The sequence below is a fragment of the Cryptomeria japonica genome, chromosome 1 (genome assembly GCF_030272615.1).
Source record: "Cryptomeria japonica chromosome 1, Sugi_1.0, whole genome shotgun sequence".
NCBI lineage: Eukaryota > Viridiplantae > Streptophyta > Pinopsida > Cupressales > Cupressaceae > Cryptomeria > Cryptomeria japonica.
In genome coordinates this window covers 377,686,285-377,758,373 of record NC_081405.1, presented here as the reverse complement: position 1 = coordinate 377,758,373, position 72,089 = coordinate 377,686,285, and positions in this window count along the sequence as shown.

The following is a 72,089-nucleotide window of genomic DNA, read 5'->3' as shown; positions in this document are numbered from 1 at the left end:
AATCAAGTTTATATCAAATCAAATCCATATCAAATCCATATCAACATCAAATCAACATCAACTTGAAACATTGAAAATCAAATCAAATTATCTATCAAAAATCCAAAATTGAAACTCATATCGGACAATTTATCAAACCAACACACAACAAGCACGCAGACTGACTATCGCACCCATCCCAGAAAAACTGACAAACACCTACTTAACCCCAACTATCTTCATTCATCTCAAAAATCCTATTTTCATCAACATTTTTTTGCCCAGGCGCTAAAAACTTTTATCCACACACTAAGTTGCTCACTATGCGCTATCGAACATACTCTACATGCTACCAAATGCACCCTAGGCACTAAACTACACCTATGCGCTACCCTGGTCTAGCGTTGTGACACCTAAATCACCCTATGCGCTAAACCTTGGCTATGCACTATCCTAGTCTACCTTTGCGCTGTAACCCTAACCCGATGTGCTAGGTTACACCTACGTGCTAGCCTAACCTACCTATGCAACCCTACTAGGTCTTACCTATGCGCTACCCTTTCCCCCCTGCGTGCTAGCCTGCTAACCTGCTGCTCTAAAAACCCTTGATGCGCTATCCTAAACCCCCACTGTGCTACCCAACCCAACCCGAACACTACCCTAGTTTCTAACCCTAGAGGCACTACCCTTCTTATCGTATGTGCTAGGGTATAGACCCTACGCACTAAACCGTTAAAATCCATGTGAAAAATTGGAAAGCATGACTAAAAATGACAAAATAAAAAGCAAAAAGGGGCAAAAATTGATGACTTACTGGTGGTCCATACATGGTGGGCCTCTGATACCTCCGAATGCGCTTGAATCGATGAGAAGCATGGGGAACTAGCATTTTGTCTTCTCTCCAAATGTCACTTTCTCCAAAGTCAACAAACACAAATGATACAAAAAAATTCACTTTTTACCTTTTTATAGGGTAAACGGAAATTAGGGTTACATGATGGAACATGTTAATTTCTCGTGGTCTCACTTCTAACCTTACCAAACATCATTATTGGGAGATGAATCAAATTAATGCATTCAAAATGGATAAAATTTTAAAAAACCATGAAATTATCAAATCAAATCAAATTTTCAAATTTTTGATTCATCTCCCAAGGTGGAATTATCAACATCATTTATCAAATCTGGGGCACGACATGAACATCTTGATATATGACATCACACTGATCACTGATCAAATTTTGATGACACATCAATTTTCTTTGAATCAACATGTGCACACACATCACTTCAAAGAGGGGCAAAATGTAGACGTATAAAAATGACCATATTCTTAAATGAATATTTAATGTTCATTTTATTACCATTCCTCTATTTAGTTAAATCCAATTTAATTAAAACACCCACATTCCTCTATTTAAATTAAATAAATTATTCAATTTATTTATTTAAATTCACTTAAGCCTTTTATATCATTTAATTGAATAAATCATTTTATTTAATTAAATCCCTTCTCTCTACTTTTAATTAAATTTACATTTAATTAAATAGTTCACCCCAAATAAATAAATCTAATTCATTTAAATTCCCCACTTGCAACCAAATTAAAATAAAGCAATTTATTTTAATTAAATCCTATTATTCCTCACCCACTTGCCTCCTAACCCTCTTCCTAAATTCTTTTAGAATCCCTCTAATCCTAATCAATTAACCTAAACCCATCAATTATCCCCTTTCCCTAAATTTGAGGAGGTCACTTCTCAAATTTGGAGTAATGTCTTCCAAAGGCATTAAATCCTTTATGCCTTCAACAAGCTAACTTGTTGAATACCCCCAAATTTGGAAGGACTCTTACAAATTTGTCCCCAAAGTCTTTCAAATCATTAATGGTTGACTAACCCTTAGTGGCATGGTTAGAGACATTTTGCCTAACTCAACCCTCATCTAACCCAAGGGTCTCATCAAGCATTCATTGCTTTGACCATGGTTATCTCCATAATCCTTGCACAAGAGTTTATCCTTTGAGTAAAACCTTTATCCATTGGATAACCCTAACCTAACCTTAACTCTTACATCCTAGGGTAACCATGAGGTCTTCTCAAGCATTTAATGCTTCTTACTTCTTCTCTCAAGCAGTCTTATGTTGACAATTGTCACCATTTCATTGGTGAGAATTGTAAACATGGATTGATAACTTCAATCCTAGCCCTCAATTAGATGATTCAATCCTAACCATACATTGCCCTGTTTCTTCTATAAATAGAGCCATCATCCCTCCATTTTAGGATCTAGGTCTTTAGCATCATACTTATACTCAATTTTAGCAAGCATTTAGCCTCTCTTTGTAATAGAAATAAATCTAATAATCATTTTAGAGTATTTCTATCATCTTAGATTAAAACATATAACTAGTATATCATGTTAGGATAGTATTTTTACTAACCTTTTCATCTTATCGTCTAGTTTAATTCATTTGTTAAATTCATGCATAAATAGGATGCATTCATACTAAATTTGATGTAACGCATCCCTCGTTCTTGCATTTGTCATCCCTAAGTCACTTTGCTCAGCGATCTGAGAGCAAAGGCATTGGCTTGAGGGACCTTGTGAGATAGAGAACCATGGAACACTCCTTGGGAAGTTGAGCTATTCCTCATGGCTCCATAACTTGCACCAAGAGTCCATGGGTGTGTGGGCAAGTCTTTGAATATTTTCACAATTTAAGTTTCATTGAACTGCTTTTCCCGCATACAGTAGTATAGAAATTCTTACAACAAATATAGATAAGAGGGTAAATGAATTACATGAATAGATTGCTTATATTGCTAATAATTTTGATGGATTAACCTTACTCACAACATCTATTGATGGAAAATTTTTGTCTTTGGAGAACCAAATTTTTGCTCTTGAAAAGGAAAAGGACAATATTATTCGGAGAGCAAGGAGTCTTAGAGGATTGGTGAGTCCAAGATTAGATTCACTTGGTGTACATGAGAGAGAATGTATGGATATGCTTGCAAAGCCCACACTGGAAGAGTTCACTGAGAAAGAAACACTTGTACACTTACTGAGTGGACTTGTATCCATATCTAAAACATTCAAAACTAGCTAGGATACATATTTACAATTTCTAGAGAAAGCTTATCCAGAAATTTTGCAATTGGTCAAGCTACAGTAAATTCTTTTGCACATATTCTTAAAAAAATTATTTCAATTCATTCACCGGTCTTTGGCATTGATGCCAAAGGGAGAGTGTATATAATGTAAAAAATATCAGATATCAGACTGAGTGTATTGCTCAGGGGGAGCATACTTCATATTTCAGTTGAACCGACAGGGAATCCATTTTTCACATGAGTGTTGCCATCAATGCCAAAGGGGTACATTGTTGGCAATTAACACTCATTAGATTCATATGTTTTCATTAATGGAAACAAGATTCATTTGGAGGCATACATCAGCGGATACCAACATTGGAGTAATCAAGGTCACCACCGGCACAAGCACCGGCATCCAGCACTTCAAGGAAGCCGACATCAGGCTAGGATCCGATGAAAGTTTTATTTGTAAAATCATTTTGTAATTATTGTATGAGGCCAAAATTGTATATCTTTTGTAATGCATTGTAAGCCGACATAAGATATATTGTTTGTAAAGGGTATATAAGTCAGTCTGTTAGGTCATTTTGAGAGATAGAGAGATATGAGAAGGTAGTAGAACTATGTAATGCGAAGGACATGTATGTAGATCATTTGTATGCAAATGTAATATCATGCTATGATCAGTATATGGTTTGTAAAGCATTCTTTGAGGAAAGGAGATACCGGTAGAGGTGTTCTTGGTGTATGAACCGGTACAAAACATAGCTATAACCGGAACTCTTTTTGGCATTGCAGATGCATTTTGTGAGTTCATCTTTACTGTTTTATCTCAGTACAAGCTTGTAGTCAGTAAGACTCTTTTGTGTTGAGCAATGTGCTCTAGGTAGTGTGCCTTCCTGCATGTACAGGCCCTTATGTTATGTAATATCTTTCATATGGGTAGTGAATTGCTATTGTGGGTCATAAATCCTACCGTGGTTTTTCCTCTTTGAGGTTTTCCACGTATAAATTTTGTGTGTTATGGTGTTCATTTATGTGGATGGTTTATTTGCTTTAAGTTATATGTTTCTTCATTTACCGGTTTATATGTGAATGTTATAAAAGGGTAAAATCATACGGTACCGACAGAACACTAATTCACCCCCCTCCTCTCAGTGTTCTTGGATCCCAACACAATTGGTATTAGAGCTTTGGTCCTCTTTTGCAGAAGATTAACCACTTGAGGTATATCCTATGGCAACTAAGACTTCAAATCCACCGGCAACTATTTTCATAAGAGAACCCTAATCTTGATGGAACAAACTATGGGATATGGAAAATCTGAATGGAGACTCATCTTAGATGTCTTGGCAAGGATATTTGGGAGATCACTGAGAAAGGATTAACACCTTATGATCTAGCATCAGGCAATCCTTTGTTGGCATATGATGAACCAGCATGTTGATATGATGATAATGTATGTTGTCATTGATGTTAATAAGTGTAAGTGAACCAGTATGCAGATTGGAAGAAGTTGGTGAAACGGTATGAAGAGATGCAGTGAACCGGTGTCGGGGTTTCACTGAGTGTGACTACCGGTTGGTAGTCTCAGCTCTAGGTTTTTTGATTTGGTAATCTCTCTTATGCGATGCAATCGATAAAATTTTGTGATGAGTTAGCTAAGAGATGAAGATGAGATCGCGATGCCACGTCAGCTTTGTGCACATGAAGGATTTACTTGAGGATCTTGCATGTGAAGATCGACTGCATTGAATGTCTACCTCGGAAATGAACATTCTTCTTAGCGGTATGATAAGAAAGTGTGATGAGTTACTGATTTCTATGTGTGGTGAAGAATGGACAATGTAGATTATCTTGTGATCTGTTTGAAATTGTATTTCTCTATGCAAAGTGTTTAGACGGTTAGGATTGGACCGCTTGTATTGTAAACCTAAGATGCTTAGGGTTTAGGGTTTATGCTACTGAACTAATTGTTGTCTATAAGGTCAATGATGTTTGTTATTGTAAGTTGTTGGAAAAATTTGTGTGTGTATCCGAGTGATGAGATACTTTCCAGACCAGCGAGAGAAAACTGCAGAGTGTGATTGTAGAGTAGAGGAACTAAAAAGGATCTGCCTTAGCATATAGTGCTATTATCAGATCAAAGCTTTACCTGTTGTCTTCTAACCATTTCAACAGAAGGAAAATCCCTTTGCCAGGTAGCTTTAATAGGCTTACTGTAAATCCTCTAACTAGGTGACTCAAGCTCATTGATTTCTTTAAATCTTCTAGCAAGGTAAACTTTAACAGGGTTTCAACCTTTAATAGGGTATATAGCCATCCCTTAACCGGGTGATCTTTAACAGGATCGGTTCCTAGAAGAACCTTATTGTAAAGTCTTTAACCGGACTAGGCTCTTAACAGAGTGAGCTTCAAAAGAGTTCAAAAACAAGCTTGTGGGTATTCATCCCCACCGTGGTTTTTCCCATTTGGATTTCTGCGTGAAAAATCTATGTGTCATGAGTTGTATAAATTTCATGTGATGATTAAGTGTTCTTTGTTTAAGTGATTATGCATGCAGAGCTAATGGTTGAGGTATTGTTGACACACCACATGCATATGTTTATGGGTGAAGTAGTTATCAAATATTAAATGTATTTGAAGTGTTAAGACTTACCGATCTATGATGTCTAAAGTCTTACTATGTTTAACTGGTATTGCCATGGTTAAGTTTAGTGATGAAGACAACCGGTTAGTGTTGTTTTAGCTTGATAAGATTGTTGGAAAGTTTTTGGATGTACTGATTCAACCCCCCCCACCTCTCAGTACCAGTTAGGGTATCTGTTGTTCATCATTATTCATCATCCTGCTCCTGTAGACTTGGACAAGAATATTGAAAATGATTGCAAAGCAAGAGAAGCCCTCTTGTGTGCATTCACTGATTAGAAAATCATGGGTTGACTAATAAATCATCGGCAAAGGTTATGTGGGATAAATTGCAAACTCTGAATGAAGGTGACCCTACTATCAAAATTGCTAAACTTGATGGTTACCGGGTAAAATATGAGAATGTGAAGATGGAAGATAATGAAAGATTTGCTACATTTATGGAAAGAGTAAATGAGATTGTCATGGGAATTCAATATTGTGGAGGATCCCTACCACCAGCTTACAAGATGAAGGCTACTGAAATTAATGAATTGAGAACAATGGCAAACAATTCAGTTAATAGAGACATTCTGATTGGGAAATTATCTACTTTTGAGCTTAAAGAATTTGGACCCTCTGGAGCTGCAAACTCTGAACCTGCTTTTCATGCATCATCATCTACCAGCAAAAGTGATTGGAAAGCCCTATATTTAAAATAATTGGAAGATATGAGGAAAGAGGATGAAGAATTTGAGAAACTTGAAACCTTATTTTCTAGAAGAGTACCTAAAGGACCGACGGGAAGTAAGTATGAAGGAAAAAAAACTTTTAAATGTTTTGCATGTAATAAGATTGGTCATTTTACATCTAGATGTCCTAAAAGGAATGCAAGATTTAAAGAAAGAGAAGAAATCATTTAAGCCTAATCAAAACAAATATAGATTCAAGAAAAACAAACAATGCTACATAGCAGATGACAAAGGAGTAAGTGATGATTTAGAGGATGAACCTACAGGAGACTCTGCTAGTGGATCCAACAATGGAAAGGAATGGGTGTTCTATGCTTTAAAGGAAGATAAATCGGAACTAGCTATCAAGAATAAAGAAAAGGCCCTAGCAGAAAAAGTTGAAAACAAGGATGAATGGGTAATTGATAGTGGATGCTCACATCATATGACTGGAAATAAAGAAAATTTATGTTCCTGCAAGAATACAATGGCGGTCAAGTCAGATTTGGGGATGACAAAGCATGTATGATCAAAGGTAGAGGTATTATTTCTTTGGATGGCAAGCATAATACTGATAATGTCTATTATGTAAAAGGTTTAAAGCATAATATTTTAAGTGTTGGTTAATTGGTGGATAAGGGATTCCAACTTTAGTTCAAAGATAGAAAATGCAAAATCATTAATAGAACTAGTTTGGAGATTGCAACCGGTACTCAGACTGGAGGTAATATTTGTTAGCATTTCACAAAGGGAGACTGTTGGCATTCCAGTAAGTTTGTTGCTATGAGGATATTGAGAAGGTTGTTGAAGATTGTGGATATAACTGAGAAATGATGATTACTATCTTAATAATATTATTTTGTCATTGATGTCAAGCAATTGATTTTCTGATTCAGTATGATGTTGCCATATCTTAATGAGTATGTTTTGATAAGTATAAAGATGTCATTAAGTGACACAAAAAGAATGAAAATGAAGGGGAGTAATAAGTTATTCAATGGGCAACTATTACCGAGTTAGACAATGATGAGATTTTGTTGCTTTGATTATTTTGATGTCCTATATATATGAGTATTCTAAGAATCAGAAAAGATTTCATTCATTAGATGAGTTAAGGTTTGATATTGTTCTGTGTTATCAAGCATGAAGCTAGTCAGTAAACACTAAGGTTATCGATATCGGTTAAAGAAGGTAGAATGTCTATCGAGTAAAGGTTCAATATTTACCAAGTAATAACAAAATGCATTGGATGGATAAAAGCATTATTAAATGAAGGATGCCAATGAACTGGAGATGTATAGGTGATTGGTATGTCGTGCAAGAAGTTTGTTGAAGATCTACAACAACAATATAGGAGTTAGATCTACAACGCAGATTGAATGGTCATAACCTAGCACAAGTTCCAAGGAAGGAATACAAGTTCCAAGGCAAGGTAAAATGTTTTCAGATCAAAGGATACAATGAACCTAGTCTAGTTTGGAGATCTGATGGCTAAGATTGATCATGGGAAATGTGATCAAGGAGATTAAGCGTTAGGAATTATTTATACATAAGAAATTGTTGATGAAAAATAGATGCGAGCAAATAGAAGAATAGTGATACTACAACAATGATCACTGAGCACAGAAGATTGAATATCTGATTAAAGAACAGATTGAGAAGCCCAGCAGGGAGAAAGATAAGTCTTATGACAAGATTATTTTGAGCACATAGAGTCTGCTTTAGCATTTTAGATGTGAAGTTGCAGATATATCTTATACTGTTATTTATTTTGTAAGTGACAGGAAATCTCTTAACCGAGTGGACCTAACAGTCTTATTTGTAAATCCTCTAGCAAGGTAACATTCTGAATGAGTGTTTGAAATCCTTTGACAAGGTCACTTCTAACAAAGTGCAAGATTCTAACAAATCTTAGGGAAATCCCTTAACCGGGTCACATCTAGCAATGTGTTTATGTAATCTATAACAGGATTGGCTTTTAACCGAGCATACTCTAGAAGGGTATATTTCTTAGTGGGTCTGAAATCCCATAGTGGTTTTTCCCTATTTGGGTTTCCATGTTAAATCTGGTGATAAATGTGTTAGGATGTTTTAAGTGTATATGTTTATGAGTTTGAATGATTTACAGTCATTGTTGCATATCAGTAATGGCTACCGAGGTTGAATCTAAAGTTTAAATAGGATTGTGAGTTTATATGATTCACCCCCCCCCTCTCATCTTACTAACAATTGGTATCAGAGCTTTGGACTCTAGAAGAAAAGTTTAAAGGTACTTGAGGCAAGATCCAAAGATGTACAAAAGGGATGCACCAAAGCTGAACAAGTCTAGTTTCTCCACATGGCAGAAAAGGATGAAGCTGCACTTATCAGGAATTGGAGAATATGCAACATATTATCTAGAGAATGATTACATTGCAGCTAGCACCTACCCAATGACAATGAAAGAGATAAAGGAAAAGTAAGAACATATTCAAGCAATGATTGAGATAACATCAACATTAACTGACTCAGAGTTTAATGATCTAGAAGACTGCACCGATGCCAAAGCAATGTGGAACAAGCTCATATTTGTGTATAGTGGTGATGAACATGTTCAGAGAGAAAAAGTAGACAGTCTAAGAGGTCATCTTGAATCCATGAGAATGAATGAAGTTGAGAACATAACCCAATATAGTACAAGGTTAAAAGAAATTGTCAATCAAATCAAAGGAGCAGGAGGAACTACTGAAGAAAAGGATGTAACAAGTAAGTTGCTTAGAACACTTCTACCTGCTTATGCCATTCGAGTCTCTGCAATCAATGAATTAAGGTCTGTACCAAACATGCCAGTCTCTTTGGATGCTACTATTGGTAAGCTACATGCATTTGAGTTAAGTAATTTTGATAACAGTGGGTCTTCGGTAAATAAAGTTGAATATGCATTCAGTTCTTTTCATCTTGGCGAATCTAATGATTACAATGATAGAATGTATAAGTATACTAAAGGAAATCATAGTGGAGCAAGTGAGAGATTTCACAAACATGGAAGAGGTACACAAACTATATGAGGAAATCAGAAAGCAAGAAGAGTTTGAAGCATTATTAGCCAGAAGGTTACCAAGAGGCAAAGGTAAGTATAAAGGAAACTTACCTTTAAAATGTTTTAACTGTGATAGAATAGGACATATGGCTTCTAACTGTCCTGACAAAGAATCTAGTGAAAAGAGAGAATACCGAGATAACAAACAAAAAAACAACCAATACAGAGGACATCGAGACTTTAAAAGGAGAGATAGAAAGACATGCCTAGTAGCTGATGAGGAATCCAACGATGACAAATCTGATGGGACTAAGACAAAGGAAGTTGTATATGTGGCTATCAAAGATGGATCAGATGAAGAAAGGTATGAGGAAAAAGCCTTAATATCTCACATAAATAAAAATGATTCTTGGATCATAGATAGTGGATTCCCACATCACATGAAAGGTGATAAACACAAGTTTGTTAAACTAGAAGACTATGATGGAGGTTATGTAAGATTTGGTAATGATGCACCATGTCTGGTGAAAGGTAAAGGCTCTATCACACTTCTTGATAATGATGAATATGATGATGTATACTGGGTTGAAGGTTTGAAATACAATTTGTTGAGTGTAGCATAGCTAAACAATATAGGATACCGAATAGAATTTCAGAAAGGAAGTGTCAAAGTTCATGATAAACATGGAAAGTTAGCTACTACCAGGACACAAACAAAAGGTAATATATTTCATCTTGACTCAACTTGGAACAATTGTCTGCATGCTAAAATAGAAGATACCTGGTTATGGCATAAAAGGTTTTGTCATGTAAATTTTGATAACCCTATCAAAATAAGTAAGAAGCACCAAGTAAGAGGTCTACCGAGCTTGGAAAAACCTGAGAATGCAATATGCCGAGGATGCCAGATGGGCAAGATGACAAAGTCAAGCTTTACAAGTAAGTCCTACACTTCTAAAGGAATTTTAGATCTTGTGCACACTAATATTTGTGGTCCTATGAAATTTCAAAGTTATTATGGTGATAAATACTTCATATTATTTGTGCATGATTACTCAAGGATGATGTCAGTTATGTTTTTAAAAGAGAAATCAAAAGCCTTTCAAATGTTTAAATGGTATAAGGCTAGAGTTGAAAAAGAAACAGGAAGACAATTGAAATGTCTAAGATCTGACAGAGGAGGAGAATTCATTTTTGATGAATTTAATCTATTTTGCAATGATCATGGTATAAAGAGACAAGTGTCTGCACCGAGAACACCTTAACAAAATGGGATAGCTGAAAGAAGAAACAGATCAATTGTAGATTTTTATAGAACCCTGATGATAGAAAAGAGGGTACCTCAAACATTTTGGAGAGAAGGGATCAGCACTGCAGTTTACACCCTGAACTGAGTACAACTGAAGAAAGGAAATTTGAAGACACTGTATGAAATCTGGTATGACAAGAAACCTAATGTAAGTTACTTTAAATATTTGGAAGTAGATGTTATGTTCACAAAGATGACAGACATGGAAAGTTTGATTAGAAAAGCGAGGAAGGAACTTTTCTTGGATATTCTTCTAGAAGTAAAGCATTTAAATGTCTGATCAAATCATCTAACAAAATAGTGGAAAGTGCAAATGTGAAAATTGATTAATTTGCAGAAAGAAATGATGAAGGAAATTCCAAAGAACCAGAAGATTATGAAGAGTTTGTATATGTTCAACCAAGAAGTCCTACCGAGAAAGTTGATGAAGAAAATGAAGAAAATACCCAGTTACCAAGTGATGAAGAAGATCATACAGATCCTACCGAGCCTATATTAGCCAAGTATGTCAGAAGAAATCATGCTTCAAGTCAAATTATAGGAGATAAGGATGATCCAGTGATGACATGGAACAAACTGAGACAAAACACATGTCTGATATCTGAATTTGAACTGAGAATAGTAAAAGAGGCATTTAGTAATGAAGATTGGGTAAATGCTATGACATAAGAGATTGAACAAATCAAGAAGAATGAAACATGGACACTAGTCCCAAGACCGAAAGAGAGGTCATTCGGAATAAAGAAAGACTAGTTTGCAAAGGTTATGCTCAAGAAGAAGGAATAGATTATGGTGAGACTTTTGCACCTGTGGCAAGACTTGAAGGAGTGAGAACATTGTTGGCATATACTGCTTACAAAAATTTCAAAGTATATCAAATGGATGTTAAATCTGCATTTTTAAATGGTATACTAGAAGAAGAAGTTTATATTGAACAACCTAAAGGATTTATTGAAGACAAGAATAAAGATCAAGTATGTAAGTTGAACAAAGCTTTATATGGTCTAAAGCAAGCACCTAGAGCATGGTATGAAAGACTGCACTCTTACTTAATCAAGATTGGATTTATAAGGACAAGTGAAAATAGCAATATGTATATGAAGAATGATGAAGACAATGGAATACTGCTTTCAGCCATATTTGTTGATGATATTCTTTTTTGTGGAAATGACTCTTTATGCAAGAACTTTGGAAATGAAATGTGCAAAGAATTTGAGATGTCATTAATTGGTGAAATACAATATTTTATAGGTTTACAGATACTGCAAATGAAAAATGAGATTTTCATTACTCAATCCAAGTATATAAAGGAAATCTTGAAGAAATTTGGAATGGAGGATTCTAAACCTGTAAGTACTCCTATGACTACCAATTGTAAACTATCAAAGAGTGATGAATCTACATCTGTTGATGAGACACTTTACCGATCTATGATTGGAAAGTTGCAATATGTGGTTCATAGCAGGCCGGATATAGCACATGCAGTGGGTATAGTTGCAAGATTTTCTACAGATCCCAAAGAAACCCATATGATAGCAATCAAGAGAATTTTTAGATACTTAAGAGGCACTGAAGATTATGGCTTAGTATATCAAAAGAGGAATGATTTTGACTTAAAAGTCTATACTGATGTTGATTGGGTAGGAAACATTGATGATAGGAAAAACACAAGCAATGGAGCTTTCTTTCTAGGAGACAGACTAGTAAGTTGTCTTAGCAAGAAACAAGGATGCATTTCACAGTCAACAGCTGAAGCTGAATATGTCGGTGCAGCATTGAATTGTACCAATATAACATGGATCAAACAACTATTGGAAGGAATGAATGAGAAAGTTACTGAGCCAATAACTATATTCTGTGATAATACTAGTGCCATTAACATTTCAAAGAATCTGGTAATGCATTCTAAGACAAAGCACATCTCTATCAAGTATCATTATCTCAGAGAAGAAGTTCAAAAGAAGAAAGTTGTGCTGGAATATATTAGTTCTAAGGAACAAATAGCAGACATTTTCACAAAGCTACTGCCAAAGGACACTTTTGAGTATCTCAGAAGTAAGTTAGGGGTCCTACCCCTATCTAGTACTCACTGACAGAGTTCGGTGAAAGCATCAATTCTATGAATCTACAGATTAACTATTTATGAGTTGATGTTGATTTACACACTTTAGGAGGTTACCTAAAGTTGTGGAGGCAGTAGTGATTGAAGACAAGTTGCTCTGACTGAGATTGAGATGATACATTTGTATTTTCAGCAAGCAAATTACTTCACAGTGGAAGAAATCATGAATTAGTTTTTTACTTTTTGGCATTGTTGTCAAAGGGGGAGAAGACTAATTAGTGAAGATTAATAGGTGAAGATGGGAGAAGACTAATGACTGGGGGAGAATTCAAGGATAATAATAAGAGAAGATTAACAACAATCCAAATCCGAATCAATTGAAATAAAATCAAGTTGGGTATTGCCATTAAAAGTTGGTTTTTCCATCAATGCCAAAGGGGGAGATTGTTAGCATTTCACAAAGGGAGATTGTTGGCATTCTAGTAAGTTTGTTGGTATGAGGATATTGAGAAGGTTGTTGAAGATTGTGGATATAACTGAGAAAGGATGATTACTATCTTAATAATATTATTTTGTCATTGATGTCAAGCAATTGATTTTCTGATTCAGTATGATGTTGCCATATCTTAATGAGTATATTTTGATAAGTATAAAGATGTCGGTAAGTGACACAGAAAGAATGAAAATGAAGGGGAGTAATAAGTTATTCAATGGGAAACTATTACCGAGTTAGACAATGATGAGATTTTGTTGTTTTGATTATTTTGATATCCTATATATATATATATATGAGTATTCTAAGAATGAGAAAATATTTCATTCATTAGATGAGTTAAGGTTTGATATTGTTCTATGTTACCGAGCATGAAGCTAGTCGGTAAACACTAAGGTTATCGATATCGGTTAAAAAAGGCAGAATGTCTACCGAGTAAAGGTTTAGTATTTACCGAGTAACAACTGAGTAATAACAAAATGCATTGGATGGATAAAATCATTATTAAATGAAGGATGCAAATGAGCTAGAGATGTATAGGTGATTGGTATGTTGTGCAAGAAGTTTGTTGAAGATCTACGACAACGAAAATACAGGATTTAGATCTACAATGTAGATTGAATAGTCATAACCTAGCACAAGTTCCAAGGAAGGAATACAAGTTCCAAGGAGAGGTAAAACATTTTCAAATCGAAGGATACAATGAACCTAGTCTAGTTTGAAGATCTGATGGCTAAGATTGATCATGGGAAATGTGATCAAGGAGATTAAGCGGTTAGGAATTGTTTATAAATAAGAAATTGTTGATGAACAATAGATGTGGGCAAATAGAAGAATAGTGATACTACAACATTGATCACCGAGCACAGAAGATTGAATATCTGATTAAAGAACAAATTGAGAAGCCCAACAAGGAGCAAGATAAGTCTTATGATAAGATTCTTTTGAGCACATAGAGTCTGCTTTAGCATTTTAGATGTGAAGTTGCACATATATCTTATACTATTATTTATTTTGTAAGTGACAGGAAATCTCTTAACCGAGTGGACCTAACAGTCTTATTTGTAAATCCTCTATCAAGGTAACATTCTGAATGAGTGATTGAAATCCTTTGACAAGGTCACTTCTAACAAAGTGTAAGATTCTAGCAAATCTAAGGGAAATCCCTTAACCGGGTCACTTCTAGCAATGTGTTTATGTAATATGTAATAGGATTGGATTTTAACTGAGCATACTCTAGAAGGGTATATTTCTTAGTGGGTCTGAAATCCCACAGTGGTTTTTCCCTATTTGGGTTTCCACGTTAAATCTGGTGTTAAATGTGTTATGATGTTTTAAGTGTATCTGTTTATGAGTTTGAATGACTTACAGTCATTGTTGCATATCAGTAAAGGCTACCGAGGTTGAATCTGAAGTTTAAATAGGATTGTGAGTTTATATGATTCACCCCCCCCCCCTCTCATCTTACTAACAATATCTTTCACTTGAACATTGGTAATAAGAAATGTTTGATTACTCATATTGATGAGAGTTGGTTATGGCATAAGAGGTTGTGTCATGTTAATTTTGATTGTATTGTTAAGATCAATTCAACAAAGGTAGTTAGAGATATAGCTAAGATTATAAAGCCTCATAATTCGGTATGTAAGGAATGTTAATTGAGAAAGAAAGTTAGAACTTCTTTTAAGAGCATACATGATAAATCTAATGATGTTCTTGATTTGATTCATAATGACTTATGTGGTCCAACAAGGACCAGAAGCTTTCAAGGTGATAGGTACTTCATACCAATAATTGATGATTATTCTAGAATGATGTGGGTGACTTTTCTAAGGGAGAAGTCTGAAGCTTTTGAGAAATTCAAGATCTTTAATTCCCCAGCCTAAAAATAAGAATTTTATTGGCACTAAATGGGTTTTTAGAAATAAACTAAATGAGGATGGTCAAGTTGTAAGAAACAAGGCTACACTAGTTTTTGTATGTGGGAAAAGTGGTTTGATGAAATCCAATATGTGTAAACATTTCAAGGACTTGCCCACACACCCATGGGACTCTTGGTGCAAGTTATGGAGCCATGAGGAATGGCTCAACCTCCCAAGGAGTGTTCCATGGTTCTCTATCTCACAAGATCCCTCAAGCCAATGCCTTTTCTCTCAGATCACTGATCAAAGTGACTTAGGGATGACAAATGCAAGAACAAGGGATGCTTTTGATCGAATTTAGTATGAATGCATCCTATTTATGCATGATTCTTGTAAATGAACTAAACTAGATGATAAGATGACAAGGTTAGTAAAAATACTATCCTAACATGATATACTAGCTATATTATTTAATCTAAGATGATAGAAATACTCTAAAATGATTATTAGATTTATTTCTATTGCAAAGAGAGGCTAAATGCTTGTTTAAAATTAAGTATAAGTATGATGCTAAAGACTTGGATGATAGAAATGGAGGAATGAGAGCTCTATTTATAGGAAAATAGGGCAATGGATGGTCAGGATTAAAGGATCTTATCAAGGGTTAGGATTGAAAGCTATCGATCCATGTTTTCAATTCTCACCAATGAACTGGTTACAATTGTCAACATAAGACTACTTGAGAGGAGAGGTAAGAAGCATTAAATGCTTGAGAAGACATGAAAGTTACCTTATAAAGTAAAGGTTAAGGTTAGGTTAAGGTTATCCATTGGATAAAGTTTTTACCCAAAGGATAAACTCTTGTGCAAAGGTTAAACGGATAACCATGGTCAAAGCAATGAATGCTTGATGAGACCCCTGGGTTAGATGAGGGTTGAGCTAGGCAAAAAGTCTCTAACCATGCCACAAAGGGTTAGTTAACCATTAATGGTTTGAAGACTTTGGGGACAAATTTGTAAGGGTCCTTCCAAATTTGGGGGTTTTCAACAAGTTAGCTTGTTGAAGGCATAAAGGCTTTAATGCCTTTGGAAGACTTTACTCCAATTTTGAGAAGTGACCTCCTCAAATTTAGGGAAATGGGATAATTGAAGGGTTTATCTTGATTGATTAGGATTAGATAGGTTCTAGAAGAATTTAGGAAGAGGGTTAGGAGGCAAGTGGGAGATGTAGGAAAATGCAAGTGGGTGAGAAATAATAGGATTTAATTAAAATAAATTGCTTTATTTCAATTTGGTTGCAAGTTGGGGATTTTAAATAAATTAGATTTATTCAGTTGGGGTGAACTATTTAATTAAATGTAAATTTAATTAAAAAGTAGAGAGAAGGGATTTAATTAAATAAAATGATTTATTCAATTAAATGATATAAAGGGCTTAAGTGAATTTAAATAAATAAATTGAATAATTTATTTAATTAAACAAAAGAATGTGGGTGATTTAATTAAATTAGATTTAACTAAATAGAGTAATCAGAATAAAATGAACATTAAATATTCATTTAGGAATATGGTCATTTTTATACGTCTACATTTTGCCACTCTTTGAAGTGACGTGTGTGCACATGTTGATTCAAAGAAAAATGATGCATCGTCAAAATTTGATTATGATTAGTGTGATGTCATGTCGAGATGTTCATGTTGTGCCCCGGATTTGATAAATGATGTTGATAATGCCCCCTCGGGATATGAATCAAAAATGTGAAAATTTGATTTGAGTTGATAAATTTGATTGCATTTTAAAATTCTGTCTATGTTGAATATGATAATTTGATTCATCTCCTGATAATGATGTTTGTTAGGATGAGATGGGAGACCACGAGCAATTTATGTGTTCAGCTACGTAATCCTAATTTCCATTTACCCTATAAAAAGGTAAAAAGGGATTTATTTTGTCTCATTTGTGCTTGTTGACTTTGGAGAAAGTGACACTTGGAGAGAAAGTCAAGATATCAGTTTCCTATTCTTCTCATCCATTCAAGTGCGTTCAGAGGTATAGGAGGCCCACCACATATGGACCACTGGTAAGTCATCATTTTTGACCCCTTTTTGATTTTTTTTTTGTTGTTTTTAGTCGGGTTTTTCATTTTTTGTCACGGAATTTAATGGTTTAGCACGTCCGGTGGAAACCGTAGTGCATAAGAAACAAATCATAGTGTGTAGTGTCTTAAGAACTAGGGTAGTGTCTAGGTAGGTTAGGATATCACAGAGGGGGGTTAGGATAGTGCATAAATAGAGTTTAGCGCAGCGGGTTTGCAGGATAACGCGCAGGGGGAAATGGGTAGCACATCGCTTAGACCTAGCGCTTAGGGTAATTTGAGGGTCGCATGGGTAGGTTAGGCTAGTGCGTAGGAGTGACCTAGTGCATAGGGGTAGTGTCACAACATAGAGCCAGATTAGGATAGCGCATAGACTCATTTTAGTGTAGCGGGGTTGTAGGTTAGTGCGTAGGCGTAGGTTAGCACTTAGGGTTAATGCGGTAGCGCATGGAGATTTTTGGATAGTGCATGCCGAGCAATGTAGCACGTAGATAAAAGTTTTTAGCACATGGACAAAAAAAATTGGGGAAAATAGGATTCGGTGATGATTATGAGATGAAGAAAGATAGGTAGGTGTTTGCCAGTTTTTCCGGGATGGGTGTGATAATTAGTTTGTGTGTCTGTTGTCGTTTGTTTGTCTGATATGAGTTTTGATGTGGGATTTTTGATAGATAAGTTGATTTTTTTTTCAATGTTTCAAGTTGATATTGACCTGATGTTGATATTGATATGATATGATGTGGATCTAATATGGATTTGTGATGTGATATGAACTTGATTTGATATGCATTGTTTCAAGTTGATATAAATGTGGGACTTGAGTTTTTTTTCAAGTTGATATAGCTGTGGGACTTGAGTTGTTTTTCAAGTTGATATAGCTATGAAACTTGAGTTGTGTTACAAGTTGATATGGCTATGGAACTTGAGTTGTTTTTCAAGTTGATATAGTTGTGGAACTTGAGTTGTGTTACAAGTTGATATGGTTGTGGAACTTGAGTTGTTTTACAAGTTGATATGAATTTGGAACTTGAGCTGTTTTACAAGTTAAAATGATCTGATATGGATATGGATTTAATATGATGTGGAACTTGATTAGATTTTCAATGTGTCAAGTTGATATGAATTTGATTTTGATATGAATTGATTTGATGAGGAAACTGATATTGGACATGTTTTGTTTGTGACAGGAGCGGCTTGGGGTTGTTTAGTCGCGAGAGCAGTTTCTGAGACCATGGTCGTTGATACCACAATTGACATAGGTAGACAAGGATATTATTGAGAGGTGTGGACTATCCTCTTTGTTAGAGATGCCTACTATATCATTAACTGAGGTTTATTGACAGCTTTGGCCGAGAGGTGGAATAGTGACACCAACACCTTTCATTTGGCGATAGGTGAGATCACAGTGACACCTGTGGATTGTTATTGGATTCTATGGATTCTCATGGTAGGTGAACTTTTACCATATGAGTAGACTAAGGAGGGCGGGAAAGAGGCTCTTTGCCAGATATTACAAGATGATATAGTTTGTGGATATGAGATCCCCTGGTAGGAGTTCATTGATTTGGATTACGCCCCTTTACCATCAGTGCTGGCAGGATTCATAGGTCACTTCTTATGTCCCAGCTGTAGGTCGAAGGGACTGGCAATAGGATGGGGGTTTGTCTTGGAGGACATGGTGACACAGAGTCGCCGATTTGCATGGGGGTCTACTATGTTGGCCCACTTATACAGGGATCTTCATCAGGTGGTTTACTTGGGATACAATAGTCTATCAGTCGGGGTCACGCTACTATAGGTATGGTCGTGGGAGCATATTCCCATAGCTAGGCCACTTGTGGACAGAGATAGGCTAGTTGGTTGTGCGTATACCTATGGATATAGAGGGATAGTTGTCCAGCGTAAGCTGGGAAAACTAGAGCATTGGAGGTGAGTGCTAGATGATATTGATACGGTTGTCTAGAGACTGTATACGGATTATGAGGTGTGGGAAGAGGATGGGATGGAGATGCCCTATGTCTACATGTCCTAATTTATGATAGGGTAGACACCCTTTGTTATTGAGAGATTCTTGCACAGTTGAGTGTTGCAGCAGTATGGTTGACAACAAGGGATACCACAGGGAGCATGTTTGTATGCTTGACCGCGGTAGGATGTATCAGAGTGGGGACCCACTATTGATAGCACGGAAGAAATTAAGGAGTTCTTTCACCTAGCTAGCCAGATATGGGACTCTACCTACGGGATAGTGGATGCGGGGATGACCGGTGAGTTTGCAGTGCTCTTTATGGCTCATGCCATGGCTAGGATATCGGATCCAATGGAGATGATTCCCGCTTTTTATGATGATGAGGATGAGTAGCCTGAGAGGCTAGGGAGATGGGGAGAGGAGGGAGAGGAGCTGGATGAGGGAGGTGGGGATGGTGGAGGTGATGATAGTGGAGATGGTGGAAGAGGTGGCCGAGGTTGGTGTGGGGATAGGGGGTGAGTTGATCGGCGGAGGAGAGGGGATAGAGGTGGAGCTGGTGGTAACAGAGGGATACGAGTGGAGAGAGTAGTGTGGCAGGCTACAGAGGATAGAGGGAGAGGAGGTTTGGCTATTAGAGCTGGGGGTGAGGAGAGGATAGGAGAGGTGATAGCAGTGGTGGGAGGGACTAATGAGTTTAGACGGTTGACCTAGAGGAGGAGGTAAAATGTTTTACCCCCACCAACATCGAGGATAGGGAGAGGGAGAGGGGACACCACTACACAAGTACCCCTCTAGATTCAGATTCAGACTCATTGGGAGGATGCTCAGATTAGGTCCTTACAGTTATCAGTGCAACACCTGCAGACACAACAACTAGCACATCAGTGGCAGATTACACAACTAACCACTGAGCGGGATATAGTTTTGGAGCAGTTGGGTCGAGTTGAGGCTTGAGCGGAGACTTTTGGCAGAGCGGTTGTGGGTGGCTCAATGAGAGACACCCTAAGGGAATTGGTGTATACAACTGAGGCTGAGTATTATCAGAGGCATTATGAGGATGTGGTGCCTTGGGAGCGCAGAGTTCCTAGTTTCACAGTGACGAGATCTAGTCGATCTAGGAAATAGGGTCGAGGATAGAGAGTAGAGGCATGACAAGGCCTTCTCATCAGGATCCACCTGGGGATCCCAGTGCTGAGACATTTGCTGCGAGACTGTCACCCTAAGGAGATAGTCATACTTGAGAGACATTGTCTCTTTTGTATTTTGATCATTTTGTTGTATTATGGGATAGACATGACATATTTTGTACTTGATCATTTTTGAGATATATACAACACCATTTTCCTTGATCCTCATGTGATGTGTAATGGATGATCCTTTCTATATGATTTTTATGTTTCTATGATGATGATGCAATGCATAGATGCATGTGATTTGATATATGATGAATATGATGTAATAATGCATTACGTTGTGAGATGTATCTTGAAAATGAGATGTATGATTTTGATATGCTGTAAGATGTATCTTGAAAATGAGATGTATGATATTGATATGCTGTGAGATGTATCTTGAAAATGAGATGTATGATATTGATGTGCTGTGAGATGTATCTTGAAAATGAGATATATGATATTGATATGCAACTAATTGTAAAATGATATGCAACTAATTGAGCATCCTCATCTTCCGTTTGTCATTCATGTATAGTCGCCTATTTTTGCTTTCTTTGTAGTTATCATCATTGAGCATTGATTTGTTGGGATATATTGAAATTTTATACAAGCATAATGGTATAATTGAACCACAATGACCTAAGAAAAATTTACATGATTTTTTATTTTTCAAGATAGCACAAGCATCAAGGTATAATTGAACCAAGACGACCTGAGTGTGGCTTGCGTATAAATAGACAAGATTCAACCATTTATATGCGCAAAGTGGAATAATTTCTTCAGTGATATGCTTTGAATAACATCTCAAGACAATTATTTGTACAGTACAAGTGATCGCCTCACAAATAGAAAACTAAAAAAATTTGGAGCTCCCATGACTTTCTTTAGCTCGATGCATCGTTGAGAAAATGCAGAGGATCCAATAGTTCAAAATGTCCAAGTGCAAAAATAGTCAAAACTTCATGCCAGATGCAAACATTTGATACTTCAAAAAATCATCCATCATGTGTTGTGAATCCTTTTAAGTGATCAATGTCGTGTTCTCATGATTGTTGATTTGTTGTTGAACAGGATGCTCTGAGTGTTGCAAGTTTTGATTTAGGATGGAATGTTTGATCAATGTTGCCCCTAGCTAATTTTTACCTCGTGATGTGGATATGGATAGTGATTACCAAGCCATGGTAGATGACAAAATGGTATTCGGATTAACAAGGACAGTGACTATGCTAAGTATGTCCTGAAGAATGGTAATTTGATAAAGTGTTGGGCGATGGCCAATAGTGCTTGATTGTGTATATAAAAGGCTCATGACTAAAGATTGATAGAGGAGTTGTCTGCTCACAAATAGCGCCTATTGCCAGGTTTTCACCAGTTGTTTTTATTGTACATTTTTATTTGCTTTTTTTCTTTTCTTTTTCTTTTCTTTTTTATTTTTTTTATTTTTTTAATTTTTTTAATTTTTTGATGTTTTTGACTTTTCTGTGCATTAGACTACTTAAGTGTAGTATTTATTCAAATGGATGTTATTGGTTGGTTCATCAGGCACATCTCCTTCTAAAGTTGTTAGCTGATAAGCACCTGATCCATAGGCTGATATGATAACATAGGGACCTAACCAGTTAGGTTCAAATTTCCCTTTCTTTTCCCGATCCTGCTAATTTCTGGGATTTTCTTTGAGGACTAGGTAACCAATTTAAAAAATTCTAGGGATGACCTTGTGATTATAGCTTTGGCACATGCGTTGTTGATATGGTTTGAGGTGAGTATAGGCATGTTGGCATTTTTCATCTAGAAGTTCTAACTCTTGCAGTTGGTTTACTTGATACTCTTCATCTAGAATGAGGCCTTTCAAAGATACTCTAAGAGACAAAATCTCTACCTCCAGTGGTAAAATTGCTTCTGATCCATACACCAATGAATATGGCGTAGCTCCCGTAGGTGTGCGGATGTTAGTTCTGTATGCCCAAAGTGCTGGATTGAGTTGTACGTGCCAATCTTTTCCTACATCAATCACTGTTTTCTTGAGGATTATTAATATTTTTTTGTTGGATGCTTCGGCCTGACCATTCCCCTATGGGTACTAAAGTGTAGAGAAATGATGTTGGATTTTGAATTTTTCACATAGTTCTCACACATCTTGGTTCTTGAAAGGTCATCCATTATCTGTGATGATGGAACTTGGAATGTCATATCTGCAGATTAGATAATTAAGAATAAAAGAGGCAATTTGTTTCCCAGTCACTGTGGTCATGGGGACTACTTCAATCCACTTGGTAAAATATTATGTTGCAGTAATAATGAACTTGTGTCCATTTGAAGATGAAGGATGGATTTTGCCTACTAAGTCCAATCCCCACTGGAAAAGGGCCAAGATGTTGTGAATGGTTGCAGTTCCTATGCTGGTGCATGTATGAGATTGCCATGGATTTGGCATTTAGGACATTTCTTTACAAAATGGTAAGAATCTTTTTCCATTGTCGGCCAGTAATATCCCATTTTTAGAAGTTTTTTAGCAAGAGTAGGACCACTTGAATGTGTGCCACAAATACCTTCATGAAGCTCTTGTAAAGCAAAGTTAGATTCATTATGATCAAGGCAATGAAGAAGAGTACCATCTAGACCTTGATGGTAAAGAGTATCAGCAGTGAGGGTATAATGGGTGGCTCACTGGATAAAGTTACATTTTTGGTTTCAAGATAGGTCAATGGGTAGGATATTGTTTTTAAGATAGTCATATATCGTTCTGTATAATAGAGAGTGAGAATCGGTTAAGGCATAGATAACATGGGATGCGGAATGGTCATAGGCTGGGGAGAACAATTTCTCTACCAAAAACTCGTAATGACTCTGTTGCTCTGGAATTTGTAGCAGTGAAGCGATAGTAGCCATTGCATCGGCTGCTCTATTGTCCAAACTTAGTATTTGCTCGAAGGCAATGTGTACAAAATATTGTTTGAAATCATCCACCATTCCTTTGTATGGCAGCAGCTTGTCATCTTTCATCTGATAGTTATTGTTGATCTGATTTATGACTAGTTGTGAATCTCTGTGGACTTTTAATTTTGTGATTCTCCATTCTATGGCCATTTTGATGCTTGTAACCAGTGCCTCATATTCAACAATGTTATTTGTGCATGGAAACATGAGTCTATATGATCTTGGTATGGTGTGCCCATCAGGTTTGATGAACAGAATGCCAGCACCTGAGCCATGTTGAGTATAGGAACCATCAAAGTAGAGGGTCCATTGCTTGGTGTTTACAGTAAGAACATCCCTATCTAGAAATTCAATCTCCATTGGTTGTTTATCTGGTAATGGTGCATTTTCCAACTAATCTGCAATCACTTGTCCTTTGATAGCTCTTTGCTTTGTGTAGTGGATATCAAATTCATTGAGAATCATTACCCATTTAGATAATCTGCCAGTGAGAGCTGCTTTGTTGAGTAAGTATTTTATAGGATCAATTTTTGCTATGAGCTTGATTGTATGCGCTATCATGTAGTGTCAAAACTTTTGAGAAGCAAATACCATTGTTAGACAAGCCTTCTCAATGAATGTATAATTGAGCTCATATCCATTCAAAGTTCTACTAATGTAATAGATAGCTCGTTCCTTTCCTTCTTGATTTTCTTGTGCTAATGGTGCCCCCAGTGATATATTTGTTGTTGATATGTAGAGAATAAGTGGCTTCCCTGCTATTGGTGGTACTAGAACTAGTGGGTTCATTAGATATTGCTTGATTTGGTAGAATGATTTTGTGCATTTGGCTTCCCATCTGAATGGTACATTCTTATGTAGCAAATGATTGAATGGTAGACTTTTATCTACTAGTTGAGTGATGAAATGCCTGATTGACTGGAGTCGTCCTTGCAAGGATCTGAGTTGACTGATGTTCTTAGGTGGTGGCATTTCCATGATGGCTTGCACCTTTGTGAGATCTACTTCAATGCCCTTTTCTAAGACTATGTAGCCTAGTAACTTTCTTGATGTAACCTTGAAGACACACTTCTTAGGGTTGAGCTTGACTTGAAATTTTTCCAATCTATCAAAAATATTTTCTAAGATGCTTAGATGTTCTGCTCGGGTAAATGATTTAGATAGTAAATCATCCACATAGTCCTCCATGAAGGTATGCATCATTTCATGAAAGATTGTTGTCATTTCCTGTTGATAAGTTGCCCCAACATTCTTTAAGCCAAATGGCATGACATTCCAATAGTATGTCCCCTAGGGATAGGTAAATAGTGTTTTATCTTGATCCTCTGGAGCTATCTTGATTTGATTATAGCCAGAAAAACTGTCCATTAGTGATAGCATTGCATGGCCTACTATAAGGTCTACAATTATGTTGATATTGGGCAAAGGAAAGTCATCCTTTGGACAAGCTTTGTTTACGTCTCTAAAATTGGTGCATATCCTGATGCTGCCATCTAGTTTTGAAACTAGCACAATGTTGGAAATCCATTCAGCATAGTCGATAGGTCAAATAAATTCAAGCTCTAATAGTTTCTTTAGTTCAACTTTGACCATGAGTGCTACATGTGGATTCATCTTTCTTAGTTTTTGCTTAACTGGCTTGGCTCTCGGAGCAATGGACAAGTGATGCATGATTAAGTGTGGATCAATCTTGGGCATATCTGCATATGACCACACAAAATTGATCTTCTTTTCTTTGAAAAATTGGATAAACTCTGATCTTTCCTCCTCTGCCAAAGATTCTACTAGGTGTATGTTTTTGGCTGCTTCTGTTGTACCAGTGTTGATTGATTGAGTAGGATCAATCAATATGGGTAATCGCTCCTGATAGTGTTCAGGAAGAGTGTCAAGTCTCCCATCTTTAGGTGCCTTAAAAAGGTTTTCACCGACAGATGTGTCCTTTATTTTTACTTTTTTGTGATCTAGTGCTGCCATTGACTGGTTTTCAATAGTAGATCCTTTATTTTGTTCATTTTTATGACTGAGAGACTTGGCACTCCCCTGATTGCAGATGTCGTTACCTTGTTCATTGGTAGAGTCTACTTCTAGGTTGACGGTACACAACTAATGGATAATGGAATCATCATTCAGGAAAATTGGTATGTCATGATTTTTAGGTTCATCCCAGTCTATGAGGTCAGGAAAGATAAGTGCTAAAGAGTCATTGGGTGGGTCAAGTTTAGCTGCTGTAAGTGTCAGCATGCAAATATCATCGTGGTTGGTCGAGATCTAAATAAGTCAATGATTTTGTCAAGGTCTTTGATGGTATCATCTTCTGTGTAGACTTGTTCCTAATGATGCTGCTCATTTTCCTTGGCATCATAGATATTATGGGGACCAAATTCAAGTAGTCTAGGTTTTGTGCCTTGTTCTTCTTACGAAATGGGTGTATGATTGTCATTTGCAGCAATATCTTTAGTAACATTAGAACAACTGCCCCATTCATATTCATTTGAATCAGTCTCAGAGGTATTATCCCAGATTCTGGCAGTGCTGTGGATTGGTATGTTGTAGGGTGAAAACGGGTCTTTGATGATTGATATGAGTCTGATAGTTTCCTCTGATTTTGTATCAGATCCTCCTTCTACTCTTTGCATTTTCTCATATATTGTCTCTCCTCGGGGAGTAATGATGTTATCAGGGAGTGATTCTTCTTTGTTTGAAACCGGTTCTTGAACATGATGTACTTTTGCACAAGGTGCTTTTGTCTTTTGATTGACTGATTTCTCTTGATGTTTCTTTTTTCCTAGTATTCGCGTTCCTAGCATATTTTTTCTGCTAATTCAAATAGTGCCTCCTACCATGAGTCCTCCTTGTATTTCTTCTTTGCCTTCCACTGACATTTTTGGTATTTGCTTGGTGTCTTCCTTGGTGGTAGAGTGTGTTCATAGCCCAATCCTATTTTGTTTTTACAAAATTGTGAAGGAGGATCTAATGGTTCTGTGACGCCTTCCTGACGCTTGCCAATAGGTCCTTTGCCATTGTATCCCATTTGTTGCATGATCAAGTAACCTTTTCCATACAGTTGTGTTGGTATAGCCACTTCCATAGTAGTTGCTTTGTCTTCTTCCTCATCCTTGTATAGCCAACTAAGGATGTCCTTTTCCTCCGATTCATGTGCTAGTGTGCCTAGTTAGATAAATTTGCCATCAAACTTGGTGATGGGCTGCATTGCTTGATGTGATGATACTGAAGGTAACCCATGAGATTTAGGTGATTTTGGTAAGTTGGATAAACACAAGGGTTCCAAAGAGTATTCTCCCATGCCTTTCTCTTTGATTTTCATTTTCTACTTGAAATCCATAGATAGTGATTTAGACTTTTCTTGTTGAAGATCTGGTGTTGAGGAACTTTGTTTTTCTCTATTATGTGGAACCAAACTATCTTGGGCTGCCCCCATAGCATCACAATGTTGAAAAGGGTTATAATTTGCTGATATATAAATTTCCTATCCATTGTAGGGGAACTTAACACACTGGTGATATGTAGAAGGTATTGCTTGCATTTCATGTATCCAAGGTCGACCCAATAAGATATTATATGTGAGGTCTATGTCTAAGACTTGGCACATAGTGTCCTTTTATATTGGTCCTACTTGAATTGGCAACATTACTGTTCCTTTGGATGATCTTTCTTCATCATCATATGCTTTGATAGTGATCTTTTTGCATGGATCAATAGATTGCTCAGAGAAGCCTAATGCATGGACAAGTTTCAAGGTACAGATATTGAGTCCAGCTCCTCCATCTATTAATACTCTTTTGACTCTATGTTTGTAGACCAAGACTTCAATGTGGAGTGGAGTATTGTGTGGATGGCTTAATGAGATATTATCATGCTCAAAAAAGGTGAGGTTATGAGGCCCTGTCATGTGAGCCACCATGGCTTGGAATTTTTTAGCATCCAGATCTTGAGGTACATTTGTTTCCAATAGTGCTTGTTCCAAGATGTCTTTGTGTTTTGGCAAAAGTTTCAGCAACTCAAGTATAGATATTTGAGTAGGAGTTTTGTGCATTTGACTGACTAGATCATATTGAATTTTGGGTATGGTGTTTGTTGTTGACGTATGTCCCTTCAAGATATATTTTTGAGCTCTGGTGGTTACATTGACAGATTCATGTTCACGCTTGTCTTTGATTGTAATGACGTTTACTTGATTGTTCTCTGTTGATATATGATTGATGGTGTTATTGTATATGTGATTGATACAAGCTCCATGTGTATCATTTGAGGTTGAAGATCCATCCTTGTTGTAGTTTGGAAGAGGATTCTTAAAGGCACCATGGTCACCATTTGTCTTGAGACCATCGACTGTTTAATTGCCTCTATCAATCATGTCTTGAACAATGTTCTTCAATCTCATGCAATCATTTCTTTGATGGCCTTTGTTTCGATGAAAATCACAAAAGTGTGATTCATTCCACCAGGGTGGTTTGATTTGTGGTTCAAAGTTGTTGATTGTTGGTAAGGAGATAATTTTGTTTGCCAGGAGTTCTCTGAATGCTAGCTCCAATGATTTCCCTAATGGTGTGTAGATTGTAGGTCCCGAGGACAACTAAGAGGGGGGGGTGGATCAGTTGTCTAATAAATTCAAACCAAAATCTTACTAACCAACTTATTGCTTAATACCAGTAAGACAGTTAATTGTGTCGGTAAACAATGTTAATAGGAAATGTTGTACCAATAAGAATTAATGCATGAAACATAAGCACAAAGTCAACCACAACATATGACACAAATATTTGTACGTGGAAACCCTATAAGGGGAAAAACCATGGTGGGAAACCTTACCCACAATCAGATGATACTACTGCAGATAGTAAGTGTACAAACAGGGGTCTGCACATGCATAAAGGCCAACAGCCTAGAGCTCACTGCTCAAACAAAAATGGGAGTCACACTGACTACAGTTGGATGGTTAAATCCAATGAGAATGTACTACACAAAATAACATCTTCATATGTTGGATTCAGTACCAGTGTAATGCTGATATGCTTTTCCAAAAACCTAACTTCACTTTCAAATGATGTCTTCATCTATATCTCTGCTTGATCTCACATATACCCTTCCTTAAATCTTTTTTGCATTCCACATTTGATCTTACAAATAAGATCTTACATTTATACCATACCCTAAGACCAATTTTAGTAGGTCAGCTCTACAAGATATTACAATAAAACATTTTACAAATAATACAATATCCGATGCAATAACCGATTGAACATGTCGGCTTAATGTATTTACAACAATAATAAATCATCTCCATAGCGTGCCATGCTGATCTGGAAAAGATAAACCTGCCGGTGTAACCCTAGATAACCTGGACCTATTTGCTGGTAAAAGCAAATATGCAAATAAGAATATATCAAGGATATTACTTCAAGGAAAAGTGTACACATGATGTCTTCGACATTACCAAGTGTCTTCCATGTCATTGCATGTACCGGTGAACATTATATCTTGCCGGTTAACTATATACCGGTGATTGTTTGAGCATTTTACTGATTGCCAGTGAATGTTGCTGGATCTCCAAAGTAGGTGTGTTAGCAGGTGTTGACATCAATGACAAAACCATACCAAAATACCAACATAGATGCATTTAGGAAAGTTGTTAGCATTACTTCGTGAGTTTGTATTAGGTCCTTGATTGGTTTTATTGTCTTGGGTATTGTTGGTGTTGTTAAGATGATCTTGATTGGTAGTTGGTGCATAAGTGTTAGTACCTTGGTTAGAAACTTTTTGATTTTTGGTAGCCCGAGGATTACCTGATAAAGTTAACACTAGTTGTTTGGACTTCGTCTCATTAGGATCATTTCCTCCTTCATTTCCAGTGTTTTTGTTTCAGGTCCAGAACCTAGATTTGTCTAAGTTGTTGTTGTTTTGGTTATTGTAATTAGAGTTGGATGAATTTGTCCCTTCTTTGAAAAATTTCAATGTTCCTTTCTTGACACATGCCTCCTCTACTTGGATGCCATTCTCAATAAATTTAGCAAAAGATGGTATCCATTGGAGTTTGAGTATGTAACTCATCTCGCTATTTAAATTATCGATGAAAATTTCCATCTTTTCCTTCTCAAACACATCTCGAGGATACCTTGAGACCATTCATCGCCAATGTTGAAGGAACACCATGAATGTTTTGTTGTTCTTTTGTTTGGTATTGCAGACATCTAGCATGGTGATGGCATGTTGAATGTTGTAGGAATATTGAGTAATGAATTTGTTGACTGACTTATCAAAGGATCTGATAGGAGGTGTGATTTTGGATAACCATTCCATTGTTTTTCCTCCCAAGCTTCTTGGGAATAATCTCATTAAATAAGTGTCATCATGGGCAAATTCTAGGCTCATGCTGCAGAATTCCCGGACATGATCGTGGGGATTGCTTTTCCCATCATATTTGTCAAATTTGGGAATGTCTGAATTTGGGGGAAAAGGTACCATGTTTAACCTCTTGTCAAAAGGATAAGGACAAATTTCCTTCAAGGAATACCGTACTATTGATCCTTGTTGCATGCCTTGCATCTATTTTTTTAGTATTTGTATTTGTTGTGTAAGAGCAACCAAGGGTGCATTTGTTTGCCGAGGGAAGAGTTCTTCCCTCACATTGTTTCTAGTTTGGAATGGCATGTGTAGTGGCATATTTTTCTCAGGGATGTTTTGCTCGGGTAAATTTTTCTCAGGTAAGTTTTGCTCAGGTATGTTTTGTTCAAGGTCACGTGCTTCCTCCTCTCTTTGTCATTCTTGATAAGCATAATGTTGAGACCTTGTTCTAGATATGTCAGTATCGAAGTCTTCAGGGAGTTTAACTCCTTTTCTTGTGAGCATGAGTAGGTATTTTTCTTTGTCGATTTCCATGAGTTTTTCTGAAAGTTTTTCAAATGAAGTGCTTTCTTCACACTCTTGAAGGAGTTCCTCATAAATTTTTGTGTCTTCTAGATTTGGATATTTGAAAGGATTTGATAATCTTTGACCCATGCTAGACTCTAGTTGTGTTTCGATTTGTTTGTTTCGTTGAAAGCGAGTAATAGTGGGCATCTAGTAGAAACTATTTGTGATAAAGGGAATGAACTTCTCTTCAATGTTTTGCTCAGGGGTTGGTCATTCAAATCAAGGTATATTGTAAGTGATGCACACTTTGGGGAAGAAAGCTGGATTGATCTTTCCTCCTTGATTTAGGTGTTGACTGAATGCTGATTTTTGATAGAATTCTCTACTTCTCAATGGATCTTTGTCAAATTCGTTTGTTTTGTCTTGAAGATACAAGCGCATATGATGGAGGAATGTTCGATGAGATTTGAAGAGTTGGTGATTGATGTATAAAAATCTATTTTGTTTGGCAATTTTCAGAGAACTGGGTTGTTGTTTCCTCAACTTAGTGTTATGATAAATACTTTTTCTTCACAGAATATGAGGATTAGTCATGCACAAGTGATCAATGGTTTCCTTTGAATTGTTTTGGATTCAAGATATCTTGTTTGGAAACTTAAGTTTTACTTTATCAAATGAAGGTTTAGATGCCCCCTCATGACAAAGCGTGTCAAATGATATGGAATAAGAGCTTTCCCCATATGGAGACTCAATTTGACAACTTTGAGTTTAAAAAAAGTATGTTTTTGGATAAAAATTTGTTTGATTGAAGGACCTTTTGACACGTGTGATAGTGTTTCCTAATTTTTATAGGAGAGATGTGCTTTATCTCTTTGATTAGTTTTTGGATTTGGACAACTTTGTTTTAAGGAAAACTTTCTTTTGGAGTAGTTTTGGTACTTTGATTTTGATTTTCTATTTGATGGAGTTCAAGATGAGGAAAGAATGATTCCTAAACTATTTTTATATTTTTCAAAAATAGCTTCTGTTTTGCCCCCTATTTTCTCAGTTTCGGCTATGCACTAAGCCAAAAACCCAATGCGCTACTCACTTTTCGCCACACCCTAGAGAATGGTCTCTGCGCGCTAAGCTGCCTTTCTGATGCGCTAACTGGTTTGTTCAAGTTTGTTTTCCTTTGAAAGGATTATGCACTCATATGAGCTTCTAATGTGCTAACTATTGAATTCAATGCACTAATGTTTGATCCGGACGTGCCAAGTTATTGCTTCAACATGCTACAATGTTTTCAGAAAGCACTAAGTTTCAAATTGTTGATTCTTGGACTGATTACGCACTGAAGTTCAAAAGAAATGTGCTATATCGAAGCTTGCAAGCGCTAAAATATGGTTCCTAAGCACTAAGATGTTGTTCTTACACGCTAAACTGCCCTGGTAGTTTTGACTTGGTGGTTTTCCTGTGATTTTTGAATTTTTCCTCAATTGTGATAGATGATTTTCTGAAGTAAGAAATAAATGCACAACACAAAAGAGATAACCATTTTGCCTAGTGTAAACAATGAGTGTATGTTCTGCGAGGATGTGTTCAAATCCCCAATGTTTCAATAGGTTTGGATATAGAAAATACAAATCAATCAGACTCTTTATTCAAAGGTCATCGACAATACCATAGCTCACTAGTCTCGATACTCCATTAGCTCAAACAGCCTTGTCACCCCTAGGGGGCGCCTATTTTTTTGCCTTTTGCCATAATTTAACTCAAAGTGAATTGCTTCACAGTTGAGTAGTTATCTTGGGAGATATATGGTGAGTAATCTAGGGGTGGATTCTTCCCCACCCTTGTACTATGATACTGCAAATGTTTGGATACTGACTCAGCTCAAGGTTTCTATCTCTAAGGTTCGTAATCAGACTTCTTGTTCGATCGTCAGTGATCAACTCCCTTAGGAGGCTTCCCAACCTTTAGAACAAAGGCTTTACGTATCATAAAGATACTAGGGAAAGGCTAATCATTGAGCGCAACCGTTGAAAAGGACTTTCATCACTTTCCACTTTTGATTATAGTGGGTTGGAACACTTGGCGTCAAAGTTGTTCCCCACTTAGGTCGTTCCCCTCACACCGGCCAAAGAATGACTTTAAGATTTGTTCAACTCCTCGGGAGGGTAGGCCTACTAAAGATTTTAATGCAATAAACATTGAAAGCCTAAGAGTTGTCTGGATTTTTGATCACCCAGTTAAGGGGAGAGCATATTCCTTCCCATTCGAATCAAAGCACACAAGTGTTCTTTTTAACCTTTTATTGCAATGGTTTGGTAAAATCTATATGGAGATATTGCTGCAAAAAAACATGGTGTTCATTTTATCCCGTCAAATCAATGATTATCTGATCTAGTAAAGGAACCTGGTCAACAAAGCAAAATTTCAATTTTTTGTCAACAAAATAAATCGATAAAAGGGGAAGGACTTCTCTCTTTAACTTGAAAACAAAATTTAGACAAGTGGGATTCTTTTTCCTTGCAAAAATTTAAAAGATTGATCCTTTTATACACCAAAGGATGGTGAGGTTCTTTTCCAAGCTCTTTTTACAAAAATAGACAGTTTGTTGGTTCTTTTTAGCAACCCAAAGGAACGTTTTCTCCTATGAAAGCAAGGAAATATTTTTGTTGTGGTTCCTTTTAAGTGACCAAATGAGGTGTGAGTTCAATTTTAGCTTTAAACAAGAATTAAAAGAATTCAAATTCTTAACTAACTTAGCTAAGTTAGTAAAAACTTCAAACTACTTTAAATCCTAATTTTAAAATAAAATGGACTCCCAAACCTACAATGAAATTGTCAAAAAATCTTACAAAAACAACAATTAAATCCGTTAGCAAAATACTGGCTTTGTGGACTTTCATAAGTCTAATTCTGACCTTGGTTACAAAGTATTTCTTGTTCTATATCTGTGATGCGCTACACAATACTCTGTATGCACTACAAAATTACCCAATGTGCGGAGTTGTTTTCCAAATGCGCTATACTGTTAGTTTCTCGTGCCAAAATCTATAGGAATTTTTTTTTAAATGATACACTCTAAGGGAGGGTTTCTACGTGCTAGGATATGAGTCCCACGCACCGAACAGTATGTCGGATGCACTGGAATGTTAATCGGATGCGCTAAGGAAGATTCTCTACGCACTGATTCTCCTTTCCCGCGTGCCTGCAAAGATGGTCAGATTCAAAAACAGATTTGATTAATGGGGTTATGCCCCACATTGGGCGCCAGAAATGTATGTGGGAGAAGTGGTTTGATGAAATCCAATATGTGAAAATATTTCAAGGACTTGCCCACACACCCATGGGACTCTTGGTGCAAGTTATGGAGCCATGAGGAATGGCTCAACTTCCCAAGGAGTGCTCCATGGTTCTCTATCTCACAAGGTCCCTCAAGCCAATGCCTTTTCTCTCAGATCATTGAGTAAAGAGACTTAGGAATGACGAATGCAAGAATGAGGGATGCTTTTGATCGAATTTAGTATGAATGCATCCTATTTATTTGTGATTCTAGTAAATGAACTAAACTAGATGATAAGATGACAGGGTTAGTAAAAATACTATCCTAACATGATATACTAGCTATATGATTTAATCTAAGATGATATAAATACTCTAAAATGATTATTAGATTTATTTCTATTGCAAAAAGAGGCTAAATGCTTGTTTAAAATTAAGTATAAGTATGATGCTAAAGACTTGGATGATGGAAATGGAGAAATGAGAGCTCTATTTATAGGAAAAATAGGGCAATGGATGGCCAAGATTGAAGGATCTTATCAAGGGTCGGGATTGAAATCTATCAATCCATGTTTTTAATTCTCACCAATGAAATGGTGACAATTGTCAACATAAGACTGTTTGAGAGGAGATGTAAGAAGCATTAAATGCTTGAGAAGGCATGGAGGTTACCTTAGAAGGTAAAGGTTAAGGTTAGGTTAAGGTTATCCATTGGATAAAGTTTTTACCCAAAGGATAAACTCTTGTGTAAAGGTTAAAGGGATAACCATGGTCAAAGGGATAAATGAGGGTTGAGCTAGGCAAAAACTCTCTAATCATGCCACAAAGGGTTAGTTAACCATTAATGGTTTGAAGACTTTGGGGACAAATTTGTAAGAGTCCTTCCAAATTTGGGGGTTTTCAACAAGTTAGCTTGTTGAAGGCATAAAGGCTTTAATGCCTTTGGAAGACTTTACTCCAAATTTGAGAAGTGACCTCCTCAAATTTAGGGAAATAGGATAATTCAAGGGTTTAGCTTGATTGATTAGGATTAGATAGGTTCTAGAAGAATTTAGGAAGAGGGTTAGGAGGCAAGTGGGAGATGTAGGAAAATGCAAGTGGGTGAGAAATAATAGGATTTAATTAAAATAAATTGCTTTATTTCAATTTGGTTGCAAGTTGGGGATTTTAAATAAATTAGATTTATTTAATTGGGGTGAACTATTTAATTAAATGTAAATTTAATTAAAAAGTAGAGAGAAGGGATTTAATTAAATAAAATGATTTATTCAATTAAATGATAGAAAGGGCTTAAGTGAATTTAAATAAATAAATTGAATAATTTATTTAATTAAATAGAAGAATGTGGGTGATTTAATTAAATTAGATTTAAATAAATAGAGGAATGAGAATAAAATGAACATTAACTATTCATTTAGGGATATGGTCATTTTTATATGTCTACAGTTTGTAAAGGATATTCTCAAATGGAAGGAATTGATTATGGTGAGACATTTGCACCAATAGCTAGAATTGAAGCTATTAGACTATTTCTTGCCTATGCAGCATACAAGAACTATAAGTTCTATCAAATGGATGTTAAATATGCATTTTTGAATGGTGAACTTGAGGAAGAAGTATACATTGAGTAGCTTGATGGATTTTCACTGATAGATGACAAAGATATGGTTTGTAGGTTAAGGAAAGCATTATATGGATTGAAACAAGCTCCTAGAGATTGGTATGCAAGGTTGGATAAATATCTTTTGAAGCTTGGTTTTACTAAAGGCAGTGCTAACAGGTAATTTATATTACAAGATCACTAATGATGATATTCTGATTATCGAAGTATTTGTGATGATATCATTTTTGGAGGTGAAGATAAATTGTGCATGGAATTCTCTAATAATATGAAGATTGAATTTGAAATGTCTATAATTGGTGAGATGAGATTTTTCTTAGGTTTGCATATTACTCAAACTAACAAAGGAATTTTTATCTATCAAAATAAGTATCTAAGGGAATTGTTGAAGATGTTTGGTATGGATTATTCCAAACTGGGAAGTACTCCTATGGTGACAAGTGAGAAATTATCTATCAAAGACACATCTGCACCAGTAAATTCAACAAGGTATAAGTCTATGATTGGTGGCTTGTTATATCTAACTCATACTAGACCAGATATTATGAATGTAGTAAGAATTGTTTCAAGATATCAAAGTAATCCTAAAGAAAATCATGAACAGTAAAGAAGATATTTTGGTATTTGCAAGGAACAACAAAATATGGCTTATGGTACCCTAGAGATGATAGCTTCACTTTATGTGCATATATAGATTTAGATTGGGCAGGAGATACTGATGACAAGAAGAGCACTTCTGGTGGAGCTTTCTTTCTAAGAAAGAAATTGGTTTCATGGATCAGCAAAAACTAGTCATGCATTTCTTTATCTATTATAGAATTTGAATATGTTGCAGCAGCAACCAATTGCACTCAAGTCTTATGGATGAAGCAAATGTTAAAGGATATCAAGGTAAATTATAGTGAACTGGCAGTTATTTATTGCGATAACTTTGCAGCTATTGACATGCCTAAGAATCTGATATTTCACTCTAAGACTAAGCATATTTCAATAAAATATAACTTTCTAAAGGAAAAGGTGGAAGAAAAGGAAGTCAAATTGGTTTATGTGAACACTTAAGAGAATATTGCAGATATATTCACTAAACCCTTGTCTAAGGAATCATTTGAATATTTGAGAGATAGGTTAGGGGTATCTAGCCCTTTGATAGAAACTTAACTAATGGAGTAGAGAATCAGTTCGGTATGCATCATCAACTTTATCCTTTGCTTGGGGTTGATGTAGTGGTGTTACTACTCAGGGGGAGTAATCAGCTTTGAGATTCATATAATTTTGATATCTATGTCATATCTTTGGAATTGATATCAAAGGGGGAGAGTTATATGTGAAAAATAATGTTTATGGGAGAGATTCAGATCAGTTTCAGATTGGACTGCACTCCTCAAGGGGAGTTGCTGGGATTTTTCAGTTTTTCATTGTTATATCTTCTATGAGAAATGTTTGGCATTTCTTGGCACTTAGATGTTTTCTTTTTCACATCTAGTGTTGCCATCAATGCCAAAGGGGGATATTGTTGGTAATATGAAGGAATTGATTATGTGTTGCATTGTTGTTTTCTCATTAATGTCAACACTAGATGTTATGGTTGGTTACCAGTAGATAGATTTTGGTTACCGGTAGACAGATTTTGGGTACTGGTAGAAGAGCTTGTGTTACTGGCGAAAGGGACTATCAGTTGGATCCTACCGACATATGTTTGGTTTGATGTGTTGCATTTTTTTGGAGTATGTTTTGGTAAGTTGGTATTGACTTGGTGATTAGATGCTATCATACACTCTAGTAAGCCTATACCGGTAAGGGTTTAAGGTTTTACCAACATAGCTTTTACTGAGAATCTTTGATAGGATGCACAAGTGGTGTTGGTGCGGTTTCTAGATGGAATTCAAGATGCAGAAGGTGATCTTTGTTCATGCCTCGACTGATTGAAGAAATCACTTTGGCATGGTGGATCTATTTAGGTCTGGTACCTATCTAGGTTATGGACCAGTATCATGTTATGTGTTCTCTACATGTTACCGGGATGTTTTATAGATTGGTTAATGTTGTTTTGGTCTAAAGCTGACATGGCATATCATTGTAATGTGGATATATGTAATGATCTTATTGTAATATATTTTAGATGGCCAACCTAATTGGCTTAGGCCTTAGGGTTTGTATAAATTGATGTAAGATCTCATTGCAGATTGTTGTTGTAATGGTCGTGGTCATAAAATGAAATATCATATGCGAAGGAGATTTGTTTGATCATAGGTGATCGAATTGGGTTTATGTAAGAGGTCAAAGGCCTCTAGTATTGAGCTTAACCGAGACTGTAATCAAGCATGGTAGATGCTATCACTAGCAGTTCATTCTTCTGGATTATTGTCCAATTATCTTGACATGGTTATAACCTCTCTATAGTCAGTGAAACTCCTTTGTAATGAGCAGTATGCTCTAGGTAGTGTGCCTTCCTACATGTGCGTGCCCCTTATTGTATCACGTACTTTCTACAGAAGTATCATTTGACTGTGGGTAGGCTTCCCACCATAGTTTTTCCTTTTACCGTGGTTTCTGTCACGAACCCTATTTTTCCATAATTATTTAATTAGGAAAATAATGTTTATTTTTCGCAAATGAATTGGAAATGAAACAAAATTGTAATTATCAATGAAATAAGATAGGAGATCAAATGCACTGAAATGATTTATATATTGAATGATCAGTAATAATTTCTATTATAAATTGGGATCGTCATTGCTAATGAGCGATTGAGTGCAAGTGAATGTAGGAACAAGTGAACAATGATGAAGGCAAGAACATGGTTCAGGTAGAGTTGTCTTAGCTCTTGTATTTCGTTAGAATAGATGGAATCTCACACACCACATAGTGAAGTTATGCATATACATTTATGTCTGCATTGATGAATGATTTTGAGTCATGAATGAAATTTTGTGAGTAAAGGCAAATATTATGTTTTATTTGTCTATGAAGAGTGAAAATTTGTTAATAATTTGAACATAAATAGTGACTCTATGATTTAATGTCCTTTGAGTAGAAGCATGTAAATTATCGAAACTATATTTAATGTTTGCTTTTCAAAATTATACTATAAATATACGTATTTTATATGTATATTAGTTCCAATAACTAGGATGATCATATACATATATATGCGTACGTAATTATGGTTCATGTGTAATTATATTGATTACTCTTAATATGATTATTTATAAGTTGAATAATTTGGATTTAACGATTTAACATACCTTATATAGAAAGATTTATTGTCTTTTGAATAAGAAAATGCATCTTTATTAATGATCATTTTGTTTATATTCATAAAAGTTTTATATGCATGGTAGTTAGATAACTACGATTCCATCGGACATACGTACAAATATATATATATAGAGGTGAATATTTAAAATATGTTTATGCGATTATTGTCTTATGATACAAACATGATTATTCATAAAATGTATTTATAAATATACATATATATAAATTATGATTATATATTATTTCTAAAAACATTTAAGTTAGACTTACCTTGCAACTTATTATATAGTCACTTATTATATATTTATATATATTAAGCAAGGTGGCAGGTTTTAGTGAGACAAAGGATAGCGACTATGTCGCGTGATAGTTAAGAGTTGATAGGGAGGTCGACTAGGCAAAGAACCAATGGTTAATGCAGAACCTAGAAGTTGCATCGAAGTGGAGATCATGGCAATCGAGTTCACGGCGAGAGCGATAATCTCGCTCATGAAAAACACTTAAGTGTTTGTAATTGTATTAAACTTTTCTGACCCCTCCACCAAGCAAACAATCTACCATGAGATAGAAAACACTTCTTTAATGGTGACTGTAGACTCATTGATTAGCATACACTTCTCATTGCAGATAACTCCCTCAAACCATGAACCCACAGTGATAACTTGGAAGTAGTCCACGATCTATGGCATATAAGTGCAAAAAGAAATGAATTAGTAGGCACATGGTGCCATGTAATTAGGAATACCAATGATAAGAAGCTGATGCATAGTCGACTCATGCACTTCAAACTACAGAAATATTAACTAGAATTGCCATGTCTGTTAGAAGTGTAAACTTGAGAGAGAGTTAAATAGAAGACTCAACGTATGCAAAAGAATACTTCAAATCAACAACCATAACCAAGCCTCTAATTTGGGAGAGATCATAGGAGAATTTAGGATAAATAGAGACGAAGGATAGAAAGATAAACATACACAAGAAGATGGGAACTTAAGAAAGATAGAGGAGAGAAAGAATGTAGAAGAGTGACAAATAGATAAGAGAGAATAGAATAATGGAGATTTTGATGTGCTTACGATCAAGTTGTAAAAGATCAATGATGATCATCTCTGGTATAGTGTCAAATTTAGAGGTTATGCTCGTGAATGAGTGTTAATTACTTTATTATTAGAGGAATTCTCAAAATATAGAAAGGATAAGGACTAGGAATAAAGAGCTCGGAAGATAGAAGATCGTCGAGAAGGAAAGCATTGGAATCCGGACATCTTGCTGACAATTTGAAGTTATGAAGGATCATAATAGACCTGGATTGCGTTTCTTGAGGTAGACTCAAATCTAGTATGTTTTGTTGAAGAGATTAAGAGATACAGATTGATATAGTTTTAGAATTATGAAATATTCTAATGGAAGATTTAGATTTGCAAAATGAATCATTTTTAATTGTTTAAATTATGATCATGAAAATATAGATACAATAATGATATATTTATGAAAGTTTGTTGATAAAACTTAGTGAAACTCTTAGAAATTAGATCACCCAATCCTCTAGGAACAAAGTAAGAGGATAGAGAGAAGAACTCTGAAATTGAACTTCAAAGAAGATGAAATACTAGGATAATGAATTATTATGAATTGAAGTTTATTCTGAATTTGTGTAGAAAATACTTACACTTTTGAATTTGATCCTTGCATGAAAAATGGTGATTAGGTGTCTCATTTGAAAGGCCATATAGATAGGCGCTTTATGAATTTTCATCATGTTAGATAGTTGTTATGGAAAATTAGTAAAATCAGTGAGTTGAGTTCTTAAATCATGGAAAGTCACATATTAGTATGATGTTCGAGAACAGAGGTAAATGAACCAAGACACATGGAAAGATAGAGAGCTTAGACGATATAAAACTTAGATTTCTAAACCATAAGAAATGGAATGCATGTTAATGATTATGCTATTTAAATGTTTTGATAATTGAATAAAAGAATGTATACTCATTTTATTCAACTTATATGTAAGATACATACATGTATTGCACCTTCTTAATATTTTAATCTTGTCTTTAAATTGCTTGAAAGATAGAAGCTAAAGATTGTCTTCTATATATATTTATTCTAGATTTATGTGAACAAAGCTAGATAGGCTTGTGTTTGTGGAAAGTTACCTTCCAGGATGGGTGCCAAATGTAGATTATAGAGAGAATAGTTTCTTTTCCAACTATCTATTTTTGTTGTGCATGGCATTATACTCAGCCAAGTAATCAAATTGAATAAACCATTGAAATAGATGGAATTCTTTTATTTTATGCTCTCTACCGTATCCTTGATTGATAATGAATGATTGTTTCTTAATAGAATTAGAAAATTGAAAATGCATGTTGATAACTCAATGATGAATGGATAGTACCAAACTGGTGCTAAGAGGGGGGGGGTGAATCAGTACAGACAAAAACACAATCGTAAACCGGTTTGTCAACAGACACTGTGTATTGATAGACAAACAGTAACATGGGTCTTTAAACAGAGTACAACCGGCAAAACTCAGAATAATTGAGACAAGCATAAACCAATTGACACTTATCTTCTCATACAATCTAACACTTCATTTCCATTTCACCCTAATGCATGAGCAGGTAATCGATCATCAAAGATATATATAAACAACTAGATCAACATGATTCACCGCTTGATAGAAAACAACATAGCATCACATGAAGAAGACATCACATATGACACACATATTTTTCACGCGGAAACCCAACTGGGAAAAACCACGATGGGGATGAATACCCACAAGCTTGTTTTTGAACTCTTTAGAAGTCTACTCTGTTAGGAGCCTTGTCTGGTTAAAGACTGATATAATAGGTTCTATTAGGAACCGATCTTGTTAGTGATCACATGGTTAAGGGATGGCTAGAATACTCAGTTAAGGGTTAAACCCTATTAAAGGTTACCTTGTTAGAGGATTTCAAGAACTCAGTGGTTTTAAGTCACCCTGTTAAAGGATTTACAACAAGCCGGTTAAAGCTACCCTGTTAAGGGATTTTCCAACTGTTGAGGTGGTTAGAGATCAACAGGTATTACAATGATTTGGTAACAATACTCAATGCCAATGCAGATCCGCTTTAGCTCCTCTTCACCTTCTACACTTACACTCTGCAGGTATCACTTCTCTCCTCTGGTCTGGCAAGAATCATGTATCTCTTCTCTTGGATACACACACACAACTTTTGCCAACAACCTCAGAAAGAAACACAACGTTGACCTTATAGGAAAACAGATAGGTTGGTAGCATAAACTCTAAACCTGTTAGGTTAAGGAATTCAAACGGTTCAATCCTAACCATTGAGCACACTGTATTAAATGCAACAGTCTTGATCTAATCTCAAGACATTCTCTATCATTCATTTTCCATCGATTTCATGGCGGTTGATAACCCCACACATTATCACCGTTTAGAGACTTCGCACATTCCCGAGTTAGATAGGAACAATCTCCTTCATGCACGATCCTTCACGCACACAAGGCTTACGTGGCAGCACGATCTGTTCTTCATTACCATGCTAACTCATCACACAAAGTCACCGGTTGAGCCACACAGGCTTAAAGCACTTCAACTGGAAATCCTGAAGTTGAGACTATCAACTGGTAGTCATACAACACTTCCATGTACTGGTTCCCATAACCATATGCTGGTTCACCTTGAACAAACACACCGCTTCACTTTGGCACAAATGTCGGTTCACAGTGTTATACCGGTTCTCTTCTCTTCATCATATTGTCATCAATGACAACACACAATTTCATTATGTCCTCATACCGGTTCACATAATACCAACACATGTATCATCTAGGCACGCACCAGATTCCATCTTGCCTTTCAAATTCTTTTTCTAAGCTATTCATGCAGGGTTGGGTATTCTTGATTGACCAAGAATTTCGGGGTAGCGTAAGCTTCAAGGTTGGGTGGAAAAAGTGCCTGAATCTTGTTCTCATCTTCATGCTAAAGATTGCACTAGTGATAGCTTGGGTTGCAAATCAACGAATGCATCTCACCCTTTACATTGTATTATTTATTATTGAACTTATGGCAACTTGAAAAGCTTAAGTATTGTATGAATGAGATACTACTTTTATCGATTTATTGAATGAAGAATCTTTATATTTAATAGAAATTTTGTGTTTACTACGATCTGAATGGAATGATTAATTGAAGCTATTAATAGAAAAGTGGAATGTAATAGACTTATTAACTGATTTATGAGTTTATTTAAGAATAAAGAGTATTTCAGCTATTTTTTAAGTTAGCACAATTTACATCTTTACATTTTGGTATCAAAGCCAGGTTTATAACTCTAGGGCCTATGAGCCTACTTCATGAGTGAAGTCATGTGCTTGACAAACTCGCTATTGCATATTTAACACATGAAACTTGCAAATAAAGGAGCATAGAGCCTTTTCAAGGTGAATTGATGACAACAACCTAGAAGGAGGATGGTTGATTAAGGAAGAAATAATTCCTTCTTACTATGAAATGAATTCAGGATATTCAAGATGAGAATTATAAGGTCGAGAAAGGCAGTTGTCTACTTCTAGGATGAAAGAAGAAAGGAATCAACTTCTAAAACCAAGAAAGAAGAAATAGCTAAGCAAGATGAGTAGGGTAACAAAAATCTCACCTACCTTTCTGTTGGGAGACAAGAATAGTTGGACTAGCCTATTGAGGAGATAGATGAAGAATATATATATGAGTATCTCCCTACTAATGTTAACTATATTTAGTTCACATAAGTCGAAAGGAGGCACCTCATTGACTCCATGAGAAGAAATATAATTTTGGGTGATATAATTTATAAACAATCGATAAGTAAAGTTGCTTTTTGTGAAATCAACATGGTGTTCAGATTGATTGAGAAGGAGTATCTCCTAGAATGACATACTTAATGGACACATTCATCAGATGATAGTTTATTGAGTAAGAGTTGGGTACTTATATAATAAAATTGTAAGTTGAGATAAAAATGATGGTTGTTATTAGAACCTAGATGCTTCAGATGCTTGATTTATTAGACTGATAATTATTCTAACTTATCTCTTACAAAAGATATTATTCTATGTCTATAGTGTACAAGGTAGGTACTATATGGATATGAATTATGGATGATATGAAGAAATCTGCAAAGGAATCTGTATTCTAGTTTGTGTCCTTATCTTCAAACATGAAATTGTAGGTACTATGTTTTATACTCTCTAAAGCACAATCTGGAAAAGATACCCCAAGGTGTTGTAACACTCCTTCATATGTGATTAGTCCTAGTCACTCAGTATATTTGATATGTATTCAGTTTGATACTTTATTTGGTTTATTGATAAATTATTTGATAATTGATTTTTCAATTGGTTTTGACTTCTTGACTTGATTATATTTTCTATTTCATTTTTCCAAATGGACAAAGCTACCAATTTTCTATTTTGTGACCCTTGGTCACACTTGACTTAATGTTTCATTATGTGCATTTTATAATTTACTATTGAAATTGATCACTTAACCTTTATGGTGGCTTATCTAATGTTTAAAATTTTCATTGTCTTTTGGTTGCATATTGCATTTCATCCTTATCATGATCATAGTGAACCCGTGATGGTATGTCCAAGAAAGCAAGAGCAGAGAGTGTACCAAACATAGGTGTTGTGTCAGTTAGGGCAATGATACTATGTGTATGTGTAATTTTTTAGTTTGAGTAAATTCAATGTGTGGAATAAAAGGATAGGCCTTGCAAAGGTAAATATATTTATATATATTTAGTAAATAGATAAATTCAAATTAGTTCATCAATTATATGAGATCTTACTTCCTTACCTTAGAGATCATGTGACCATGCAATATGTCTTTTGTTAAAAGTAAGTTTTGGAGTCTTAAACATCCAAGAATATATAGTCTTTGGCATAAAAACATATTTGAGATAATTGAGTATAAGATTGTGCTAGTAGTTGTATAACATATGTTATGATGTTAGGAAATTTTATGTCATCATGGTTGTCTTGTTATTTGTCGATTGAGAGCATACATAGTAATTTGGAAATCTTATGAATTGATACAAGTTTAAGGTATGAAGGAGATTGAGTTGGTTGGAATAGTTGGAAATAAAAAGGAAGTCAAATGATGGGTTCTCATAGATCAAGGAAATTTTATCTACCATGTTTACTATAAAGTCAAACTTCAGATAGCAATAGATTCAGAATCACTTGGAAGAAAACTATTATTGAGGTTTTGAAAGTAGATATTTTGGATCATAGATTTGATAAATTTGAGAAAAGAAACTTGAGGAAGTTGTGAGATTTTGCCAAGATCAAGGGCACAATGAAAAGTATAAAAATAGAGACAAAAGAATGACAAGAACAAACTATATTCTCATCAATATGCAAATGATCAACTGGATTCATCAATACAATGAATATAGGCTTGCTTATATAGGCAAGGCCATATGGATGTATGAGCACACAATTATGACATGTGGCTCAATGGGAAACAAGGGTAGGTAAGAAATACTAGGGGTAGGTAGGAGAAATAATATAATATTCCACAAGAGGTGGAGGACCCACCAAATGCAGAGTGTAACAACAAAACAAGACCACAAAAGGTGGAATTTCTCCTACGAGCTCTATCCCTATGTGCACACTTCCCTATGTGTCTCAAATCCAAACTATGAAGAGATGCATTATCCTAAGTTAACTTAAGTAAAGTGTAATAATATCCATAATGAATATTTATTTACACCAACACCCCCCCTTAAGTGCAACTTAGGGGAATGAAGACTTAAGTCAACAATGCAAGATGGGTCCCGGCTACTAGGCCATGATAGGTACCTATGTACAATATGCAAATGCAAGAAAAACTATGCAATGCAATCTCTCACAAACGGAGAAAGGGAGAAAACCCAGTGGGAAAAAACTCCCCCCCAAAAGAGAGATGAAAGTACAAAAGACTCTCAAAGAAGAAGGACAAAACCTCAAAGAGGAAAAAGTCCCCCCATAAGAGAGGAAAGAGAAGTTAGCTGACCCCACCTAATGACACATCCCAAACCCCCAAGAGAGCTCAAAACTGCTGGAACTTACTCTCGGTGAAAGGTTTGGTGAATATGTCAGCAACCTGCTCCGCTGTAGGACAATACTGCAAATCAATGACCTACTCCTGAATGAGCTCTCGGATATAGTGCATATGAATCTTGATGTGTTTGGTCCACTGGTGCTGGACCGGGTTCTTCGAGATTGCAATAGCACTCTGATTATCGCAATGTAGAACTATCGGTCATGGAGTGGTGAATCCAAACTCTGTGAGAATCTGTTGGAACCAAATGGTCTCAGTCGCTGCATTAACAACACCTCGATACTCAACCTCAGTCGAAGAGAGAGCAATAGCATGTTGCTTCTTGCTCTACCAACAAATGGGGCCTGAACCAAGGTGAAAACTGTAACCGGAAGTAGACTTACGATCATCAAGATCGCCAGCCCAATCGGAGTCTATGTAACCAACCAAGCGAAGTCCTATGCCTGCTGCATAGTGAATCCCATAGTGATGTGTACCCTAGATGTAATGAAGGATGCATTTGGTGGCTTTCCAATGAAGCTCATGTGGTTCCTGCATGAAGCGGGAAACCATGCCAACTGCAAATGAAATATTAGGGTGTGTATGGGTCAAGTAGATGAGACTACCCACAAGCTAATGATACAAAGTGGCATCAACTGGTGGAGAAGAACACTGAGCCTCAAGCTTGACTCCTGAAAGAAAGGGAGTCGGGGCAAGCTTACAATCAGCCATATGAAAGCGTGCAAGTAGATAAAGAGCATACTTGGGTTGCGATAGTGTAATCCCAGAAGGTGACTGTGAAATCTCTATCCCAAGAAAGTAGTGCAAAAGACCCAAGTCAGTCATAGAAAATCTATCATGCAAAGAAGATTTGACCCTACTGATGATGGATGTGGTACTCCCTGTAATGATCAAATCATCAACATAGAGCACAAGTATCAAGTGAGAGTCATCCTGCTGCAAAATGTAGACATTCGGATCAGAATGACACCTGGTGAACCTTGTAGAGAGAAGAAAGGAATCCATCTTGGCATACCAAGCCCTGGGGGCTTGCTTAAGGCCATAGAGAGATTTCCTTAGTCTGCAAACCAAGGAAGTATCCTGGATGAAACCCTCTGGCTGCTCCATATAAATCTCCTCATCAAGATCACCATGAAGAAAAACACTCTTCACATCCATCTGATGTACAACCCAACCATGAGCTGCAGCAATAGCAAGTGTCAAGTGAATGGAGTTCATCTTGGCTATGAGCACAAAGGTCTTAGTATAGTCAACACCTGCTACCTAGGAGAAACCTTTCGCAACAAGTCGAGCCTTGTACTTATCCACACTACCATCTATAGCATACTTGGTCTGATAGATCCACTTACATTGAGCCATCTTTCTCCCCTTAGGGACTAAATCCCACATGTTGTTCCTCATCAAGGAACTATACTCTTCCTCCATAGCTTGGTCCCACTCAAGAACCCCTGATGCTTCCCTAAATGTCTATGGATCAGAAGCGGTAGCAATGAATGCATGTGGAAGATCTTGATGTTGTGATCGAGTTCTCCGTGTATCTAAAGGATCCCCAACAAGAGAGCCCACAGACTCAAGTGTCTATCGAGCCCAACGAGGTCTAGGTGGAGGTGGAGAACGAGGCTCCTCAACTACAAGTGGACCCTTCAGAGGTGTAACCCTACAAGTTGGAGTTGAAGGAGTCTCATCATCTGAATCACTAGCATCACTATCCACAATGGAGGAAGGTGGAGGAGGTAGAGAGGCTAAGCTAGGAGAGCTTTCCTCAAAGTGAACACTCCTCTCAATGAACACCTCATGTGTCTCAGGATCCATCAATCTATATGCCTTAACACCCTAAGGATATCCAACAAATATGCAAGGTCGACTCTGTGGTTCCAATGCCTTGCATTTCTGCGGAAGTATGCCAGCCCATGCTGGAAACCCAAAGACTCTAAAATGTCTCACAATCGGTTTCCTACCAGCCCAAGCATCAAAAGGAGTAATACCTTGCAAAGCTTTGTGAGGAACATGATTCTGGATGTGTGTGGCACAACTAATAGCCTCGACCCAAAAAGTGGGATCAAGAGAATGTGCATGAATCATACGACTAGCCATTTCTTTGAGAGTTCTATTCTTGCATTCTGCAACTCCGTTCTGCTGTGGAGTGTATGCTACAAAATGCTGAAGATCAATCCCCTCAAATGTACAAAAATCCTCAAGTCTCTTGTTCACATATTCCCTTCCATTATCTGTATGAAGAATCTTGACCACTTTCCTGGATTGCTTCTCCACACGAGTCTTGAAGTCCTAAAATCTATCAAATACTTCACTCTTATGAATGAGAAAGTAGACCCAAGTGAAGTGGGAGTAGTCATCAATGAACGTGAGGACATAGCGGGCCTTGCCAAATGAAGGTGCTGGAAATGGACCTGCTACATCGCTGTGAACAAGTTGAAGAACTTCCAAAGCTCTCCAAGCTTTCCCCTTATCAAAATTTTCCTCAGGATGCTTGCCCATGGAACAACCTGAACATACACCCTCTGAAAAACTAATTCGAGGTAGACCTGTGACCATGTCTTTAGTGCTGAGTTGCTGAAGATAGCGGTAGTTGAGGTGACCAAACCGCTCATGCCATAACTTACTTTCAGAATTTGAATGAGTAAGAAAGGCCCTAGAAGGTGAACTTGGCACAAAGTGGGAGAATGAATGAAGCCTTGAGTTGTCATTGACTTGTCCCACTGCTACCAAGGCATCATCATCAAGTTCCTTTACCACAACTAAATTTGGTGTAAACTCAACCTTTTTCCCATTCCCATAGTGAGTGATTTGGTAGATAGAGAGAAGGTTGGTAGACAAGTTAGGAACATAGAGAATATTCTCAAATGTTCCATCATCCATGTCAACTGAACCTTTCCCTTCAACCTCTACTTGTGTATCATCACCTATGTAAATGTGAGGTACCTTAGATGGCTCCAATGAAGAAAACTGCTCCTTTGTAGAACCCATGTGATATGAGGCACCTGAGTCAAGTATCCACTGCTGTGAAGAACCTGTAGTAGCCACAAATGCTTTCCCTTTTCCCTTAGACTGTGAGGAAGAGGAAGGAGTTGAATCCTTCTTTGTGTAGGCAGATGAAAAGTTGATGTTGTTTTTCTTGAGAAGATTTGTCAACTCATCAACTTGCTTGGTGTGGCATCGATGCTCATCATGACCATACTTCTTGCAATATGCACAAGTTGGCTTATCCTTCTTAGGTGGTGTCCCCTTCTTGGAAGAGGATGAAAAATCACCTTGTGATGGAGAGGATGATTGTCCTTTTTCCTGTTGTGGCTTAGACTTGGAGTGCTTCTTCTTCTTGTTGGAATCTTTGCCTTGACTTCCTCGATTAGCCACCAAAGCCTTGGACTTTGAAAACTTGAGAAACCCCATGTCCAACAACTTAGATTGTTCCAATATCAACATTTCTATGAAAGCATCAAATGAAGGCATGACATAGGAACTCCCCACTGTCAAACGATGAGTTTGGAAGCTAGACACAAATGCTGCATATTCTGGTGCAAGCTTGTCCAACAAGTTGAATATCAACTGAGCATCTTTTTTGTCAATTCCACAATCCTTAAGCTTTGCTCTTAGCTTATTTGCTTTGGTGACATAATCTTGGATTGTATCAAAACTCTTGGGATCCAAGTTGGTGAGCTCATTGTCAATCTTATAACCTCTGATTTCATCAACTTGACCATATAATTTCTAAAACATATCCCAAGCATCTTTGATTGTAGTACACTTTTCAATATGAAAGATGAGGTCATCTGATACATACTTGTGCAAAGTTCCAAGAGCCATGCAATTCTTAGTGAGCCATTCTAACTAAGCATTAGGATCGGCCTTAGGATCAGGTGGTGCTGCTATTGTTCCATCTATGTAATGGGTGAGACCCTTTTCCATTAATTTGCTCCATACTTTAATTTTCCATGATGCATAATTATGTGGAGTTAAAGGTGGAAATTTATGAGGACTCATTGCAACAAAAATGAAAGAGCACAAGGAAAGAGAGACACAATCACACAAGACACCCCCCCAAATTCACTCAATCAAAGAACCCCCCCAAAAGTGATGATTTGACACTTTATACTTAGTGCGTATACAATGGGCCACTTGCAAAAAATGGCAAAGTTGTTTTCTGATTTCAATTTTACAACTGCCTCAATAAGGCCAAAAGAGACTCAAACTAATAATGCAAGAGATCTAAACTAAGATCCAAGCACTTTACAAGTACCTAATAGGCCAAATAAGACCAATATCTGAAAGTACAATTTCTACTTAAAATCTCTAAAATCTTATCATAGATTATGAAAGTAGATGAAAAAATGGCACCTGAAAAGGAGGTCGTACGAGCTCAAACAAGGCCTTTGAAGTTGCAGAATTGAGGATTGGACAGGTACAGCTGAGAAAATCAGAATATTCTGAAAAATTTGTGCACCAAAATCAAAAACTAACCACACCACTATGAAGAGCATGAAAAATTAGCCCAAATCAAAAAAAATTGCACCCAAAAAGAAGCAAAATTGAACAAGTTATGGGCCTCCAAAGTTGACCCAAAAATCCAAACTGCTCAACGGAGAGGGGTCCAAAAATTTCCAAAGAAAATGCTGATTGGGCACTGACTGTGCGCTGCTGACTGGGCAGAAGGTACGGATCCCAAAAATAATTTTCAATTTTTTTTTTTTTTCTTTGTTTTTCAAATTTTTTTTTTTCAAACTGGAAAAAAAATTTCAGAAAAAAATATATATATATATTTTTTTTTTGAAAAAAATCCGAAAATTTTGTACCATACCACTCGAATTGGGCAAAAAATTTCCTCCACACCCAAAAATCGATTTTTGCCAAAATAGGTCGAATTTATACTCGATTTTTATGGAAACGGCCTCCTGGATGCAATGGTGAGGTCGAAAATGCTCCAAGATGCCTCCAAAAAGCGCAGTTCCTTAGATCCGAAAATAGAAGCCTTCCACGATGTCTCCAAAAACCAATCAATGAAGCCCCAATGGCTCTGATACCATGTGAGATTTTTCCAAGATCAAGGGCACAATGAAAAGTATAAAAATAGAGACAAAAGAATGACAAGAACAAACTGTATTCTCATCAATATGCAAATGATCAACTGGATTCATCAATACAATGAATATAGGCTTGCTTATATAGGCAAGGCCATATGGATGTATGAGCACATAATTATGACATGTGGCTCAATGAGAAACAAGGGTAGGTAAGAAATACTAGGGGTAGGTAGGAGAAATAATATAATATTCCACAAGAGGTGGAATTTCTCCTACAAGCTCTATCCCTATGTGCACACTTCCCTAAGTGTCTCAAATCCAAACTACAAAGAGATGCATTATCCTAAGTTAACTTAAGTAAAGTGTAATAATATCCATAATGAATATTTATTTACACCAACAGAAGTAAATAATGCACCATATTTAAAACATTTGGAAATATCTAGTTAATCTAGAGACTGTTGATAAAGATGTGCCTAACCTAAGAACTTTGGAAAAGATAGTTGAGTATGTGGTACAATGTTTAGTAATCGAAAGTTGAGCATGATCGTATAATAGGACTTTTGTATCAAACCTGAGTATAGGTGGCAGGAAATCAATATGAAATTTATTCAAGAATTGATTTTGAGTAAGAACAAGCATGATATTATAGTTGGATAGTGTCAACAGATTGTTAGGGATTGCATATTTCATACTTGGATATATATAAAGATGAATCATTAAATCTTGTGAAGACATTTACTCATTCAACTTATCAATTGCGTGAAGTTTTAAAAATAGAAATATCAAATAGGAATGTTTGGAAGACATTTTGGAATTGGACAATATTGAATATATCTTTGGAAACTAGATTATATCGGCATGACATCTTTAGATAGATGACCAAACAGAAAGAGTTAATCAGCTTGTGGAAAATTCTTTTTGATGTATTGCATGAATTAGAAATACGAATGGAAGAAATATTTGCCTTTGGACTGAGTTGGCATACAACAAAATCTTTTCATATGTTTTTAAGAAATGATACCCATTATGATGCTTATGGTAGAAATGAAAAACATTTGTTAGTTGGGATAGAATAAAGATAGGATCATCATTGGTTCTAATATGCTTTAAAGAAATGAATGAGAAAATGAAATTGATCAAGAATAAATTGGAAGAGATAGTCGACATACAAGAAAAAGCTATGATAATAGAAAAAAGTCTCTCAGATAATTGTCACTGAAGAAGAAATTCTTTTGAGGGAGAAGCCTCATAAGAGATTTATTTTATAGAGAAAATCATCAAAGTTGGTACCAAGATATGTGGGATCCTTCGATGTGCTAGAAGTATAAATCCAGTTGCTTGTGGATATAGGATCCATGAATGGTGCTAGTGGAGAACATCCAAATTCTTGGTCGGAGTAGCGTTAAGACTGCTTAGCAGAGATTTCACTCAGTATTGGATCCAGTGGGACCGATATTTTGATGATAGTGCTATTTGGGAGGATGATGCGACGATTAACTATCATATTCATCTTTTGTTTTCTTAGAGTAGTAATTGCTAATGCATGAAATACTTGAATAATCCAATTTGATTTACATGTTGTACACTTGGATAGTATAGATGGTACTACTATTGTTATATTTGATTGAGACCACAAAGTATGGTTAATGTTATGATGTTGAGAATGTATGTGTTTATTGATAGAATAATAAGACATCGAGACGATGTCTCTTTTAAGAGGGGAAGGATGTCCAAACCCTATTTTTCCATAATTATTTAATTAGGAAAATAATGTTTATTTTTCGCAAATGAATTGGAAATGAAATGAAATTGTAATTATCAATGAAATAAGATAGGAGATCTGTGAGATTTTGCCAAGATCAAGAGGCAATGGAAAGCACAAATAAGAGAGAACAAAATAGAATGACAAGAACAAAACTGCATTCTCATCAATATGCAAATGGTCAACTAGATTCACAATTACAATGAATATAGGCCTGCTTATATAGGCAAGGCCATATGGATGTATGAGCACACAAATATGACATGTGGCTCAATGAGAAACAAGGATAGGTAAGAAATACTAAGGGTAGGTAGGAGAAATAATATAATATTCCACAAGAGGTGGATGACCCACCGAATGTGGAGTGTAACAGCAAAATAAGACCACAAAAGGTGGAATTTCTCCTACAAGCTCTATCCCTATGTGCACACTTCCCTAAGTGTCTCAAATCCAAACTACGAAGAGATGCATTATCCTAGGTTAACTTATGTGTAATAATATCCAAAATGAATATTTATTTACACCAACAAGATCAAATACACTAAAATGATTTATATATTGAATGATCAGTAATAATTTCTATTATAAATTGGGATCATCATTGCTAATGAGCAACTGAGTGCAAGTGAGTGCAGGAATAGGTGAATAATGATGAAGGTAAGAACATGGTTCAGGTAGAGTTGTCTTAGCTCTTGTATTTCGTTAGAATAGATGGAATCTCACACACCACATAGTGAAGTTATGCATATACATTTATGTCTACATTGATGAATGATTTTGAGTCATGAATGAAATTTTGTGAGTAAAGGCAAATGTTATGTTTTATTTGTCTATGAAGAGTGAAAATTTGTTAATAATTTGAACATATATAGTGACTCTATGATTTAACGTCCTTTGTGTAGAAGCATGTAAATTATCGAAACTATATTTAATGTTTGGTTTTCAAAATTATACTATAATTATATGTATTTTATATGTATATTAGTTCCAATAACTAGGACTCGATCATATACATATATATACGTGGGTAATTATGGTTCATGTGTAATTATATTGATTACTCTTAATATGATTATTTATAAGTTGAATAATTTGGATTCAATGACTTAACGTACCTTATATAGAAAGATTTATTGTCTTTTGAATAAGAAAATGCATCTTTATTAATGATTGTTTTGTTTATATTCATACAAGTTTTATATGCATGGTAGTTAGATAACTACGATTCCATTGGACATACGTACAAATATATATATATATATATATATATATATATATATATATATATATATATATATATATATATATATATATATATATATATATATATATATATATATATATAAATAGAGGTGAATATTTAAATTATGTTTATGCGATTATTGTCTTATGATACAAACATGATTATTCATAAAATGTATTTATGAATATACATATATATAAATTATGATTATATATTATTTCTAAAAACGTTTAAGTTAGACTTACCTTGCAACTTATTATATAGTCGCTTATTATATATTTATATATATTAAGTAAGGTGGTGGGTTTTAATGAGACAAAGGATAGAGACTATGTCGCATGATAGTTAGGAGTCGATAGGGTGGTTGACTAGGCAAAGAACCAAAGGTTAATGCAGAACCTAGAAGTTACATCTACATGGAGATCATGGCAATTGACTTGGCAGCGAGAGCGATAATCTCACTCATGACAAACACTTAAGTGTTTGCAATTGCATTAAACTTTTTCGACCCCTCCACCAAGCAAAAAATCTGCCACGAGATAGCAAACACTTCTTTAAAGGTGACTGCAGACTCATTGATTAGCATACGCTTCTCACTGCAGATAACTCCCTCAAACCACGAACCCACGGTGATAACTTGGAAGTAGTCCACTATCTGTGGCATATAACTGCAGAAAGAAATAAATTAGCAGGCACATGGTGCCATGGAATTAGGAATGCAAATGATAAGAAGCTGATGCATAGTTGACTCATGCACTTCAAACTGCAGAAAATATAACTAGAATTGCCATCTTTTTTAGACGTGTAGACTTGAGAGAGAGTTAAATGGAAGACTCAACGTATGTAAAAGAAGACTTCAAATCAACAACCATAACTGAGCCTCTAATTTGGGAGAGATCATAGGAGAATTTAGGATAAATAGAGACAAAAGATAGAAAGATAAACACACACAAGAAGATGGGAATTTAAGCAAGATAGAGGAGAGAAAGAACGTAGAAGAGCGACAAAGAGATAAGAGAGAATAGAATAATGGATATTTTGATGTGCTTACAACCAAGTCGTAAAAGATCAATGATGATCATCTCCGGTATAGTGTCAAATTTAGAGGTTACACTCGTGAATGAGTGTTAATTACTTTATTATTAGAGGAATTCTTAGAATATAGAAAGGATAAGGACTAGGAATAGAGATCTCGGGAGATAGAAGAGCGTCGAGAAGGAAAGCATTGGAATCCGGACGTATTGCCGATAATTTGAAGTTATCTAGGATCATAATAGACCTAGATTGTGTTTCTTGAGGTAGGTTCAAATCTAGTATGTTTTGTTGAAGAGATTAAGAGATAAAGATTGATCTAGTTTTAGAATTATGAAATATTCTAATGGAAGATTTAGAGTCGCAAAATGAATCATTTTTAATTGTTTAAATTACGATCATGAAAATATAGATACAATAATGATATATTTATGAAAGTTTGTTGATAAAAATTAGTGAAACTCTTAGAAATTAGATCACTCAATCCTCTAGGAACAGAGTAAGAGGATGGAGAGAGGAACTCTGAAATTGAACTTCAAAGAAGATGAAATACTAGGATAATAAGTTATTAAGAATTGAAGTTTATTTTGAATTTGTTTAGAAAAGACTTACACTTTTAATTTTGATCCTTGCATGAAAAATGGTGATTATGTGTCTCATTTGAAAGGTCATATAGATAGGTGTTGTATGAATTTTCATCATGTTAGATAGTTGTTATGCAAAATTAGTAAAATCAGTGAGTTGAGTTCTTAAATCATGGAAAGTCACATATTAGTATGATGTTCGAGAAAAGAGGTAAATGAACCAAGACACATGGAAAAATAGAGAGCTTAGACGATATAAAACTTAGATTTCTAAACCATAAGAAATGGAATGCATGTTAATGATTATGCTATTTAAATGTTTTGATAATTGAATAAAATAATGTGTACTCATTTTATTCAATTTATATGTAAGATACATACATGTGTTACACCTTCTTAATATTTTAATCTTGTCTTTAAATTACTTGAAAGATAGAAGCGAAAGATTGTCTTCTGTATATATTTTTTCTAGATTTATGTGAACAAAGCTAGATAGGCTTGTGTTTGTGGAAAGTTACCTTCCAGGACGGGTGTCGAATGTGGATTATAGAGAGAATAGTTTCTTTTCCAACTATCTATTTTTGTTGTGCATGGAATTATACTCGACCAAGTAATCAAATTGAATAAACCATTGAAATAGATGGAATTCTTTTATTTTATGCTCTCTACCATATCCTTGATTGATAATGAATGCTTGTTTATTAATAGAATTAAAAAATTGAAAATGCATGTATCATCTAGGCACACACCAGATTCTATCTTGCCTTTCGAATTCTTTTGCTAAGAAATTCATGCAGGGTCGGGTATTCTTGATTGACCAAGAATTCTGGGGAAGCGTAAGCTTCAAGGTTGGGCGGAAAAAGTGCCTGAATCTTGTTCTCATCTTCATGCTAAAGATTGCACTGGCGATAGCTTGGGTTGGAGATCAAGGGACGCATCTCACCCTTTACTTTGTATTATTTATTATTAAACTTATGGTAACTTGAAAAGCTTAAGTATTGTATGAATGAGATACTACTTTTATCGATTTATTGAATGAAGAATCTTTATCTTTTATAGAAATTTTGTGTTTACTACGATCTGAATGGAATGATTAATTGAAGCTATTAATGGAAAAGTGGAATGTAATAGACTTATTAACTGATTTATGAGTTTATTTAAGAATAAAGAGTATTTCGGCTATTTTTGAAATTAGCACGATTTACGTCTTTAGAGTTTCCACGTAGAAATGATGGTGTTATGTGGTATGGTTGCATTGTGTTAATTCTCTGTTTCATTCTTAAGTTTTATTGCTCACGGGTATCTATTTTTGCTATTCTAGTATTCAATATTTATGTGCTCCAGTTAAAGGTTATTAAGTGGTTTGATTAATATAATCTATTGATAATTGATTCACCCCCCCCTTTCAGTTGTCCACCGGTTATCCTAACAGAGACAACCTTTGCATCAACCATACCAAATTTGTCGACAACTTTGTCAATATATGCTTTTTGTGACAACGTGATCTCCTTCTTTTGTCTATCTCTAGTGATTGTCATTCCAAGAATCTTCTTAGTAGCATCTAAGTCTTTCATAGAAAATATTGTATCTTATTGTGCCTTCAACTTAGAAACAATCCTCTTACTTGTACCAGCAACCAACATGTCATCAACATAGAGTAGAAGGATAACAAATTCTCCATTAGGAAGCTTCTTATAATAGATGCAAGGATCAGATTCACATCTTATAAAATTTTGTTCATTCATGAAGCAATCAAACTTGAGATACCATTGGCATGGGGCTTTCTTAAGCCCATATAAGTTGCTCTTCAATCAGCAATAAAGATGTTCTTGTCCTGGTTGCATAAATACTTCTGGCTGCTCCATGTATAGCTCTTCATCAACATCACCTTGTAGAAAGTCATCTTGACATCCAACTGGTCAAGTTCAAGATCCCAGGTTGCAGCCAAACCCAAAACAGTCTGAATTGTAGTCATTCGCACAACTGGAGAGAAGATCTCATTAAAATCGATGCCCTTCTGTTGATCATACCCCTTGACGACCAGTATAGTACAATAACATTTCTCACTTGAATCCTCCTCTTTCAACTTGTATACCTTGTGATTCTTCAAGGGTCTTTGATTAGGTGGGAGTGGCACTAAGTCCAAAGTGTTATTAGCCTACAACGAACTCATTTCATCTTGCATCACCTCTTGCCATTTCAGAGAATGAATTGTCTGGCAAGCCTATTTATAATTAATCAGTTATGTTTGATCAACAACCAAAGATTCAAGGTACTCTGCTAATAACAACTCATAATCTAAAAACTTAGATGGAAGTCTTCTCTATCTTGTAGACCTTTGTAAATGATTAGTGCCCAAGTTTTCAAGATTGTCTTGGCTCGATCCCTATGAATAAGAGTTATTTTTCCCTCTATGTGAAATATCCATGTCTATGTATCATTGTGCATCTCCATATTTTTGTGCATCAACACTCTATTTTGCATCGACATTCTACTATGGATCAAAGAATTTAAAGCGATGATTATCAAATTGTTGTGTATCCACATATGATTGTGCATCAACACGTTGTTGTGAATCAAATTTTTGTTGTGTATGTGGTTGTGCATCGCAGTGTGACTATGTATCGCTATTTTGTTGTGCCTCAACATATTTTTGTGCATCGATATGTGTGGACCCTGCGGTAGTCTCTTAGCCATGACCTACGGGTTGGAGAGTGGCCCACGATCACTACCAAAGACATCTTCACCCTCTTAAAACCTACAATTGGATGGATTGCTAGCATTAGTAATAAAAGGAAAGGGTGTGGATATGACTTCCTACCTGTCAATCCCAAGGTGTGGTTGTAGTCCTTCAATACTCAAGGGAGTCCATTCAGAACTAGCAAGAATGGTTGAAGAGGGAGAGGAGGTAGGGGCGGGAGACAAAACTGAGATAGGAGAGACAAGGGGGATGTATGTCTCTTAGAAGAAAACTTTTCAACCTTTCCATTATTGTATATATCGATTAAAGGAATGTATTCAATGGTGGGACTGTCATGTTCCGTCAAATAGGGAAACATTGCCTCATTAAAGGTAGCGTCTCTGCTACAAAGTATTTCCTTGTCAACCAAATCCCATAACTTGAAGCCATACTGATTTTCACTATATCCCATAAAAACACAACACTTATATTTGGGGTCCAATTTTGTTCGCTTCTCTTTGGGAATAAGTGAAAATGCTTCACAACCAAACACACTGAGATAACTATAGGGAATCCGTGTTCCCAACCATTCCTCCTCTGGAATACCAAAATCTAAATGAGAAGAGGGACTCTGATTAATTAAATACATAGTTGTATTACAATCTTTTTCCCAGAATTCTTTACCCAGTCCAATATTGGAAATCATACACCATGTTTTCTCCAAAATCATCTTGTTTAGCCTTTTTGCTACTCCATTCTCTTGAGGGGTAAATGGAATAGTTTTAATTCTCCGAATTCCATTATCTGTACAAAAGGAATCAAACTCTAATGAACAATATTCATTGCCATTGTCGAATTGAAAACACTTCATGTGATATCCAATTTGATTTTCAACTAACGCTTTGAATATTTTGAATTTACTAAATACTTCAGATTCCTACTAATCATGAAAATCTAGACCTTCCTAGTGCAATCATCAAGTAATGTTAAAAAATAATTTGCACCACCAAGAGAGGTTACCTCCGTTGGTCCAAAAACATCCAAATAAACAAGCTCCAAAGGTGAAGTGCTCTTCTCATGACATGTCTTCAAGAAGATGAACCTCTTTTGGTTTCCATAAAGACAATGGTGACAAAAAACCAAATCCATAGATTTCAATCCCGGTAATTGATCTCTTTTTACCATCACCTCAAGTCCTTTCTTGCTCATATGTCTAAGCCTTCAATGCCAAAGCTTGGTTTCACTATCCGCCATTGCCATAGCAACTCCCACTTGAGAGTCATTATCAAAAACATAAAGGCTACCCACATTGTTCCCTTTGGCAATCAACAAAGATCCTTTGGTTACTTTCCATGTATCTAAAGAGAAAATTATATTGCAGCCTTGAGTAAATAATTGGCTTACAAAAATCAGATTTCTCTTAAGTTTTGGGACATGTTGCACATGTTGTAACAACCATTTACCTCTATTCTTTAACTGCAACAAAAAATCACCCCTACCAGTGATGTCACATGATTTATTATTCCCTAAATAAACTTTGCTAAATTGTCCCTTTTGGTAATTTACAAAGGCCTTCATACAAGAGGTAGCATGAAAAGAGGCTCTGGAGTCTAAAACCCAAGAACTTGAAGTAGTATCACTTGTGGATAAAATTAAAACACTATCATCCTTGTCAAAAATAGCATTAGTCTCATTGTCTCTTACCTTCTCTTGAGCCTTTTTGTAAGAATGACAATTCCTTTTGGTGTGGCCAGCCTTGCCACAAAACCAACACTTGCCAAATTTGCCTCTTGATTTTGACCTCTTGGCAGATTTTGATAATCTATGATGATGATTTATGCCTCTATTATGACTCCTTCCTCTATTCTAGGTATTCACCACCATAAGAGATTCACCAGATGACCCCTCATCATTCTTTCTTCTCATATCTTCATTGAGAAGAGTAGCTACGACATCATCAAAGACCAACTTGTTCTTGTCAAATAGCGAAGTGCTTACAGCTATTACAACTCCATCCCAACTGCTTGGTAAAGAGCATAACAAGAAAATTGCTTTGCTCTCATCGTCTTGTGCCATTCCTACAGAATTCGCTTGGCTGATCAAAGTGTTGAATTCATTGATATGATTTGCCATGATACCTCCTTCTTTCATCTTGATTTTATATAACTTCTTCATGATGAATACATTATTCATAGCTAAAGCCATAACATACATAGATGTAAGCCTATCCCAAACTTCTTTCATTGTAGATTCAGCTGTGACATTATAAAGGATATTATTGGATAGTGAAAGAAAAATCATTTCTATAGCGTTCTTGTCTAGTTTTTCCTAGTCTGCATCAGCCATTATGGATGGCTTCTTCGCTTTCCCTTCAAGAGAGAGTGAGAGGTCTTGTTTTATCAACAAGGACTCCATTTGTAGTTTCCACAAGCCAAAGTTCTTACCAGAGAACTTCTCGATTTTAGATTCTTCCATTTATCAGAAATTCAATTACCAAATTCCAATCAGTAGCTTTAACTTGCTCTGCTACCAATTGTAAAGTATGGAAGAACAAAAGAAAAAACAGAAAACCAGAACAAAATACACAAAATAAATTGACACCAGTATTTATTATGGTTCGCCAAAATATGGCTACATCCACACTGAGTAGAGGAACATTTTATTATATCAAGAAGTATCTTTACAATCACATAGCAGCAACATGAATAAACATATCATATATGCATAAGCTGAAGAGTCAACACTTGGAGGGAAAAATAGAAGTGTCTATTGGCCTTCAGACTTAACGCATCTTTATACCAAATTAATTTTGTGGATATCGTTGTGATCATTTTATTCATTTAAATTGCATAAACAATTCATGTGCATTGTCTATGTTTTCATGCTTTACATACATGCTTGTCAAGGCATTTGCAGTTGCAACATATTTCATATGCACTCACTTAAAAGTTTTTTAATCTTTCTCAATGAATGTGTTTTATGTGTATCGAAAATCATTGCCTTCCATGTGATATAATCTATTTTCCATGGCCACCATTTCATCACGGGCAGGAAGAGTGCTCACAAAGGTCTTAAAATCTGACTTTATATCTGTTATATGCATTCAACGAGTACATCTTGTGCATAATCTGTCAATTCCATTTGCTGGAAAGTTTCTTAAGCCTTTTCAATAGATAAATTTTGTGCCAATCTTGCACTCATTGTGTTCATGTTTACTATGAAACTACCCTAATGTTACTGATTTCAGTGAGATATTGAACATCGACAAGACCCCTCTCAACTTTGATAGATTCTTGTTGTCCTACTGAAATTTGTATGTCGATAATCTCATTTATGTGTACGGTGGGACCCATTAGATGATATTGATGGCTCATACTTTTTGGTGTAACCTATCTCTTCATTGAGACTTCTTTCATATTGTATTGAGCAAGTTGGTCTTGTCGATCAAATAAAAATCCATCGGTGAGATTTTTTTTACCACACAAAATTAAATACGGGGGCCACCATTTGAGTCTATAATGTTTTATTTGTTACTTATACAAAACTTTCTAATTGTCTTAATTCTATTCTATGTAAATTTAACACATTTTGGATTGGTTTAAATGGCCCTTTTATCTAATTTTGACTTTTTATTTTTCTTGAATTTGGGAATATATGTATATAGTCATTGCATCTTTATTGATTTAAAAAATAAAACTCCAGGTTTGAAACCAAAATTGCCTTTGCATGCCATGATACCATTCAACGCTTCTATAACATATGTCAATCCTCTTTTGAAACTATATGTTGGGCTCTACCCTTATGGGAGCCACAATTTAACCCCACATACAGTACTATAATTTAGTACACAATTCTATCATTAGGTTTTTTACTAATTCCTCTCATTTTAGGCAACTCTAAATTTGCAAAAATTTAGTGTTCCAACAAGTGGCCTCATTTTCCTAGATAGAGGCAGGCGATCGGTTTTTTTGGGTATGATTCAAGTTTGTATTGATGTTGTAGATGGTGGTTAGCCGATGTCTTAGATGACTCTTGTTTTGGCTGAGCTATATAGAGAGCTCCATCAATTATGCTACCATGGAGGTCATAGTTTTGGCTTCATGACTCTACTCCAAGTATGGGCATGGGAGCATTTGTAGTGATTCATCCAATAGGGCGCATTGATAGAGGAGTAGATTTTCTTGTTGTATATAGCTATCGAGATGGTTTAGATTATGAGGAGATAGAGGATTTTGATCATTGGAGGGTTATTTTTGACAGGTTAGATGTTTCTCATGTTACATGACAACCATATATGGCATTAGTTGGTTGGCTTGAGGATCATCGACATATCCCCTATGTTATTACTCCTATGTATATTATCAGCAGGAGAGACGATGTGATAGAGTGGTACAGACCTTACATAGTACATTGGTAGTTTGCTTTTGTACAGATGTCCCCGATGTTGGCATTATAACAAACAAAGGGAGATTGTTGGCATTTCAATAAGGATATTGAGAAGGTTGTTGATGATTATGGATATAACTGATTAAGGATGTTTACTATCTTAATATTATTATTTTGTCATTGATGTCAAGAAATTGGTTTTCTAATTCAGTATGATGTTGCCATATCTTAAGAAGTATGATTTGATGAGTATAAAGATGTCGGTAAAAGACACAGAAAGAATGTGATGAATAAGGGGAAGAATAATTTATTCAATGGGCAACTATTACCGAGTTAGACAATGATGAGATCATGATGTTTAGATTGTTTTGATATCCTACATATGTTGTTGATTGTAACGTTAATACTATACTATGTTACCGAGCAAAGAACCTAGTCGGTAAACCCTAAGGTTATCACTATCAGTTAATGAAGGTAGAATGTCTACCGAGTGAAGTTTAGTATTTACCGAGTTGCAATCGAGTAATAACAGAATGCATTGAATGAATAAAAGCATTATTTAATGAAGGAAGCTGATGAGCTGGCTATGATTAAATGATTGGTATGCCATGCATGAAGTTTGTTAAGAATCTATGGCAAAGGAAAATTGACAGGAAGATCTATAGCTCAGATTGAACCGCAATACCCTAGCACAAGTTCCAAGAAATGTATGTGAGTTCCAAGGTGGGGTAAAATGTTTTTAGATCGAAGGATACATTGAACCTAGTCAAGTTTGAAGATCAGATGGCTATGATTGATCATGGGATATGTGATCAAGGAGATTAAGTGGTTGGCAAATTGTTTATAAATAAGGAACTGTTGATAAACAATGTATGCGGGAAAGTGTATGCACAGGGATGCTACATAGTGATTACCGAGCACAGAAGCTTCAAGACCTATTTTGAATAACATAGTATAGAGCCAAGCAGATGGACAAGATAAGTCCTATTGTATTGAGCAATTAAGAATCTGCTTTAGCATTTTAGATGTGAAGTTGCAGATAGATTTTTATTATAGTTATTTTGTAAAGTGACAGAAAATCTCTTAACCGAGTGGACTTAACAGTCTTATTTGTAAAACCCTCTAGCAAGGTGACATTCTAATTGAGTGTTTGAAATCCTTTAACAAGGTCACTTCTAACAAGGTGACGATCCTAACAGATCTGAGTGAAATCCCTTAATCGGGTCACATCTAGTAATGTGTTTGTAATCTTTAACAGGATTTGCTTTTAACCAAGCATACTCTAGAAGAGTAATATTTCTTAGTGGGTTTGAAATCCCACAGTGGTTTTTCCCTATTTGGGTTTCCAAGTTAAATTTGGTGTTATGATGTTTATATGCTTATGAGTTTGCATGTTTAGCAGTTTTGGTTATATTACTCAAGTATATGTTACTGAGGTTGAATCTATTGTTTTTATGGAAGCTTAAGTTTGTATGATTCACCCCCCCCCCTCTCATCTTATTAGCTTGGCATCTGTACTTAACATTAAGTATCAGAACTATCAATTGGTATCAGAGCTATGGACTCCGGAAGAAAAGTTTAAAGGTACTTGAGGCAAAGATCCAAAGATATACAAGAGGGATGCACCGAAGCTGAACAAGTCAAGTTTCTCTACATGGCAAAAAAGGATGAAGTTGCACCTATCAGGAGTTGGAGAATATGTTGTATATTGTCTGGAGAATGATTTCATTATACCGAGCACCTATCCATTGACAAAGGAAGAGATAAAGGCAAAGAAAGAACATATCCAAGCAATGATTGAAATAACATCTGCATTGACCGACTTAGAGTGTAATGATCTAGAAGGCTGCAATGATGCAAAGGCAATGTGGGACAAGCTCATATCTGTGTATGGTGGAGATGAACATGTTCAAAGAGAAAAAGTGGATAGTCTAAAAGGACAACTTGAATCTATCATGATGAATGAAGGTGAGAACATAACCCAGTATAGTACAAGACTAAAGGAGATTGTCAATCAAATCAAAGGAGCAGGTGGGACTATTGAAGAAAAGGATATAACAAGTAAGTTGTTAAGAACCCTTCTACTAGCTTATGCAATCCGAGTCTCTGCAATCAATATGTCAGTTTCTTTGGATGCTACTATTGGTAAGCTACATGCATTTGAGTTAAGTAATTTTGATAACAGTGGGTCTTCAGTAATTAAAGATGAATCTGCATTTAGTTCTTTTTATATTGGTGAATCTGATGATTACAATGATAGAATGAGTAAGTACACTGAAGGGGATCACAGTGGAGCAAGTGAAAGATTTCACAAGAACATGGAAAAAGTGCACAAACTGTATGAGGAAATCATAAAGCAAGAAGAGTTTGAAGCACTATTAGCCACAAGGTTACTGAGAGGCAAAGATAAGTATAAAGGAAAACTACCTTTGAAATATTTCAATTGTGATAAGATAGGACACATGGCTTCTAACTATCTTGACAAAGATTCTACTGAAAAGAGAGATTACCGAGATGATAGACAGAAAGATAATCATTACAGAGGACACCGAGACTTCAGAAGAAGAGATAGAAAGTCACGCCTAATAGCTAATGAGGAATCAAATGATGATAAATCAGATGAAACTGATACAGAGGAAGTAGTTTATGTGGCTATCAAAGATGGATCAGATGAAGAAAGGTATGAAGAAAAGCCCTAATATCTCACATAAATACTAATGATTCTTGGATCATAGATAGTGGATGCTCACATCACATGACAGGTGATAAACACAAATTTGTTACATTAGAAGATTATGATGGAGGCTATGTAAGATTTGGTAATGATGCACCATGTCCGATAAAAGGTAAAGGATCTATAACACTTCTTGACAATGCAAGATGCAATGATGTTTATTGGGTTGAAGGCTTGAAATACAATTTGTTGAGTGTAGCATAGCTAAAGAATACAGGATATCGAATAGAATTTCATAAAGGAATTGTCAAAGTTCATGACAAGCATGGAAAGTTAGTTGCTACCAGGACACAAACAAAAGGTAACACATTTCACCTTGACTCAACTCGGAACAAGTGTTTGTATGCAAAGATAGATGATACCTGGTTATGGCATAAAAGGTTTTGTCATGTAAATTTTGATAATCTGATCAAAATAAGCAAGAAGCATCAAGTAAAAGGTCTACCGAGTTTGGAAAAACCTAAGAATGCTACGTGTCGAGGATGCCAGATGGGTAAGATGACAAGATCAAGCATTACAAGTCCATCCTACACTTCCAAGGGAATTTTAGATCTTGTGCACACTGATCTTTGTGGTCCTATGAAAGCTCAAAGTTATTATGGTGATAAATATTTCATATTATTTGTGGATGATTACTCAAGGATGATGTCAGTAATGTTTTAAAAAGAAAAATTAGAAGCTTATCAAATGTTTAAATGGTACAAGGCAAGAGTTGAAAATGAAACAGGAAGACAATTGAAATGTCTTAGATCAGACAGAGGAGGAGAGTTCACATCTGATGAGTTCAACCTATTCTGCAATAATCATGGTATAAAAAGACAAGTCTCTGCACCAAGAACTCCATAACAAAAGGGAATTGCTGAGAGAAGAAACAAATCTATTGTGGACTGTGCCAGAACCCTGATGATTGAAAAGAAAGTGCCACAAAAATTTATGAGAGAAGCAATAAGCATAGTAGTTTACACCCTGAACCGAGTACAACTAAAGAAAGGAACTTTGAAGACACCATATGAGATCTGGTATGAAAAGAAACCTAATGTAAGTTATTTCAAAATCTTTGGAAGTAGATGCTATGTTCACAAAGATGATAGAAATGGCAAGTTTGATCAGAAAAGTGAAGAAGGAACATTTCTTGGTTATTCTTCTAGAAGTAAAGCATTTAAATGTCTGATCAAATCATCTAACAAAATAGTAGAAAGTGCACATGTGAAAATTGATGAATTTGCAGAAAGAAATGATGAAGGAAATTCCAAACAACTAGAAGATTATGATGAATTTGTCTATGTTCAACTGACAAGTCTTACCGAGAGAACTGTTGAAGAAAATGAAGAGAATATCAAGTTCCCGAGTGATGAAGAAGATCATACAGAGCCTACCGAGCCTGTATTAGCCAAGTATGTCAAAAGACATCATGCATCAAGTTAGATTATAGGAGATAAGGATGATCTAGTGATGACAAGGAACAAACTAAGATAGAACACATGTCTGATATCTGAATTTGAACCGAGAATAGTGAAAGAGGCATTTAACAGTGAAGATTGGATAAATGCTATGATAGAAGAGATTGATCAAATTAAGAAGAATGACACATGGACACTAATCCCAAGACCAAAGGACAAAAATGTAATTGGTACAAAGTGGATTTTCAGAAGCAAGCTAAATGAAAAAGGTGAGGTTATTCAAAATAAAGCAAGACTAGTTTGCAAAGGTTATGCTCAAGAAGAAAGAATTGATTATGGTGAAACTTTTGCACCTATGGCTAGACTTGAAGGAATAAGAACATTGTCGGCATATGCTTCTTTAAAAAACTTCAAGGTATATCAAATGGATGTCAAATCTACATTTCTAAATGGAATATTAGAAGAAGAAGTTTTTATTGAACAACTTGAAGGATTTGTTGAAGACAATAATAAGATAAGGTATGTAAATTGAACAAAGCATTATATGGTCTGAAACAAGCACCTAGAGCATGGTATGAAAGATTTCACTCTTATTTGATTAAGATTGGTTTTATAAGGACAAGTGAGAATAGCAATATGTACATGAAGAATGATGAAAATGGAATACTGATCTCAGCCATATTTGTTAATGATATTATATTTTGTGGAAATGACTCTTTATGCAAGAACTTTGGAAATGAAATGAGCAAAGAATTTGAGATGTCATTAATCGGTGAGATAAATTATTTTATAGGTTTACAGATACTGCAAATGAAAAATGAGATTTTCATTACTCAATCCAAGTACATAAAGGAAATCTTGAAGAAATTTGGAGTGGAGGATTCAAAACCAGTAAGTACTCCTATGACTACCAACTGTAAACTATCAAAGAATGATGAATCTACATCTATTGATGAGACACTTTATCGATCCATGATTGGAAAGCTACAATATGTTGTTCACAACAGACCAGACATAGCACATGCAGTAGGTATAGTTGCAAGATTCTCTGCAGATCGTAAGGAAACACACATGACAACAATCAAAAGAATTTTTAGATACTTGAAAGGCATAAAGGATTATGGCTTAGTATATCAGAAAGGAAATGATTTTGATTTAAAATTTTATACTGATGCTGATTGGGCAGGCAACATTGTTGACAGAAAAAGCACAAGTGGAGGAGCTTTCTTTTTAGGAGAAAGACTAGTGAGTTGGCTTAGCAAGAAATAAGGATGTGTTTCACAGTCAACAACAGAAGCTGAATACGTTGCTGGAGCATTGAATATTACCAACATAACATGGATCAAACAACTATTGGAAGGAATAAATGAGAAAGTTACTGAGCCAGTAACTATATTCTGTGACAATACTAGTGCCATTAACATTTTGAAGAATCTTGTTATGCACTCTAAGACAAAGCACATCTCTATCAAATATGGATAGTGAAGATTGGATAAATGCTATGATAGAAGAGATTGATAAAATCAAGAAGAATGACACATGGACACTGATCCCAAGACCGAAGGACAAAAATGTACTCGGTACAAAGTGGATTTTTAGAAACAAGCTGAATGAAAAAGTTGAGGTCATTCGAAATAAAGCAAGACTAGTTTGCAAAGGTTATGCCCAAGAAGAAGGAATTGATTATGGTGAGACTTTTGCACCTGTGGCAAGACTTGAAGGAGTAAGAACATTGTTGGCATATGCTTCTTTCAAAAACTTCAAGGTATATCAAATGGATGTCAAATCTACATTTCTAAATGGAATATTAGAAGAAGAAGTTTTTATTGAACAACTTGAAGGATTTGTTGAAGACAATAATAAGATAAGGTATGTAAATTGAACAAAGCATTATATGGTCTGGAATAAGCACCTAGAGCATGGTATGAAATATTTCACTCATTTTTTATTAAGATTGGTTTTATAAGAACAAGTGAAAACAACAATATGTACATGAAGAATGATGAAAATGGAATATTGATCTCAGCCATATTTGTTGATGATATTATATTTTGTGGAAATAACTCTCTATGCAATAACTTTGGAAATGAAATGAGCAAAGAATTTGAGATGTCATTAATCGGTGAGATAAAGTATTCTATAGGTTTACAAATACTGCAAATGAAAGATGAGATTTTCATTACTCAATCCAAGTACATAAAGGAAATCTTGAAGAAATTTGGAATGGAGGACTCAAAACTAGTAAGTACTCCTATGACCATCAATTGTAAACTATCAAAGAATGGTGAATCTGCATCTATTGATGAGACACTTTACTGATCCATGATTGGAAAGATACAATATGTTGTTCACAATAGGCTAGATATAGCACATGCAGTAGGTATAGTTGCAAGATTCTCTGTAGATCCCAAGGAAACACACATGATAGCAATCAAGAGAATTTTCAGATACTTGAAAGGCACTGAAGATTATTGCTTAGTATATTAGAAATTAAATTTTTTTGATTTAAAAGTTTATACTGATGCTGATTGGGCAGGCAACATTGATGCCAGGAAAAGCACAAGTGGAGGAGCTTTCTTTTAAGGAGAAAGACTAGTGAGTTGGCTTAGCAATAAACAAGGATGTGTTTCACAATCAACAACAGAAGCTAAATACATTGTTGCAGCATTGAATTGTACCAATATAGCATGGATCAAACAACTGTTGGAAGGTATAAATGAGAAAGTTACCGAGCCAGTTACTATATTCTGTGACAATACTAGTGCCATAAACATTTCAAAGAATCCTGTTATGCACTCTAAGACAAAGCACATCTCTATCAAATATCATTATCTTAGAGAAGAAGCTCAAGAGAAGAAAGTGGTGTTGGAGTATGTTAGCACAAAGAAACAAATTGCAGATATCTTCACCAAGCCACTACTAAGGGACACTTTTGAGTATCTCAAAAGTAAGTTAGGGGTCCTACCCCTGTCTTCCATTCACTGACCGAGTTCAATGAACACATCAATTCAATGACTCTACAGAATATCTTTTAGGAGTTGATGCTGATTTACACACTTTAGTATGTTTTCTAAAGGTGTGTAGGAAACAGTATAGGGAATAGGAATTGAAGACAAAATGCTCTGACCGAGACTAAGTTGACACAAAACTGCAAGGAATTCACTTCATACGGGAATAAATCATGTTTTAGTTCTTTACTTTTTGGCATTGTTGTCAAAGGGGGAGAAGATTGAAGAAAAGGGGAGAAGACTAATGACAGGGGGAGAGCATTTCAGCATGTCAGAATCTCACAACAATCCAAATCAATTAGGTCATATCAATTGGTTTTGCCATCAATACCAAAGGGGGAGATTGTTGGCATTATAACAGGCAAAGGGAGATTGTTGGCATTCCAATTACAATAAGAGATTGTTGGCATTTCAATAAGGATATTGAGAAGGTTGTTGATGATTATGGATATAACTGATTAAGGATGTTTACTGTCTTAATATTTTTTTTTGTCATTGATGTCAAGAAATTGATTTTCTAATTCAGTATGATGTTGCCATATCTTAAGAAGTATGATTTGATGAGTATAAATATGTCGGTAAAAGACACAGAAAGAATGTGATGAATAAGGGGAAGAATAAGTTATTTAATGGGCAACTATTATTGAGTTAGACAATGATGAGATCATGATGTTTAGATTGTTTTGATATCCTACATATGTTGTTGATTGTAAGGTTAATACTATACTATGTTACTGAGCAAAGAACCTAGTCGGTAAACCCTAAGGAACCTAGTCAGTAAACCCTAAGGTTATCGCTATCAAGTAATGAAGGTAGAATGTCTACTGAGTGAAGTTTAGTATTCACCGAGTTGCAACCGAGTAATAACAGAATGCATTGAATGAATAAAATAATTATTTAATGAAGGAAGCTGATGAGCTAGCTATGATTAAATCATTGGTATGTCGTGCATGAAGTTTGTTAAGAATCTATGGCAAAGGAAAATTGACAGGAAGATCTACAGCTTAGATTGAACTGCAATACCCTAGCACAAGTTCCAAGAAATGTATGCGAGTTCCAAGGTGGGGTAAAATGTTTTCAGATCGAAGGATACATTGAACCTAGTCAAGTTTGAAGATCTGATGGCTATGATTGATCATGGGATATGTGATCAAGGAGATTAAGCGATTAGAAAATTGTTTATAAATAAGGAACTGTTGATAAACAATGTATGCGGGCAAGTGTATGCACAGGGATGCTACATAGTGATTACCGAGCATAGAAGCTTGAAGACCTATTTTGAATAATAGAGTATAGAGCCCAGTAGATGGACAAGATAAGTCCTATTGTATTGAGCAAATAAGAATCTACTTTAGAATTTTAGATGTGAAGTTGTAGATAGATTTTTATTACTGTTTATTTTGTAAAGTGACAGAAAATCTCTTAACCGAGTGGACTTAACAGTCTTATTTGTAAAACCCTCTAGCAAGGTGACATTTTGATTGAGTGTTTGAAATCCTTTAACAAGGTCACTTCTAACAAGGTGAAGATCCTAACAGATCTGAGGGAAATCCCTTAACCGGGTCACATCTAGCAATGTGTTTGTAATCTTTAACAGGATTTGCTTTTAACCAAGCACACTCTAGAAGAGTATATTTCTTAGTGGGTCCAAAATCCCATAGTGGTTTTCCCCTATTTGGGTTTCCACATTAAATCTGGTGTTATGAGTGTTACGATGTTTATATGCTTATGAGTTTGCATGTTTAGCAGTTTTGGTTATATTACTAAAGTATATGTTACCGAGGTTGAATCTGTTGTTTTTATGGAAGATTAAGTTTTTATGATTCACCCCCCCCAACCCCCCCCCCCCTCATCTTATTAGCTTGGCATCTGTACTTAACACTAAGTATCAGAACTATCACCCAAGGTACCCCACAAATTTAGGAGGATTACCAGAGAGAGATGCAAAGTGTGGGTTACTTTTGGAGGATAGATAGGGACTCATTGATGAGTGGACATGTTATGGATCCTAGGGTAGAAGTTGCAGATCCTAGTGTTATTGACACATATATAGTATGGTAGGCCCATCACAGGCCCACACCAATTGGGAGAGTGGGATTAGATCCACTATGGAGATGAAGGAGGGAGGGATGAGCTCAAGGTATTAGATTGGATCCCTATCAGCCAGCCAGAGGTAGAGTAGAGGCAATAGCTGACATTATTTTGAGGTGGTCGAGAGGGGTTCCAGCAGCACCTGTAGTTCCAACTAGGAGAGAGGAGAGATAGAGGGAGACAGAATACAAGAGGAGGAGATGAGATAGGAGGAGGAGATGAGACAAGAGGTGAGGGGATAGGGACAGATGCTTAGACCATGGATGTTGATGTCCTAGTATCCACACCATCACAAACATGAGTACAAGAGCAGGGCCAAGGTAGGACCTCCTAATAATCGATACAACCTTGATAACACAAGAGAGATGAGAGAGGAGAGAGGTCATTGGCACCACCAGATCTAGCAATGTGAATTTAGGCCTTAAAGGAGCCAGCAGCCCAGGCGAATGAGAGATTATGCATTGTTACCGCTGAGAGAGATAGTCTCTACAAAGAGAGGGACACAATAGAGCAAGCCAAATCTCAGCTTCAGGCAGAGAGAGATTGGTTTCTATAAGAGAGGGATGCAGCCACAACTGTGAGGGATTTCATAGAGCATGCTAGGCAAAGGAAGAAGGAGACAATGGAGAGATATAGGAGAGAGAGGGATGAGT